The sequence below is a fragment of the Brachypodium distachyon genome, chromosome 1 (assembly GCF_000005505.3).
Source record: "Brachypodium distachyon strain Bd21 chromosome 1, Brachypodium_distachyon_v3.0, whole genome shotgun sequence".
NCBI classification, from domain to species: Eukaryota; Viridiplantae; Streptophyta; class Magnoliopsida; order Poales; family Poaceae; genus Brachypodium; species Brachypodium distachyon.
The window spans coordinates 50,121,212-50,191,842 of NC_016131.3; the positions used below are offsets into that span (position 1 = coordinate 50,121,212).

The 70,631-nt window shown below is 43.0% G+C and overlaps 6 protein-coding genes and 2 long non-coding RNA genes across 10 annotated transcripts in view; 7 read left to right on the forward strand and 1 right to left on the reverse strand.

The window, feature by feature from the left end:
• The window catches only part of LOC100834645 (enolase 1), a 4,990-nt gene extending 3,801 nt beyond the window's left edge, over positions 1 to 1,189 (forward strand). Inside the window, exons 12-17 of the mRNA XM_003557184.4 lie at positions 1 to 77; positions 164 to 214; positions 326 to 414; positions 511 to 562; positions 655 to 711; positions 898 to 1,189. The exon at positions 1 to 77 is cut by the window's left edge and continues 118 nt beyond it. Coding sequence (XP_003557232.1) covers positions 1 to 77; positions 164 to 214; positions 326 to 414; positions 511 to 562; positions 655 to 711; positions 898 to 978 — 407 coding nt within the window. The 3' untranslated portion in view covers positions 979 to 1,189. The remainder of the gene's footprint in view (positions 78 to 163; positions 215 to 325; positions 415 to 510; positions 563 to 654; positions 712 to 897) is intronic.
• A 77-nt stretch (positions 1,190 to 1,266) lies between these two features.
• On the reverse strand, positions 1,267 to 4,885 carry LOC100834949 (protein cornichon homolog 4). 2 transcript variants are annotated; one of them, XR_729718.3, is made up of 5 exons: positions 4,626 to 4,884; positions 3,241 to 3,422; positions 1,918 to 2,040; positions 1,737 to 1,827; positions 1,267 to 1,652 (listed from the first exon to the last, which is right to left on the reverse strand). XR_729718.3 is itself a non-coding variant. In XM_010229808.3 (4 exons), exons 1-4 carry the CDS (start codon positions 4,689 to 4,691, stop codon positions 1,791 to 1,793), a joined length of 408 nt encoding a protein of 135 aa, XP_010228110.1. In that variant the 5' UTR covers positions 4,692 to 4,885; the 3' UTR covers positions 1,342 to 1,790. The 2 variants fall into 2 exon arrangements, 1 of the variants encoding a protein (XP_010228110.1); XM_010229808.3 differs by having other exon boundaries at positions 1,342 to 1,827; positions 4,626 to 4,885.
• A 3,741-nt stretch (positions 4,886 to 8,626) lies between these two features.
• On the forward strand, positions 8,627 to 9,013 carry LOC104582263 (aspartate and glycine-rich protein-like). Its single transcript, XM_010231684.1, has one exon. The coding sequence runs from the start codon at positions 8,627 to 8,629 to the stop codon at positions 9,011 to 9,013; it is 387 nt and encodes a 128-aa protein (XP_010229986.1).
• A 7,767-nt stretch (positions 9,014 to 16,780) lies between these two features.
• On the forward strand, positions 16,781 to 21,045 carry LOC100835445 (BUD13 homolog). The gene is made up of 8 exons (XM_014897204.2): positions 16,781 to 17,119; positions 17,229 to 18,174; positions 18,257 to 18,321; positions 18,419 to 18,474; positions 19,279 to 19,382; positions 19,592 to 19,664; positions 19,759 to 19,939; positions 20,475 to 21,045. The coding sequence occupies exons 1-8, from the start codon at positions 16,888 to 16,890 to the stop codon at positions 20,558 to 20,560; spliced, it is 1,743 nt and encodes a 580-aa protein (XP_014752690.1). The 5' UTR covers positions 16,781 to 16,887; the 3' UTR covers positions 20,561 to 21,045.
• Positions 21,046 to 21,458: 413 nt separating this feature from the next.
• LOC100835755 (hypersensitive-induced response protein 4) lies at positions 21,459 to 24,467 on the forward strand. The gene is made up of 5 exons (XM_003557188.3): positions 21,459 to 21,844; positions 22,579 to 22,699; positions 22,776 to 22,867; positions 23,538 to 23,634; positions 23,891 to 24,467. The coding sequence occupies exons 1-5, from the start codon at positions 21,650 to 21,652 to the stop codon at positions 24,250 to 24,252; spliced, it is 867 nt and encodes a 288-aa protein (XP_003557236.1). The 5' UTR covers positions 21,459 to 21,649; the 3' UTR covers positions 24,253 to 24,467.
• A 637-nt stretch (positions 24,468 to 25,104) lies between these two features.
• On the forward strand, positions 25,105 to 32,372 carry LOC100836060 (probable protein transport Sec1b). The gene is made up of 21 exons (XM_003557189.4): positions 25,105 to 25,535; positions 25,651 to 25,709; positions 26,065 to 26,146; positions 26,234 to 26,312; positions 26,443 to 26,493; positions 26,593 to 26,689; positions 26,764 to 26,796; positions 27,126 to 27,251; positions 27,867 to 28,055; positions 28,159 to 28,242; positions 28,324 to 28,419; positions 28,495 to 28,565; positions 29,059 to 29,155; positions 29,468 to 29,593; positions 29,689 to 29,784; positions 30,559 to 30,675; positions 30,750 to 30,827; positions 31,294 to 31,493; positions 31,616 to 31,709; positions 31,801 to 31,890; positions 32,065 to 32,372. Exons 1-21 carry the CDS (start codon positions 25,463 to 25,465, stop codon positions 32,083 to 32,085), a joined length of 1,959 nt encoding a protein of 652 aa, XP_003557237.1. The 5' UTR covers positions 25,105 to 25,462; the 3' UTR covers positions 32,086 to 32,372.
• A 9,442-nt stretch (positions 32,373 to 41,814) lies between these two features.
• On the forward strand, positions 41,815 to 44,620 carry LOC104581662. Of its 2 annotated transcripts, none has more exons than XR_001407777.2 (6): positions 41,815 to 41,931; positions 42,252 to 42,337; positions 42,558 to 42,762; positions 42,971 to 43,064; positions 43,350 to 43,409; positions 44,363 to 44,620. It is a non-coding gene; the product is annotated as an uncharacterized LOC104581662 (long non-coding RNA). The 2 variants fall into 2 exon arrangements; XR_729719.3 differs by having other exon boundaries at positions 41,816 to 41,931; positions 44,348 to 44,620.
• Positions 44,621 to 51,257: 6,637 nt separating this feature from the next.
• LOC112270017 lies at positions 51,258 to 52,910 on the forward strand. Its single transcript, XR_002962294.1, has 3 exons — positions 51,258 to 51,679; positions 51,766 to 51,823; positions 52,712 to 52,910. It is a non-coding gene; the product is annotated as an uncharacterized LOC112270017 (long non-coding RNA).
• Positions 52,911 to 70,631: the final 17,721 nt, after the last annotated feature.

The window sequence follows — 70,631 nt, forward strand, 5'->3', positions numbered from 1 at the left end:
CCTACGCCAAAATGACCGCTGAGATCGGACAGCAAGTGCAGATTGTAGGCGATGACCTTCTTGTCACTAACCCCACGGTAAGCCGCTGCATATTTACTGAATAGAATGTGACAAAAAAAACCCAGAGAGAACTTGTTTACAGTTCCCTGTTTGGCTTGTGCAGAGGGTATCCAAGGCTATCAATGAGAAGACCTGCAATGCTCTTCTCTTGAAGGTATCATCATCATCATCACTGCCTAAATTTGTGAATTCTTTTTCTAGCAAACCATAATGCTATTGTGAATTACTATGGTGATTAATATATACCACTTGTTTATGGTGACAGGTGAATCAGATTGGCTCAGTGACAGAGAGCATTGAAGCTGTGAGCATGTCCAAGCGTGCAGGGTGGGGAGTGATGGCAAGCCACAGGAGGTAAGAATTGCAAATTTGCAAACTCTTGAATGATTTTAGCATTTGGCATTTGATCTGTTTGAGCTCAACTCTTCCTTCTGCACTCTCTGCATGCAGTGGTGAGACAGAGGACACCTTCATTGCTGACCTCTCCGTCGGTCTGGCCACGGTACCGCTTCCAGCTAAAATGGAACTTAAAATTCCATCAATTTGTACTACACGGCAGTATCATCAATTTGTTTCCCTATGTATTTGCTACAGGGTCAGATCAAGACAGGAGCTCCATGCCGGTCTGAGCGTCTGGCCAAGTACAACCAGGTGAGTTCAGGGAGATCCTGCCGGAGTAGACTGGACATGATTTCATCTTATTTTTCGCCATTTGATGATCCGTGTCTTCCTGCCAGAGTAGACTGGACATGACTTCATCTTATTTTTCGCCATTTGATGATCCGTGTCTTCTTGAAATGTGATGTGTGTTCTGAACCAATGCCATGGTTGCTGCAGCTGCTGAGGATCGAAGAAGAGCTCGGCGACGCGGCAGTCTACGCCGGAGCAAACTTCAGGGCGCCGGTGGAGCCATACTGAAAAACCCTACACCGTGTGGGATCTGGAGCAAGAGATGAACCGTGCGTGTGTCAGTTTGTTACCTCTTGATTTTGTTCAGAGCCTGCTCAATGCCAGGCCGAATAAGAGTAGTGTTAGCTGTGGTTACTCATACGGTTTTGACGCTAGCCATGGCTTGTGGTTTTGTCCTTCAGTGTGCACTCAAATAAAGCAGTTTCAGTTATCTTCTGAATTCCCTTTTTTTTTAAGTTGAGGAGCCTCTGCATTTTGAAATTACTAAGGTATAAAACAAAATGACGCCAAACATGATTACATGAGCAGTGAGCTCGACAACCTTGAGCTGCTACCATTGCACCCCAGGGGAGCCCTCAGCTGCACTCAGAATTAAAATGCCTACAGTTATCATACAAAGACAAAATTGATCCTGACAACATCAACACTTCATCGCTCATGTTCCACAAAGGCAACTCGTCATCCACAATTCAATCTTGGGAAGAAACAACTCATGTGTGATTCAGTGCAACAATTCTTCTGCCCCACATGAACAGATGCACAATCCAACGAATAGTGGGAGTAGAGCTCCTAAACTTGCATGTTACATGCGCTACAACAATAGGAGCTTCCATTAAACCGAAACAACAAACTGCTTCCATAGGCATCTTGGTCCATGCTTGCCTTTCATTTCTCCATATGACCTACGTTTATCCAAAAAGATTCTGATATCAACAATAATGATACCATGGTGTGTTCAGTATGCCATGAGGACCACGTGTTAATACCTAACTAATGGTCGCAAGACCAGAGCGAGCTACCAGTGTTTTTTTTTTCTCATTCTACTCATCCTCCTCCAGCAATACACTCCAAATCATCCTGAAGACAAAAACAGAAATACGAGGTAGTTATTTTTAGCTGGTTACAGTGAATAGCAAATACTGTAGGTGTGGATGTCTGTTATCTTACCAGAACAATGACAAGAATAGGAGGACAATGAGACCAACTATTTTAAAAAGACGGCGCTTCTTCTCCCGGCTAAGATGATTAAATATCTCCGTCACATCTACAAGATGCTGCCGTCGCTGGTACCTGCAAAGACCACAAATGTAGTACTTATTCAGAACATTTAAAACATAGTGAGCCTGGAAAGACTCATACACAACATGCAATAGCACCTCCAAACCAACTATAGCTAATTTTGACCACAGAATTGGACATGGTAGGTTTACGTGTGGCTCCATGTGCTGTGGGGAAAAGATTATTCAGGAGGTAAGTTTGCGAATAATCTGACAGCAAGTCAGTACCCTGAAGTCCGAAAGTCAATACAGGGTGATAGCTATCTGAAGTTTTGAATTGTGCTGGTTGTTAGAGAGATATTATCGTATTGTACTAGGACTACTTTGTATTTCCCTTTGTATTTAGGATTCCTAGTTTATCTCCTCCTACTTGAATATATTGCCTAGATCCCTGGCAATAGATCAAGTTGCATATTCCCTAACATGGTACCGGAAGGCCAATGCAGGAAGGACTACTTTGTATTTCCTTTTGTATTTAGGATTCCTAGTTTATCTCCTTGTATTTGTATACAATCGGCCTAGTTTATCTCCTTGTACTTGTATAGGTCAAGTTGAATATTCAGGGTTGCATATTTTGTAACACAGGCCGTGTGCCAGGTTCACCGCAGAACAGGTATTCCAAACCTCTGTAAGGTTTAATTTAAGTTCATATAGTCCTAAAAAATCATTATGGTTTTGCACATTCTTGCAATTCCTCCAGTTGACATTTACAGACCATTTAACTAAATCTACCTTTGAGACACTCAAATAAAAAATGCCATCCAATTACGCGACATCTGTGATAACTAAAATGCCAATATAGCATTTAGGTGCATCAAGATATTGCAAAATTTTGACATAGACCTTAGTGAAAACATCTTCAGAAAATTATGTGTAAAGTACAAGTTTAGAGTTAGAAGCAGGAGACCCAGGTCCTTATCATTCATAGTTTCAGTCCAAAAATTTGCGGAATAACAGTCTAACAGTGCATAAAAAGGTGTATCAGTCTTGAGCACCCATTTCCATTTTCTTTTGGTTCTCAATTCTCACGTACAATAAGACATGAAGCACGCCACTATTTCCAACTTTCAGTTAATCTGTTTACACTAGGCATGGTAGGCTATTTGACAGCTAATGTTTAATAAAAGGACACTGACCACGGATTTGTACAGTTTACAGGACCATGTCAGTTGTTTAATGTTTTCAAGGAAAACAGAAGACAAAAGGCACTTACAATGTATAATTATAGTACACCATTGGGGCAGAAAGCAAGAACATTGCCCAATGCCCAGATAAAAGGAATAATGCACTCAGAAGTGCTTGCAATACAAATTCTGGCATAACCACTTTATTTATCCGAGAAGATGAATCAAATGGGTTGATATAATCGAACTCCAGATCCGCCAAGCACATTAGCTGTAAAGAAAGAGTTAGGAATAAATCATGAGTAATAAGAGAACGAGTTCTGGTAAAGTTTGCTTATCGTTCAAAACTTGAGTACAAAATCATGCAAATTCCTTCTAGAGCTAAAAAATGAGCAGATATCGATGATCCAGTTCACGCAAAGTAACATCAGTCGGGTTCAACATTTCAGCAAGAACATTAAGAAATTTGAAATAACAAAAAAAAAATCAACGAGTAAATTAAGGCAAATGTATGAATATTTTTTATTTCGTCCTACTAGAATGTTAAACTAGTTTAATGAAAATATGTCACTGCCCATGAATTGCGGGTTTAAGCACTAACAATGTCAGAAAAGGTGAAAATTTGGAAAGCTGATATCTAAAAATAAAGGTCAGGAACCATTAACAAGATGCAAACAATAAGAATTAATGTCACACAAGCTGCAAAGAAATTCTAACCTTCCACTATTCTGCTCTATAATGGTAGCATTGCAGACTAACAAGCACGGGATAAAGTGAATCTTGTCTTAGCATTGCATCTTATGGCTCTACCAAGTTCCAAATTGGAACATGAGTTTGGTTGCATATACCATGAACAAATAACACTAAAACAAAGCATTCCATATGGCCTTTATAAAGGTTGAAGTTTTAACTGAACATACTCTGTCAGAAAAATAAAATAACAGAGCACCTTAGGCGTCTGTCAACAAAACAGTAGAAGAAGGATATGGACAACTAATAAGGAAGAGAGAAAAAGAAAAGATTGCAAAGCATATATGAACTGAAACAATTTTCCACAGCAACAAGGCTAGAAAATGTTGCCGGGCGTCAATTTGGAGTTAAATCACATCAAAGACCGTGATTTTGCAGCCTACCAACACGAACACATCAAGATCTCGACGCAGATACCGCACATGAATCCCCAGTACCAGCACTAGAACAGTAGAACACACAGCACCCGATCCCATGGAGGCTTGGCGCTTTTTCCGCTAACCAGCTGAAAGTTCCCAAATTAACGATTCGGAACCCCCCGAGCCGCTCTAAACCCCGCATCACTGAACAATTCGACTCAAACAAAAGATAAATCCGCAGCCCGCTCCTTCCAAGATCTCTCCAGGATTTCCATGGGGATAACACGAGATTGATTGAGATCGCGTTGACACACACGCGCGGGCGCAGAGCCGTCACGATTTTACGAGCGGGGATGCATGCGGACCTGGAAGATAACGAGCACGATGAGCGCGACGACGAGGAAGAAGGCGGTGAGCCACACGAACACCATCTCCCCGGTTCTGGCGGTCTCCGGCGGCCGGACGAGGGCGTCTCTGCCTACGGGTTCGGTGTGGGTCCCGGAACACTAGCCGGAGATCGTGGCGCCGCCGGCGAGGGAGATGGGGGGGAGTTGGAAGAGGGAAGAACGCGTGGCCTGGGAGAGAGGGAGCGGCAGCGAGCGGGTCAGTGGGCCAGGGTGTCAGTAAGATGCGCGGCTTGCGTAATCGAGCTGGAAAGTGCGTGAGCGTGACGCAGAAATTTATTTACCAAAAAGTTAGCCATTATTACAGTTGAGGAATCAACAGACACCAAACAAACAAAGCCCAAACAGCCGGCTCGGTCTTTTGGTGTCACGGGCCGAACTCGAGACTCAGCGATGTCTTTATCCCTTGGTATACTGGTATAATGGGCTGATGGGCTGCAAGATGAGTATGCTCAAGTTTGAGTTGGGTTGCATGGGAGCTTTGGGCTCGCCCGGGCCCAGCAGGTCGGGCCGAAAGAAGGCCGAACAGATGACCTGGCTAGGGCTCTTGACGAGTTTCAACTTTTGGGTTTGTATCCAGGTTCTATTCTTGCTCTTGCTCAAAACCAGAGGCATGCAGTGCAGCAGCTTAACCGCTTGATCGATACATAGGCAGCTGCTTTCCCTTGCTCTGTTCTAGCTTGATTATTCCATCCTATATAAAGTTCGTCTTTCGACATAAAGATTGTTACGAGTACATGTAATTCAGACACTTGAGGATTCGATAGGCCCACTCGTGTGGGGAGGAGGCAGGGGGACGGAGGGGGCAGGGGGGAGGAGTAGAGATCTGTACCGGTGGAGAGAGAGATTGGTGGCGGGAATTTCCTCGCCGTGAGGGGCAAGGGGATGAAAAACGAAGAGCGCCTGGGGTTCGGGGGAGACGTCATGCAGCGTGGGGGGAAAGAGAGAAGAAAAAAAACATTTCGATGATTTCTTAGCGTGAATCGGGGCCATCGGGCGGAGCCAGCGGATCAAAGGACGTACCGCGACGCCCGTACCATCACCACCAACTCCAATTTAATATATTGGTATAGATAAGCCTGTTGACCCAAATAATATACTATTTAAGACCCAGATGTCTGCGAAAATCAAACTTGTTTTTCTTTTCCAAGAAGAAATGTGACTATTTACAGGAAATAAGAGAAAATGAGCACTCTTGATACATACTTGATTTGGTGCATATATTAAAGAGTACTTGGCCAGGTTAGAATAGAATACAAGAAGTGCAAGTGTGCAGGTGACGCAAATTAGGGGAGTTGCAAAGCTAGCTAGCAAGATGTGCTAGCACGTCGTGTCCAAACTACAAACCCCACTATCTGAGTGGTGCATGGATATATCTCAGCACGCTCGTTTTTCTGCCGACGTGCATGCATTACTCAACTAATTGGCAGTTAAGGGATTCAAGCTAGCTAAGCTCGCCGGAAGCGTGGGATCATACACTAGTATTACTACTTGATTTGGCTATTGATATCATGATATGGCCAGCTAATTACTAATTGATTACTTGGTGATCCATTGGCTATAAAAGAGCATCAAGGACATCATCGATGCACACACAAAGCTGATCGATCACCTCATCTGCAGCTAAAAGAACATATAATAGTTGACTGATCTTGCATTTTGCCAACTTGCCGTACGCATCAACCATCAATGGCCACCTCGATGAAGCCGGCGACCATGGTGATCGCTTCCGTTCTCGTGGTGCTTCTGGTGGCGGCGTCCTGGTCGGCGGTCTCCGCCGATTATCAGGGGACTCCGTGCCAGCAGCAGACCAACGTGCTCAACGGCAACGGCAACAACAACGGCAACCTCAACGCGAACAACATCAACAGCGGCAACGGCAACGGCGCATTCAGCGGCAACAAGGTCGTCGAGGGCAGCGGGAACGGCAACAACGGCGGCAACGGCAACACGGAAAGTAAGAACAACTACAACGGCAACACATACGGCAGCAACAACAACAACGCCAACACACACGACAGCTACAAGAACAACGGCTACACGAGTGGCAGCAACAACAAGAACGGCAACAACAATGGCTACTAGTGCCGCCGTTATTTCTCAGCTTGCGAGAAGAATAAGCCACATGCCGTCTCAACCAATTGATCCATCCTCCTTCCTAGTTTTGCTTTACCTTCGTTTAATTTTTCAACATGTTTATTTCTCATTACTTTCGATCTACACTGTGAAAGTTGGCTGGTCACACTTGTATTTGTAGATCATCGTGAGTGTTGTCTTTGTTGTAACCCGAACCATTTATTTTGTAATGAATTTTTCCACTATTCATGTCTTCCTTTTACTTGACATAGTTTGGTTTTATTTCCTTCCTTGCACTTGACAGTGGCTTCTACCATTGTACCACCCAAACCACATATATGAAACTTATAGCTACGCAAAGTAACTTGAGAAAACAAATTAAGCTCACAAGCTAGCAAGCATTTATCTCCCTATTATGTTCGGACATCGATGGAGTTCCTTATATCTTTATCGACAAGTAAAACGAGAGAAAATTTTATTTAGGACTATGACAAGCGCGTATTTTCCCAAGGAAACCGCAATGTCGTAACTAGTAGGAATATATATATTTTCGTTTACTACACCACCATGATGACACTACTACAGAATGGTAGGCCGGCCACCACCCATCAGTGTTGGGTGGCTGAAGTCCGCTACTAATGAATCCTGATCATCAGTGGCGGGTGTCAGAAATCTGCCACTGATGACCCCATGCATGGCCTAGCAACATAATTATAACTTGCCTGAAGATGTCGCTATGACGGAATTGTGACGGTCCGTGGGATTCACTGGACCAGCGTGCTGGCAGCCACGTCAGCGGCGTTGACCTTTCGTAATAATGACACTAGATCTAGATTGTGACGGCATCTGCCCGTCAATAATTAGCATACACGACTGTTACGGAATTACGATATTTAGTGACGGAGGGGATGGAAACCGTCACCGGGAGTAATCTATGACTGTGCGGGTGACGGCACAGAACCGTCACTACGGGCTGAATAGTGAGGGAAATTGACGATAATGGACGATAGTATGTCACCAAAAATCTGATCTGTTGTAGTGTTAGTGGCGGCACATCTCCCGAACGTGTGGCCATATGGCTCGATCTAGATCCGATGCCTCTTATAACTCACACGTCAGCGGTCTCTCTCCAACGTCCTGTGCGTAACCGGTGACTGAGTCATCACTGACGCGTCTGCTCTAAGGTGCATCTGTTATGTAGCTATCACCGCAGACCGGACGTCCTGCTGTCGATGTGTCAGACATGTCTTAGTCTAAAGTTTGTCGTCCAAAGGTCACACAACTAGCTACCACACGGGCGTGTTACATGTGAGGAAGTATATTTATGTTTGCTGAAAGGAAAATAAAATGAGTACTCGTGATGATGCATTCTTGATTGTTGCATATATTAAATACTTTGTCCAGATCGATTAGAATAATAGAAGAGGTAGAAGCAGAGGTAATGCAAATTAGGGGAGTTGCAAAGCTAGCAGGATGTGCTAGCACGTCGTCATGTCCAAATTACAATCGATCCCCTGATCGAGTGGTGCATTGGGTATCTCAGCGCTCTCGTTTTGCTTCCGACGTGCATGCAATACTGCTTGTGACGTGCTGCTACTGGTTGGCAGTTGCGATTTGGGATCCAGCCAGCCAATTCGTGGGAAGCGTGGGATCCTACATCAGTACTACTACTCGATTCCTGTATTGATATGGCCAGCTAATTAGTAATTAATTATCCGGTGATCCATGGCCTATAAAAGGGCATCAAGTTAATCAGCGATCCAGACACTAACTGATAGATCACCTCATCTACAGCTACAAATATATATACCTGAGTGTCCTGCGTTTTCCATCGAGCCATCAACTAGCCGTAGCTACTCGTACGTACCGATCAATTAATTCTAGCAATGGCCACCTCGATGAAGCCGGCGACCATGGCGGTCGCTTCCGTGCTCGTGGTGCTTCTGGTGGCGGCGTCCTGGTCGGCGGTCTCCGCTGCAGATAATTATCAGGCGACTCCGTGCCAGCAGCAGACCAACGTGCTCAACGGCAACGGCAACAACAACGGCAACGTCGACGCGAACAACATCAACAGCGGCAACGGCAACGGCGCAGTCAGCGGCAACAAGGTGGTCGATGGCAGCGGGAACGGCAACAACAACGGCAACGGCAATACCCAAAAAACCAACAGCTACAACGGCAATACATACGGCAGCAACAACAACAACGCCAACACACACGACAGCTACAAGAACAACGGCTACACCAGTGGCAGCAACAACAATGGATACTAGTGCCGCAGTTATTTCTCCGCTTGCGAGAAGAATAAGCCACATGCCGCCTCAACCAATCTATCCATCCTCCTTCCCAGTTGCTTTACCTTCTTTGAATTTTTTCAGCATGATTATTTCTCATTACTTTCGATCTACACTGTGAAAGCTGTCTAGTCTACAACCGCTGCTTTGCGCTAGCTACACTTGTATTTGTATGTCATCGTGAGTGTTCTCGTTGTTGCATCCAGAACCATTTATTTTCTAATGAAATTTTCCACTACTCAGCTTCTCCTTTAATTAGTTGCCCCATATATACCTAGTTGTTTCACTTAAATTACCTGAGACACCAATTCTTCTTACGGGGTAATATCTGAGAATCGCATGTGAACTAATAATAATATTTTGAGGAAATTGCGTTAGAGGAGATGGCCTGATCAGATCACTCAACCAAAATGTACGGGCCGGGTGGCACGGGGTTTAAGGACCTGGAGCTTTTTAATCTCGCTAACGGAAAATTAGAAGTTTGTCGTCTGGCAGCCGCTTTGCCGCATGTCTTTGCCCTATGAAAGGCACATGGCAAAGACACGCTTCGCCAAGAGCTAGGTGAAAACTCACACGTCAAGTTGTCGGCCCACAACAAAGAAACTGCCAGGACAAACTGGGCCTAAGGTTCGCCGCAAAGATAACTCCCGACAAATATAGGAAAAAGGCCCACGACAAAATGCTGCGCTCGACAAACCTATTGTAAATGCACATGGCCCCTTCTGCCACGGCTGATGGCGAGGAAATGACGCAAAACAATGAGTAATTTGTTAAATGTTCTTCATTTCCCTTTTTGTTGAAATTATAATGTAGACCACACTGTTTCGAGTCGAAAGTTTTACTAGGGTTTCATTCATTATTAATTAGTGACGGGTAATGTGAATTAAAATCCCAATATTAATAGAGGAGCCCCTGCAAATATTTAGAAATCTGGGAGCTAATTCGAATGCTCAAACCTTTATCTTCCAATTCAACCTATGTCTGAACTACAACTTTTGGAAAACTTTCGAAACTTGAGATTTTAAAGTGTCACAAATTAGCAACACTCAAATATAGAATTTGGGGAAATTTTACTCAAGCCTTTCGAACCTAGCTCTTTTCAAGCTCAATTTGAATTCAGACCCTTTTGAATTAAAATATTCTCTTTATAACAGTTCAAAGTTACTCCAAATTAGCAGAACATTTTACTGTAGTTAAAGGAATAGATGTCAAACCTACCCTCAAAATTACATAATTTTGGAGTAGCTTAAGTCCTTCAAATGAGCGATTTTCATTGAGGAGATACATAATGTTCCCCACAGATTCCCCCATTGGAAGTCTGGAAGAAGGCCGTGAAGAAACACATGCACCCGTGTCCCTCGGCTTGAAGTAGTCTGAACCATAGTTGCCGTGTTTCCGGGTCGAACAGGTCAAGGGACGGGAACGAGGGACGAGATTCGCTGGTGGCCAAAGCCAGGGATCGAACGGGGTATACATCTCTGAAACGATCGTTCGCCAGGGGGGGACGCGATTCATACGATTTCGGGACAGTGAATCGGGAACAAGACGATCGGTAAAGGAACGCGACCCTGGCATGTGTTTCCCCCTGTGGAAGTCTGGAAGAAGGCCATGAAGAAACACATGCACACAAGACTCTGAACTCTGAAGCGGCGGTGCTGCTTCAGATAATGATGAAAACCAAGGGGGCAACCTAGCAGATAACCATACATGCGACCTACGGATCAGCACCAATCGCCTATGATGCCGCCCCATGCCAACAGCCCGCGTGGCCCAGCGGCCAGCGAGTCTAAAATGGCACAATCAACATATGATCATTCCAATGGAATAGCAGACCATAAGGCATCTATCAATTGCATCAAGTAGCCAAGATATTTAAGATCACAAAATCAACGGCTCACTATCATGGTGTCCTGAGAGAGCTCCTATGAATATAGCCCGTTTTTAATATTCTAAATAAAATAAACGAGTCCTCTATTCAGTGCTCGGGTAGGCTTATTTCTTTGCATCGATCCGACACCTCGCGGCATCTACCTTCTCAAATCTCGCAAGATATGATCTACCAACAGCTACAACGGCAATAAATATGGCAGCAACAACAACAACGGCAACACAGTCGATAGCAAGAAGAACAAGGCCTACACCAGTGACAGCAAGAACAATGGATACTAGTGCCGCAGTTATTTCTCCGCATGCGAGAAGAATAAGCCACATGCCGTCTCAACCAATCGATCCATCCTCCTTCCCAGTTGCTTTACCTTCTTTGAATTTTTTTCAGCATGATTATTTCTCATTACTTTCGATCTACACGGTGAAAGTTGTCTAGTCTACAACCGTTGCTTTGCGCTAGCTACACTTGTATTTGTATGTCATCGTGAGTGTTCTCGTTGTTGCATCGAGAAACATTTATTTTCTAATGAAATTTTCCACTACTCAGCTTCTCCTTTAATTAGTTGCCCCATATATACCTAGTTGTTTCACTTAAATTACCTGAGACACCGATTCTTCTTACCGGGTAATATCTGAGTATGGCATGTGAACTAATAATAATATTTTGAGGAAATTGCGTTAGAGGAGATGGCCCGAGATCACTCAACCAAAATGTACGGGTGGCATGGGGTTTAAGGACCTGGAGCTTTTTAATCTCGCTAACGGAAAAATAGAAGTTTGTCGTCTGGCAGCCGCTTTGCCGTGTGTCTGTACCATATGAAAGGCACACGGCAAAGACACGCTTTGCCAAGAGCTAGGTGAAAACTCACACGTCAAGTAGTCGGCCCACAACAAAGAAACGGCCAGGACAAACTGGGCCCAAGGTTCACCGCAAAGATAACTCCCGAAAAATATAGGAAAAAGGCCCACGACAAAATGCTCCGCTCGACAAACCTATTGTACATGCACATGGCCCCTTCAGCCACGACTGATGGAGAGGAAACGACGCAAAACGATGAGTAATTTGTTAAATGTTCTTCATTTCCCTTTTGATTGAAATTATAATGTAGACCACAATGTTTTGAGTTGAAATTTTTACTAGGGTTTCATTCATCATTAGTGATGGGTAATGTGAATTAAAATCCCAATATTAATAGAGGAGCCCCTGCAAATATTTAGAAATCTCGGAGCTAATTTGAATGCTCAAACCATTATCTTCCAATTCAACCTATATCTGAACTACAACTTTTGGAAAACTTCCGAAACTTGAGATTTGAAAGTGCCACAAATTAGCAACACTCAAATATAGAATTTTGGGAATTTTTCAGAATTTTACTCAAGCCTTTCAAACCTCTTTTCAAGCTCAATTTTAATTCAGACCCTTTTGAATTAAAACATTCTCTTTATAACAGTTCAAAGTTACTCCAAATTAGCAGAACATTTTATTGTAGTTAAAGGAATAGATGTCAAACCTACCCTCAAAATTACATGATTTTTGGACTAGCTTAAGTCCTTCACATGAGCGATTTTCATTGAGGAGATACATAATGTTCCCCGCAGATTCCCCTGGGGAAGTCTGGAAGAAGGCCATGAAGAAACACATGCACCCGTGTCCCTCTGCTTGAAGTAGTCGATCTGAAGTGGCGGTGCTGCTCGTATGCCTGATGCCACGGGGCAGGAGTAGCACCCGGCCATCGCAATGATGAAAACCAAGGGGCAACCTAGCAGATAACCATACATGCGACCTACGGATCAGCACCAATCGCCTATGATGCCGCCCGATGCCAACAGCCCGCGTGGCCCAGCGGCCAGCGAGTCTAAAATGCAATAAACATATGATCATTCCAAGCAGACCATAAGGCATCGCTATCAATTGCATCAAGTAGCCAAGATATTTAGAGTAAATTTCACAGAACCACACATATTGACGCAGTCTTCTCACGCAGGCATCACTTTTGCTAATTTGTCCGAAAAACCACACATCTTCAGTTACGATGTACCAACAAGCCCGTAATGACGCGATTAAACGAGTTGACAGTTTTCCTTACAGGTCGGACCCACATGTCAGATGAACTATCAAAACCGTTAGCCCGTTATGTCCATCCATCTTCTTCTTGCTCTTCGGCGAAGCTCCCTGTGCTTCTTATTCCTCGTGCCCGTGGTCTTCGGCCGGATGCAGCTCGGCCACCGTGGCTTGTCCGCGAGGCCGCCACCGCACGAGCCCGCGGCTGCTGTTCCGCACGTCCACGCGTGCCGTAACTACGCTGTCTGCCCGCGCGCGTTCCCGCGTGCCGCCGTCCCTACCTGCCCGCGCCCGCCTCGGCTTGCCCGCGACCGACCGCCGCCCGTCCGCGCCCCCGCCTGCCCGCGTGCACCGCCTGCCCGAGCGTCCTGTCGCCCGCCCGCCTTCCCGAGCACGCCCCGGCCGGCCCGCGACCGCCCGCCGCCTGCCCGCGCGCCCCTTCCTGCCTGCGCGTGCTCGCCGCCAGTCCGCGCCCCCGCCCGCCCGAGCGCCCAAGCCTGCCCGCGTGTGGCCGCCTCCGCTTGCCCAAGTTGGAGCTCGAAATGCTCCCCTGCTCCCACGACCATTGATGGAGACATCATGTTCATAGTCTGTGCTTACCGAGCTAATGGGTCGGGTCATGTTCGGTCGACGTGTCACCTGACAGGTGGGCCCGACCTGTAAGGAATACTGTCAAATGCGCTAAACACATCATTGCAACGTCAATCATGGCGTGCAATTGCCGGGCTTCCCGCAACGTGCATCACGCACTCGCTGCGTCTGGAAATAAAAGTTCTCACATCCAAGTTTGGTATCGACCCTTCTGTGCCCGGGGGCTGGGAGGCAGGAGAGCTATCCATACTACTTGGTGTTTTTCGTGAATTTCGAAAAAAAATTGCAGCATCTCGGGCTTGGTAAGAATCTAATGTGCAGGGTAAATGTGGAATCTTGCGCACTGTAATGCCCGTGGAACGCCCACAGGTCGCGGCGTGTAGCAGCGCCTTGTGGTGCGGAGCGGCCTCACCACGAGGGACTCGCCGCACTTCGAGGCCCCTGATTCAGGAGGAAGCCACCACGTGTGCCACAACAACTTGGCATGCGAAGTGGCGGAGGCCGTACCGCACTCCAAGGGGCGGGGCACCAAGCATGCTGCGTTGACCCGACGCGTGTGGCGGCAAGCCCCCCCCCCTCCCCCGCGCGCCTATAAAAGGAGCGACCTAGCCATGGAACAGCTCAGAGCACAGCCAAGAGGTTGCGAGGCGGACGGTGCCGCAGAGGCGCGATGGTGGTGCATGCCATCAGCGCCCAGCGCTGACGGGTGCACTACCGTCGCGCCCTTGCCGCATCCCTCCACCGAGCCCACTCCAAGGGGTGCCGCAGAGACACGGTGATGGTGCATCCCACCAGCGCTCGGCGCGGCCGGGTGCACTGCCGTCGTGTCCTTGCCACACCCGCTGTAGCGAGCGGCTCCGGGGCGAGGGTTGACGCGGAGACACTGTGGTGGTGCATTCCATCAGCGCACGGTGCGAACGGGTGCACTACTGCAGTGCCCCTGCCGCATCCCGTGGGCGGCGGCTTCCTCGTCCCCAAGAGGCGGCGGCCTCCTCGCCTCCCGGCGGTGGCGGGGACCGGCTGCACTCCACGGCGGCACGCCATCTGCAGAAATTAAGAGAAAGAACTCAGTGGGAGAGAAATCAGAGAGAGAGATCAGAGAGAGGGAGAAAGAGAGAGATGGAGATACTCAAGATCCTCGGGCTCCATGGCCGCTGCTTCTCCTTGCGCCGTGCGAGATGGAGGAATGGAGAGGGGCGGGCGCTGCTGTGGAGGAAGCGAGAGGGGCGGGGGTGGGGATAGATCGAGGAGGAGGGAGGAGATCAGGGAGGAGGGAGCCAGATCAGGGAGGAGGGAGGGAGATCGGGGTGGAGGAAGGAGAGAATCGGGGGGGGGGGGGGGGGCGGTGTCGCCGTGAGGAGATGTGCGGCGGGGGGAGGAGGGGAGTTAGGGTTTTTATAGGGCGCCCTCCAAACCCTACGATTGGGGACGGACTGGGCCTAAATTGGTGTTTCGGCCCAGCATTAGTGGCGGGCTCTAGCCTAAGGCCTGTCACTGATAAGTGTCATATTATTCTTTTTAATTTGTTATATAATATGCAGGTATTATATATAACTAATTTGGTCTATAAGTTTAAAATTACGGTCTACTTTGTGTGAAAATTGACATAGGTCATTTTGAACCATATAAATTGTACTTCCTTCACAAAACACGCACAAATCACCTCATGTCTTGCACCATTTATCAATCTTTTATATAACAATTTGGTCATTTGGTTTGAAACACATAAAAGTATCTAGAAAGCTAGAAAATTCAAAATATTTGGACATTAACATTGAAACAAGTCCTACTTTGTTTGAAAATTGGATAAGTGCCATTTGGAACAATATTAAGAGCAATTGCTTCACAAAATACCTCATTTTTTGTATTTGGAAAATAGAAAATCATTTTTTTGACCAAAAATTTGTAAACCCCTTTGGAAATATTGTTTTTCATGACTATATGCACTGTTGTACAAAAAATGGATATATTATCATGAAATGTGGCATAGGAATAGACAAAATTTTGGTCATTTGGCCTAAAAATAAACTTCAACTATGGGAAATAACAAGTTTGTACTACATAGGTCATTTTTGAAATGTTAACATCTGATATTATTGTTCCACTATGTTAAGAACAAAAAGATAAGACTTTAGCAAAAAGAATCACATTTTTCTGATTTTTTATGAATTAGTTATAATTTTTTCAATCTTCAAAGCTCTCCAGGGGTCATCAGTGACGGGCCTAAATGTAAAACCCGCCACTGATGTGTGATTTTGTTATTTTTCGCATTGAACCATTAGTGACGGGCCTCCCGGACCCGTTACTGATGATTGGTCATCAGTGACGGGCGTGGACGCGACCGTCGCTGATGTCTGTCATTTCTGGGCAGCAACAACAAAGGCTACTAGTGCCGCAGTTATTGCTGGGCTTGCGAGAAGAATAAGCCACATTCCACCTCAACCAATGGATCCATCCTCCTTCCAGTTGCTTTACCTTATTTCAATTTTTCCAGCATGATTATTTTTCATTATTTTCGATCTACACGGTGAAAGTTGGCTAGTCACACTTCTATTTGTAGGTCATCGTGAGTGCCCTCCTTATTGTATCCTGAACCATTTATTTCTAATGAAAATTTTTACTTCTCATGTTTTCCTTTTACTTGACTATATACATAATTCAGTTTTTGTTTCGTTGCACTTTACAATGGCTTCTATCATTGTACCATCCAAACCACATATGCAACCTATACCTTTCTATATATAGTCAAGTAAAGTAATGTAACTTGAGAAAGAAAATTAAGGTCCCAAGCTAGCAAGCATATTTATATCCCTCCGATGTTTGGACATCCATGGAGTTCATTATATCTTTATCTACAAATAAAACGAGAGAAAAAATTATTTAGGTCTATGACAACTATGCCAAGCGCATATTTTCCCAGGAAAATCGCAATTTGATAACGGGTAGGAAAATTTATAATTTAGTTTACTCAAAAACCTACCGTTGAATAAACTAGAGGCGACCTCTCAACAGTAATGGGAAGACAACCCATGTGAAAATTTGAAAAATTAGTAAAGTATCCATGACCCCAACCCAATTAATATCAAAGATGAATCAAAGGAAAGATGAAACGTAGATGTTCCACCTTTTTGTCTGATCCATTTTAGGACCCAATGGTCAGGATTTAAAGTTTTTAATTTTCACTAAACAGACCTCCGACCCCACGGTCAGAAAGACATCGCAGCCCGTCCCGTTCCAGCCGTCGGCGCAGCCCAGGCTCCAGCCGCGCCCTAGACCGCCGAGCCGTCCCGGTCGGCCGACGCCGCCGCCACCCATGGCGACGAAGCAGACGCCGCCGTCCGCTTCGACATCCGGTGCCGGGGTGTCCATGAAGGACTACCTCAAGCGCTACCAGTCCGGCCCCGCCGCCGCCGACCCGAAGAAGGCCAAGAAGAAGAAGCCCAAGCCCACCGCCGCGGCGGGGGGAGGAGGGGTGCTCATCGTCGACGAGGACCCCGTGTGGCAGAAGCCTGTCCAGATCGAGGAGGACGATCCCGCGTCGTCAGGTAATGTTCCCCCCTGAATCCCCCCCAAACCCTAGCCATAGCTGATGGGCGAAGTTTCTATCAGATTTGCTATGGTTCTCATTCGAATTGGGCGCGTGTGTGTGTGCAGGGGACGAGAGGCCTTTGGTGGACGAAGACATCGAGGTCAAGCGGATGCGCCGCATGGAGGCCGTACGCGCGGCGCGGCCTTACAACTCCATCGCTGACGACGGCAGCGGGTGGGTCACGCTGCCCGTCCCAGAGCCTCTGAACGGTGACTCACACCGCCGCCGCCGGAACGACACCCCGTCACCGGAGAGGGGAGGCGCTGGAAGGAAGGAGGACCTTTCTCCCCCGCGGCGAAGGCAGCGACGTGATACACCCTCGCCTAAGCATGGAGGTGTTGCAGGGGAGGACCTTTCACCCCCGAGGCAGTGGCAAAGGCGTCGTGACACACCATCGCCGTGGGCCAAAGATACAGCAGATCGAGACGATTTGTCACCGCCAAGGAAGTCTAGGCGGCAACAAGATCCCTCTCCTCCAAGGAGGCGTGCTCGCCGTGATTCCGAGGAACCACAGGACCTCTCACCACCACGGAGGCGCACGAGAGATGACTCAGAGGAGCCTCGGGACCTTTCTCCGTGCCGAAGAGCGCGACATGATTCAGAGGACCTCAAAGACCTCTCTCCCCCTCGACGACTAACACGGCATGACTCACGGGACCCCAAAGACCTCTCTCCCCCTCGGCGACGGGCTCGGCATGATACAAAGGAGCCCGAGGACATCTCTCCACCACGGAGAAGGAAGCACCAGGACTCGACACAGCTGGAAGATCTGTCACCCCCAAGAAGGCAAAATTTGGGACAGAGCCTGGGCGATGGGGATATTTCACCTCCAAGGAAGGGTCGGAAGTTTGCATCAGATGATTTGTCTCCACCTCGTAAGGAGAGGGATCTTTCTCCTCCAAGGAAGGGTAGAAAGGAAGGAGCTCCCAAAGAGGTGAGAAAAGCTGGGTTGATGTCAGCGGAAGAAGTTAAAGAGGACATCAGAAAGCTTAAGGAGGACGAGAAGCATAAGTGAGTGTTACCTCACGTATTGGAATATGCTTACTCCTTGTGTTAAGAGCTGTGATAATTTGACTTTTTGTTTGGTTTTTAGGTTCCTAGCTCAGGATCCCTCATTCACTGGTAAAGGTGCAAAGACAGTATTTCGAGACAAGGAAGGTATGCAATATGCACAGCATGTTTTGGTCACTTTGGTGGTTGTTACCTATATAGATATTCTAGTTTCTTGTGGTAACATTACTTTTTTGATGTCCAGGAAAACGGATAAATCAAGAAGACATACAGAAGGCAAAGGGAGACGAGAAGCCAAAGGTGGATATAATATGTGCTCATCTTCTTTATTTATTTTTGCGCATCTTTTTGTTCTGTCAAGTTAATTATACTTTTGGTACATTAAAATTAAAATGTCTTTTTAGCAATCAGAATATAGATTCAGGACTTGTTTTGTGCTACTTATCCTATCATGACATTTAGGGAGATCCTTGTTGCAAAACTGTAGTAAATGCATTGTGCTAGGAACACTTGTTGCCTAATTCCCTTAACATTTGGATGTTCGGTTTTTTTTTCTGAACACCAAAAATTGTTAATATAATAGGACATAGCCTAGTCAGCAAATAGAAAAGCTGTGAAATGTTAACAGCTCACACCCAGTTACTAAGAACTATTACATTAAAATGAACAAAGCATGTCAATGTTAATTTTATTTCTTACTAGCTGTCACTGCTGCATAATCAAAAGTTGGTTTCTTTTTAAACCAAGTTTGGTCTGTATAGCATCTCGAGAGAAGGATTGAATCGTAACATAAGAAATTGGAAAGATTTCACGATAAATGTTAAATTAAGTAATTTAGTTGATAAATACTAAATTAGTAATTTACTTACTCCATGGGCTGTTGATACAAATAGGCATCTGCTGTGGATGAGAAATCAGATTATTTTAATTGAAACCCAGTCACTTATTAATGAGCACAAACAGTCAGTATCAAATCATGGAATAATTGCTCACCATACCTTTTTCTTCCTCACTTTCCTGTACTCTGTTTCAAGATTGGACCCCTGTCCTTGCTTCTCACTTCTTATACTAACAAGTAATTACCGATGTTCTTCCAATTGTTAGGAAAAGCATATAGAATGGGGTAAAGGCTTGGTACAGAAGAGAGCTGCAGAGGCTAGAGTGCAGGACCTTGAAGCTGAGAAGAGCAAGCCATTTGCACGAACCAGGTACCTCTTAAAGAAAAGTGCACAAGTTAGTACTATTTGATCCATGTTGACTTGATTTTAGGATGTCTGTAATATATAATATGGTGCTTGCCTTGAACAGCACACTCTCTTTTTGGTGTCTGTTTTATCTGATTTTTTTTGTCCAATTGAACGTCAAGCATTGTAACTTCCCTTGTAAGTGTTTACAATTGAGTTTGTTTTGCATGTAGGGATGATCCTGAGCTTGACAGCATGCTGAAAAACAGGCTCCGGTGGGGTGATCCTATGGCTCATCTAGTCAAGGTAACTGCAGCTTTTTATTTGGAGTTGTCTAGTTGGACCCAGGGAAGCTATTTCTTCTGGCTAATGGGTGATACCTGTGCTTAATGCATTGCAGCGCAAAGATACTGACTTACTTCTCGATGACTTGGGAGATGATGAGAAGATGAAAGAATCTGGCTTTATAGTTCCCCAAAATGTACCCAGTCACAGCTGGCTGAAACGTGGGGTGGATCCTCCTCCAAACCGTTATGGCATAAAACCTGGTCGTCATTGGGATGGAGTTGATCGCAGCAATGGTATGTGTGCCTTTTAAATTCATTCGATTTTCTTTTCTTTCTGTTGTTACTCAACATCATGCCTCTTGGATGTGGCAAAAGACTAGCTTGGCTTGAATTTTCAGTATGACTATTGAACACTGTCCCGTGTAGTGTCTAGTGTGCGTGGAGGCTTGTACCTCTAAATGAACCACAATTTTTGTTTGGGCCTGACTTCGCACCTTCTTGTTTTCAAGTTCCATGTTTCTCTTAAGAGCAGTGCCATCTTGTTGCATTGGTAGATGTGAAGGAAGATTTGCGTCAGTTTAACCTGTTCACCAACTGTTTGTCACGCTGTCATCTTTCTGTTACATTTTTGCAGTTTGTTTATTCATTTGTTTGCATATCGTGTTTTTCATAGCCATGCACTTGATTTTAGTGAGGTCTGTACTTTATTTTGTTCACCAAGTAGAACCCGTTGGCTGTCATTAATTAGCCACAGAAGATAAACTGTTAACAGAAAACCTTTAATCCTTATTGGGCAGCCGTCACTAATTCATTCCCATTATGTTTCCAGGATACGAGAAGGGTATGTATATGCTAAAGAACGAGAAGCAAGCAATGGAGCAAGAGGCCTATCTTTGGTCTGTCGCAGATATGTGAGCGTCGCTGCTGTTCCAAGATCATGCATGCCTGATGCTTTGGTTACACGCCGATCAAATGTTGAAGTACTGCATTGTGCCTGAAAGGAAATGAAGCCTCTTGGATGTTTCTTTCTGCAAAAGATCATACCTGGAAACGATGTGCTGGATTATCTCCACAGCTTTGCTTGAAAGCTCAATGGAGTACGTAGCAATTTTGTTGTTTGTTTGTTGAGTTGTACTACAGATGCCCATTGACAACCTTCATATTGTCGCAACATGTAAGCAAAAAAAACATAGGACGCATAAGCAGGCTTTGGACCGAGAATTTGGCTAGAGCATGAGCAAGTATGAAAAGGAAAAGAAGAATAGAAAAATGAAATTGATGGTCCACTGTCCTTGAGTAAGAAATGAATGTAAACGCCATGTTTCTGTTTTAGCAAGCGTGCTGAGTTCGACAGTCCCTGTTTGTTTGATGTATGAGTATGATGCAATGTTGTTCCTGTCGATCTTTGAACTTGTATCTATAATTCAAAGTGTTAGAATATGACAGTCGTGGATATATGTGCTAAAATTCTCTGTTAACTTGAACCAAATTGATACGATTTAAAAAAAATGTGTTGTAAATAAACTGACTCTAATACTCGTAATTTCAAAATATTTGTTGTAAATAAACCGATTCTAATACACTCGCCATGAGTAGTATGCAACGTTAGTCATTTGGTTCAGCAACAGCTCCGTGCCTCCGTCTCATCCTCTCGTTTGGACCCTCTTCGATGGCTGCCACGTAGACGTTTCCGTCGTGTCAATACGGGACGGATTTTTTTTCTTTTTTGACAGCAATTTCTTTTCTTTTTTCTCAAAAAAAATTCTTTTCTTTTGTTGCTGCAACTTGTATGTTGTATCCAACACACGAGAAGGAAGGGGTTAGTTAGAAGGCAAAGAAGAAAAGGTAAACGGCAGACCCAGCCTGCCAGCCAGCCAGCCAGAACGCGCCCGCGGAACAAGAACAAAAATCCCCCACGCCGCGCAGCCGAATTCGCCGTCGGAATCGAATCCGTCGATCAAGGTAGCCGCGGGCGGAAGGAAGGAAGGAAGGGGATCGGTCGAGATGGTGAGCGCCTTCTTCGTCTTCTGCGGGTGCGTGGAGCAGGCGAACGTAGCGGTGGTGGAGAAGTGGGGCCGCTTCCTGCGCCTCGCCGAGCCCGGGCTCCACTTCTTCAACCCATTCGCCGGCGAGTTCGTCGCCGGGACGCTCTCCACCCGCGTCCAGTCCCTCGACGTCCGCGTCGAGACCAAGACCAAGGTTTTTATTTCGCCTCCCCCCCGATTGATCCTCTGTGTCGGTGCTAGATTCGTAATTTGATCGCCGGGAACCGATTGGTTGTGGCAACCTAAATCTCTGCCGCGCGGATTAGTTGATCGTGTCGACTAGTTTGTTGCAGGCAGGGGCAGGAGTTTCCTTGCATGGCCTACTAACCATGTCATGTTACTAGTTTCTATTTTAGTCACCTGTTTAGTGTTTGTGGGGTTTGAATGATCCACCACTACTGCTCAATCCTTTCTGGATCGCAGAGAACTTCGCAATTCCGATCTAAGCTAGAGGAGGAATTCAGTTCACTATCTCCAACCAGGCAACCAGTTCAGAACTTCAGATCCTGGCCTATACTTATATATGGGTATTATTGCAGCAAAGGAAAGTGTTTCTTTACATGGTCTCTGGAGTGGTGTTAGGCTGTGCGACAGTGGAAGAACATTTTTTTTCCCCTAGTAACATTGGGTTTTCTGTACTCAAGTTGGAGCAGATCTTCCTTTTTATTTATTTTTTGCTTTTAAAGGGACATGCTTAACCCAATCATTCACACATTCTGAGCTAGTGACCATGTGATGGAGCAGCTATCTATAGATAGTACTTACAAAATCAAGTGAAATGTCTATCAGTTGATGAAGTAAAATATTTGCGAGTTAAGGATCATTTTTCCTTGCTGTGACTGTTTGCTACTTGTTCAAACAATTGATGATCTCTTCTTTCCCCTACAGGATAATGTATTTGTCCAGCTGATCTGTACAATTCAGTACAGAGTTGTTAAGGAAAATGCTGATGATGCATTCTACGAGTTGCAGAATCCCCAACAGCAAATTCAATCCTATGTCTTTGACGGTAAACTCTTGTCTAGCTGTGTTTGTTTATACTGTTTATCTAAAGCCTAAGCTGGTGTTCTTTCTCTCAACAATAGTGGTTCGAGCCATTGTTCCAAGAATGGAGCTCGACAGTCTTTTTGAGCAGAAGAATGAGGTAGCCAAATCTGTACTTGAGGAGCTTGGAAAGGTAACTCCATTAACCTGCTACATGTATCACTTACTGCCATGGTGCACCTTTACATTTATTTAATTCATTCTTGCTGTAGTAATCGTTAATTTGATTTGTGACTGCTGCAGCATACTTTTTTCTTTGCCCCATTGTGTACACGTCCATTGGATTTTACTCCAGTTCACCTTAAGCATGCTATTATTTCGTCCACATATGTTACTACATTTAAAAAACATTGGATCTGTAGTTCTATACCACTAAAAGTGACCATTTCAGAAAAGTAGCATTAGAATTTCACTTCAGTTTAATGCCACTGGACATCTTTCAGTTCACCTTATACCACTGCTCAGAGAAGTACATGCTTATAAAATTGTAAACACCATGTTTGTTTCCTCCACAGATGATTGATTGTTGTTTCTGACAAGACCAAAATCTTATCTGATTTATATAGTGCTATCAGAAATGTTGCTCACCCTAAGTTTGGTTGGTGATCAGTAGCGTTTGTTTTTTCTCTCAAAATACTTTTTCCTCTGCATTTGAAGCACTACTGTGTAGTTTCTTATTATACTATCCCTTGAAAGTGATCCTATGTCATGTACATCAACATCTTTTATGTGGATGTTCTGCTGCATACTGCTATTTTCTGTCTTGTCTGGAAACTTGATGAATTATAGCTCTGTTTCTCCAGGTAATGTCAGATTATGGTTACAGCATTGAGCACATTCTGATGGTTGACATCATCCCTGATGCTGCTGTGCGCAGAGCAATGAACGACATAAATGCAGGTATAATGCCATTTTGAATAGTATTGTATTTGGAGTACTGCTTTCAGGTTGCACAGCCAGGAAGATGTTTATTACATTCTGGATTGTTTTCTTGAAGTTCAAACTCGTCTCGGTTTTTACTAAGCTCTTAAACTGCTGTGATACATTTGTGCTATGTTTTCTAAGCATGCTTCATTGTTTGTAATGCTGAGGCACAAAGTAACCAGTTTTGTAATTTGCATTTGTGCTCACTTTAACTTGTCAACTCCTGTCATAGCCCAAAGGCTTCAGCTTGCAAGCGTCTACAAGGGAGAAGCAGAGAAGATTCTTATGGTGAAGAAAGCAGAAGGGGAAGCAGATGCGAAATACCTCTCGGGTGTCGGCATCGCCAAACAGCGGCAGGCGATCACTGATGGCCTCAGAGAGAACATCCTCAACTTCTCGCACACGGTGTCGGGCACCAGCGCGAAGGAGGTCATGGACCTGATCATGGTCACGCAGTACTTTGACACAATCAAGGAACTCGGGGACAACTCGAAGAACACGACGGTGTTCTTGCCTCACGGCCCGGGCCACGTCAGGGACATCAGCGACCAGATCCGGAACGGCGTGATGGAGGCGTCGAGCAGCAATGTTTGAGAAACTGGCTGTTTGCCGTGTGTGTGGGGTTTATTTCGTTCTCTGCTGTGAGATGGGGAGAGGCTGCTTATGTTAGACTAGTAGACTTATTATCATTAGTTCATAATAAATTAATAACGGGTGCTAGGACTTGGAGTTGTACACGTTCATGGAAGATTGTTGAGTTTTGATATATATAATCATACGGGTAAAGCATTTTTGTGTTAAAATTTGCAGCGGATTTACTTGGTTTATATATGATATGCTATGGAAGCACATATATATATATTCTGAGGTACAGATTACAGCTAAACTCTGATGCTAGAATTCATTCAGGTGTTGAGGATTTCTGGTCCTGTTTATCTGTACAGATTACAGAAAAACGTGATAGCAGAGGACTTTCAGGACCTGTTTGTCTGTACAGATTACATGGCACTTTAAAACTTTTAGAACAAAAATCAGGGGACCCGTCTCCAATCACTGTTCTATATATCTCTGTGTCTTGATTTTTTACAGATTAAAAGCATGTCGCACGGCTAGTTCCATTTTCTTTACACTTATAAAGAGATCAGAGTCGGTAGTCGTGAGTTCACTCCAACAATACTACCTCTTAATGGCTACGAAGTCATCTAATTGCCACTCATTTTATACGTATCATGATCTTTTAACTATTCTTGATTCGTTTTGATGACTTTCAAGATTAAAAAAATCAAATATATCCGAAATTTTAAAAAATATGAGTCACAGCCACAGATTTTTAATCTCGTAACAAAGCACGGACATTTAGCTAGTTTATTTTTATTTTCTGAGTTTGCAGGCTAATACTTGAAAGCCATAACCATAACTTTTTTTTGCCAGAAGTTTCCTGTTCTTCTTTAACCGAAATTTGAACAAGTGTTTGCTGAAAAGCCGAAGCGAGGCGGCGGCGGCGGCGGCGGCGAGACGAGAGGGCGAGGCGCGCGCATGCTCTTCACTCCTATCCCACTCCCGGCGACCATGGCTTCTCCCTCCTCCCCGCGGGAATCGCGGCCCCGGTTCCTCCCCGCGCCCCATCGACATTCCCCACCAGCTAAATCAGGATATAGGCTGTGTCTCAAGGAGAGAGAAGAGCTAAATCAGGATATAGGCTCTGTGTCTCAAGGAGAGAGAAGGGAGACGTGCGGGTGAAGGAGCGAGGGAGAGAGGCGGAGATCGCTGGTGGGTTCGAGTTGGCTGCGGCGGCGGCGGCGAGATGTCGATGTCGGGGTCGGACTTCGGCACCGTGAACGAGGACCCTAGGATCTTCCGCAACATCTGCCGAGACCGTACGTGACGCTTCTACCTGCGCTCTCCTCTTCCATTCCACCGATGATGCCTGGCTGCCTCTCTGAATTGCGTCTCCCTATGCTTTTCTTCTTCTTCTTTTTCTTCTCTCCGCAGGGATACTCAAGGATTTGCTCAAGCCGGACAAGGACAAGGAGACCAAGAGCTCATGGAAGGTATTTATTTACATCCTGCTGTTACGTGCATATAAAACCAGACATATACAGGTTGTATTGTCTGCAATCCGCACTTGATCAACTCAAACTCACACGCCGTTCATTCATTTAGCAGAATGAATTTAGCATAACAGATTTAGCAGAATATTCGTTAGTACCACTGATAATTTATTCATTCTTCAACAAGATATGTGCTTCTTCGCAGAGATGTGTGATGAAGAATTTGACACTTTTATGGGGATTTGATGGCCTTCTGTCACTTTAAGATCCTCCTAATTAATTTATATGATAGTTACGACTTATCAGGACCTCGATGAAGAAAACGGTAACAGTTTTTAGCTCGCCATATGTTCAGGTTCTTATCATGGATAAATTTACCGTGAGGATCATGGGCTATGCTTGCAAGATGGCAGAAATTACTGATGCAGGGATTTCGTGTGAGTTGCCCGAATCATTTACGGAGTAGCAGAAATTACTCGCCTGTTGAAGATAGTTAAATAACCTTACTGTCTTACCCCCTACAGTGGTAGAAGATCTTTTCAAACGAAGGGAACCAATGCCTTCAATGGATGCAATCTACTTTCTACAGCCACTGAAAGAAAAGTAATCATCAACCATGTTTGAACTTTCTGTCTTTCTCTTTCCTTCGTCACTACATATACTTGGAGTCTAGGTGTCTTGTTTGATATGTAAGCCTGAATAATCTCTGATATGTGTGCTTGGCTATCTGCAGTGTCATAATGCTTCTATCCGACATGTCTGGGAGATGTCCGCTGTATAGGAAGTATGTTAAACTAAGATTGCAATTCACAGCTGGAATATCAGAGCATCATATGTAACAAATTTTGACATGCATGTTAAAGGTTTCACTTCCAACTTTCAGGGCATACATCTTCTTTAGTTCACCAATTCCTAAGGATCTGGTAACTTACATAAAAAATGACAGCAGTGTGATACCACGCATCGGTGCACTAAGAGAGGTTAATTTTGTATTCCTTTTATTGTTATGTCTTCAGTGGTAGGTTTTCTAACGCTGTAATTCTGTTGGTTGCAGATGAATTTGGAGTTCTTCACTATTGACATGCAGGTATTCATACCTTCGTTCTATATGATCTCATTGCTCCCATCTTCAGGAGTTATGCTTCCTTTTGCTGATTGCTGCCTAAGACATCATTATGTTTTTTTTTCTTTTGTTCTGTCAAAGCGTAAAAGTTTGACTTAGGATTTTAATATAGTCCCATGGCCATATTAAGCAGCACCTGTAGGCTAACATAAATTTGCAAAATGGTTGGACATTATAGAACTGCTTTTGCACCACGAAGGAAAATTAACTGGTGTTGAATCAATATTAGGGTGTGGTTCTTTAATTGGATGTTAAAAGCCTTAGTTTTCATGATGATTGGTGGCAATCTGCAGGGCTTTGTAACTGACCATGATACGGCACTGATTGATTTATATGCAAGTGAGCACAGCTCAAAAAAGTTTAACGACACGATAACCACTATGGCTACTCGCATTGCTACCACATTCGCTTCGTTGAAGGTAACTTCATTTGCTATGTTAGTATAATATTTTATATATTCTTATGCTATGTTCTTAAGTTCCTGCGTGATATTTCACAAAAAGTATGGTCCAAAATCAGAGAATTACTAGATTTCAGCATATCCTCAACAGCTTCCGTACTTATCTTTTGAATCCATCACCTTTAGTGAATATTGCTGATGTTATGGGCATGATAATACCAACCCTGAACCTCCCTCCGCTTGAACCCACCCAAAAGGAATAAGAAGGTACTGGAGTCCTGCAAAATGCAAGGAATAGGACATGGTTGTACTTATACACTTCACAACACTTGTAAAAACCTGGTGTAGTTGATTTCAAAAAAATGTCTGAAGTGGAATACATTGTCTTGACTTTTGGAAGTTTCTTAAAGCCTCTTCATGTGGCAGGCTATACATTCACCTTGTGGATATTTCACATCTGACCATTTTAATATATACAGCACAACACTATTCGGTGGTGACCAACTGTTTCAAACATCTTCTATTCTTAATCTACGTGTGGAGTCTTCTAGACCTTTATCCTTGTTTCCTCTTGTGCGGTCAATGATTTATAACATTATTATTCTAAAGACAGAGCTAATATTAGTGTTTACAGGAATATCCTACTGTGCGGTATCGTGCCCCCAAAAGTGCAGACCCTTCAGCAACAACAAAATTTGACATGGTTCCAAAATGGCTAGCTACTGCTGTTTGGGAAATTGTGTCGAAATATAAGTCAACAATTCCTGAATTTCCCCAGAAGGAGACATGTGAACTGCTCGTTGTGGACAGGCCTATAGATCAGGTGCTTGCATGTTCAATTAGAAGTGTTGAATAATTTGTTCATTTTATAAGTCCAGCAAAGAACTGTTTCACTTAACTTATAACAATTTCGTGTGACTGCAAAGATAGCACCTGTTATTCATGAATGGACCTATGATGCGATGTGCCATGATCTACTTGAAATGGATGGCAGCAAATATATATATGAGGTAAATGTGATATACCATTATTAACAAGCCACGTGTTATCTTTGCTTGCCTTATCCTTATATATACGTTTCTGTTGGAAAGGTGTCAAAAGCGGGAGAAGATCCTGAAAAGAAGGAGGCTGTATTGGAGGATCATGATCCTCTCTGGATAGAGCTTCGCCATATTCACATAGCTGATGTGTGTTCATGTTGGTATTTAAGATTGTGCAACTATATTTTGTTCTATGTTTGATAACACTAATTTAAATGCCAGGCTAGTGAGAGGTTGTATGAGAAGATGAATAACTTTGTTACAAAGAATAAAGCAGCGCAACTTCAATCAAGGTGCATGCTATTCTGGTTCTGAAAAAATGTCTTAATTTTTTAACACAGAGTAGAGTGCAGTATTGGCATTATAGCAGTAATAGATGTTGTGTGTTGGTGTATTACCGTTCTCGTTGCCTTTTTAGCGAAAACTACCTTTTGCTGATGCAGTCGTATCATAACTTACCTACTGTGTATCCATTGTGCTGAGTATTTATCTGCAACATAATCAGGTGTAGTTCTGACATATTCTGGTATATATTGCACTGTAGACTAGTACCGAAATCTTTTTAAATGGAACTGTGCAACATATAGTTTGTATTCTGATGTAGAGGTATATCAAATGCTGATTTTTTGACTGAAAACTGTAGGAGAGGCTCCGAAAGCATAGTATATTAATATATCAAATGCTGATTAATAGGTCATTTTCTGTTGAAAGTATCGCCGCATAAATGCATTAATGTCTTAAAGTTTAGGCATAATACATGCTTATGATATTTCCATTCTCAATTAGAGATGGTGGTGAAATCTCAACGACGGACCTGCAAAAGATTGTTCAAGCTTTGCCACAATACAGTGAACAAGTTGAGAAATTGACTCTCCATATAGAGGTAAATGATTTTCTTCATGGTGTTTTCCCTATGCCCAGTGCATAAACTAACACTGTAGTCTCTGTGAGTACCTACATGTAATATATATGAATTAGAAGTGTAAAAAGTTAATCATTATTCATTGCACATTTTTCAAAGCTTACTGAACTAAACTTAGCATCTAGTTCGAAGCAAGCTTGCTGTGGTTTAAAGGCAACTGTTGTCACCTTTATATATATTCACATATTCGTTCTTTACAGCATATGCCTTAGTGGCTCACATCGTAAACATCTTCTGATAAAACTTTTTTTGGACCCTTCTGCTCTTGCTCAGATTGCTGGAAAAATTAACAGGTTCATCAGGGAGTATGCACTCCGTGACCTTGGGCAGGTGGAGCAGGATCTGGTTTTTGGAGATGCAGGAGCAAAGGAGGTGATCAGTCTGCTCAGGTCGAAGCAGGTTTGTATAGTAAGAGGGCCAAGTGTAAAACATGCTCACTGCAAGTCTATCAGTTTAGTTTTATTCTTGGCTTGAAACTTTGTTCTATTGCGCAGAATATGAGTCCAGAAAACAAATTGAGATTGCTGATTATATATGCAATTGTATATCCTGAGAAGTTTGAAGGTGACAAAGGGGACAAGTTGATGCAGGTACTTCAAATCAAGTTTTGCATTACTTTTAAGTTATGATTGGCATAATGATTGCAGCAATTATGCAAAAATACGCGATTACATAGGAACTAAACATCTTCTTTCGGTAGTTAGAAGTGTGGAAGCATGGAGTACTATGGGGACTACGTGATTAGCAGGTGCTTCATATGTTCCTGGTGGATCATATGAGACCCCATCTGCCTCTTCAGAATTTATTCTTCTAAGTCTCGTAAAGCAGTTGTTGCTTGTGCTTATGCGAAGTAATTAAACTGTGGGCCCATCCTTTCTTTATTTTATAAGTAGGAGTAAATGGATACAAAGGTTTAGCATGATCACCATGGTGAAGTGATTATGCTTTATCTTCCCTATTTTAGGGGCATATATATATGTATATGGCTATATGCCTATGGGTCTATTCGGACCCCTCTGATTGATGAGGTTTGTAAGATTGAGCTTCGAGCAAACAGCCAGCTCATTGATAGGCTTATATTGAAGCTCAATCTACCTCCAAAGGAAGCTAAAGCTAGTGAGAAGTGACTTATAAGCTAACTTGAACACCTTTCTCGTGTTCGTGTTATAGATCATCTTATTTTGCTACCTATGGAAAAAGAATAAGCCAGCCTTGCATAAGCCTATCATGTGCCCAATGGTGCTGGTAGTACAGAAAATTTCATCTAAGCATATATCAAGAGTACATCGCAAAAATAGGACTGGCAATTTGGATTTAAAAATATTCATGTCTATATTGCGAGCTAATTTTTTTTTCCTTTGCAGCTAGCGAAACTGCCATCGGATGACATGAAGGTAATAAACAGCTTAAGATACTTGGTTGGTTCAGATGCAAAAAAGGCACGAGCTGGTGGTTTTTCTCTGAAATTTGATGCCCAAAAGGTGAAGTCGTGATTTGAGCTAAAATTCTTCTACTGTCATCCCTTGAACTAACATGTTTGTAATTCTCACTCCAGAAGAAAAATGCTGCCAGAACAGAACGGCAGGATGGTGAGGAAACATGGGCATTGTCACGTTTTTTCCCACTTATAGAGGCACGTGATAGTAATATTACTATATAAGTTCCCTTTTCTTCATTAAATATCTTCATAGCTGTTTTACTCGTTGTCCTTCACTCGGCAATAAATTATCTCATGCAATTCTTTGAATAACTATTGCTGGAACTAAAATATACAAATTCCATGGAATTCAAGAATGTGACTTTCATTCTCTTGATCAAGCCTACTTGGTGGTTTGCTGTTTCTAGATAGTTTGCTTGGTGGTTCTTGTACAGTTCTGTTTTGCTTCATTTTTCTTTGCTTAGTCACTTGTTTTGGCCCTTGGCTGGTTTTAATTCTTGTGCCTTCATGTCGTTTCAAGAAGAAGAAGAAAATCTCTTGATCAAATATGTTGCAGAACAAACTGCATTACACAAATATTGTAACCATATAGAGCAACCATTATATATTAATAATTAGTAACCATATCTAAAAGTAATGGTTAAGAGTTCTTTTTTAACAGGAGCTGATTGAGAAACTGAGCAAAGGTGAATTACCTCTAAACGAATATCCGTCTTTAAGTGGAGCAAGCACTACTGCTCAAGGGACCACAGAAAGTGCATCGGCACCAAAACCAGCACAAAATCCACAGCCAATGTCTAGGAGATCACGGCGCACACCACAATGGGCCAAGTCTAAAAACTCAGATGATAGTCAATCAAGGTACTCATCCATGATAATTACTCGATCTGAATGGCAGCCACATGAACTTTTCAAATGCAGCTGCTCTGATCAGCTCCATACCCTTTTTAGCTGCTCTTTTATCATCATAAATTTGATTGCAGCGATTCTTCAGCATTAAGACACGCATCAGGTGACTTCAAAAGGCTAGGCAACAGAATTTTTGTTTTCATGGTTGGTGGAGCAACTAGATCTGAAGTATGTTACTTACACTGTGGAGCTATTTGTTAACTTCCATTTGCATTATGTAACTGTTATGTGCTTATTGATTTTATACTTGATGGATTAGCTACGGACAGCGCACAAGCTGACGATGAAGCTGAGGAGAGAAATCGTCCTCGGGTCTTCTAGCATTGACGATCCTCCAGAGTTTATTTCGGTACATCTATATTTTGTCGAGCTTTATAACGCCTTAAAAGTTCTTGGACCTTTTCATCAAATATCTAGTGCTGAGTACAAGAGAGCTACATGATCATGTCTTGAGAATGCTAACCCATAATTTCCGAAAATTTAAATAACATGTTGTACTCATTTGCTGAATCCACAAATGCAGAAGCTGAAGTCGCTAACCTAGGGACGATGTTGTCGGTTCACGCGGGCAGGCAGGCAGGCTGATTGTGGGGTACTTGTAATAGCTCATACACTTTTGTTTTCTTTTTCACTCCATCAAGAATGTGACCCATACCGTACATTGTAAAATGAGAGACATGTATATTCCACTAGTAGTAGTGAAATCAATCCACTACTATTAATCTCACTAGGGTTCACCAGAAATATGTGACAACTTATCTGGAACAAGTATGTCTTTTGTATGCTAGTGGAACAAGATTTCACGTCAGAGAAAAAGAAAATTGTGTCATACTAGCTGCACTACAGTAAATGAGAAACATTAGATACATGAGAAGATATATATAGATTCATTCATTTGGTTGACGCATGAGGCGGAATCAGCCAGCACGGCGGCGCGGCGCCGCAACACCCTTGCAAGGCTCCAGCACTTGCTCCTCCGTGTTAGCCCCAACATCATAGACATACAACCGATTGTCATAAGGGTGCACCCAGTACAAGCTGTTGGGCAGCAACCCATGCTCAGTGGCCGGGCTCCACCCGGCGAAGGCGCCGCCGGCCAGTATAGCACGGTCGCCGATGCCGTCCACCCTGACAGACCTCTGTCGTCCCGCAGCGAAATCCAACCGGTAGACGGCAACGTCGAGGACGGCCTCAGCGTCCACGCCGTCGACAGAGACCCACACCGTATGCGGGTCTCCGGCGATGTCGAGGGCGTACACGTGCTCCAGGGAGTAGCTCTGCCCGGGCACCGGGACAGCGATCGCAGCAGCCGGCCTCGGCTTCAGCGTCTTGTAGGTGACGGACGGCGACGGCGAGAAGTCGAGCACGGCGTACTTGGCCGGCGAGAGCGGGCAGTAGAACTTGTTGCCGTTGTTGCTTGGGACGAGGTGCGGCGGCATGGAGCGCTTGTACCAGACCTTGTGGCCCGTCGGGTCCGGCCCAGGCACCCAGCTGCCGCCCAGGTCGTACTCGTGCCTGGCCCACTCTGATGATGGGCTGGCGCCGGCGCCGGAGCAGTGGCAGTACCAGAAGGCCGTGTCCTGGGACGGCTCGAGGACGACCACCGTGAAGCCGCCGGGCGCCGTGGGCGCGCCGGACAGCGCGCAGGCGGCGGACGCGACAGCGGCGGCAGCGAGATGTTGTTGTTGTTTTGGGGGTTCCAGAGGAAGGTGGCGAGCGTGGTGGAGTCCCAGACGAGCACCCAGCCTTGTGAAGTTACCCAGCTCCTCTTCTGCTTGCCGCCGTCTCCTAGTCCAAGGTTGTCCGACATGATCTTCTCGCAGGGACGGCGCGTGCCGTCGGAGACGTTGTAGACGATCGTCGCGGCTTGACGTCCTTCACCGGAGGCGATGACGAGGCACGGCGGCAGCATGGCCGACAAGGACGCCGTCGTCGTCGCCACCGCCGCCATCTAGATCTTCCCCCGGGTTGCTAGTCGTACGTGCGAGCTTGTTTAGTTGAGATCGATGCGGGCGAATCAATCTAGCTTGGTCTGGGGGTGTTCCGTGGTGCGTCCCAGCCTCCAATATATAGGCTAGCCTACTATTCGATCGATTGATGCCGAGTCTGTCTCCTACATGCCGTCGATGCCGAGTTCGTCTCGGCTTCGGCTGTGGTGAGAGCTAATCCCGTGGAAACTCGGATTCAGACTGATCTTGTCGAGATCACAGGAGAGCGATTTTTCCTTTTTAATTCAGCATCACTGGCGCCGCTATCCTAGCCGTTCACTAGGTAGAATCTTCGACACGTTTGCACTCGACTTCAACATTGATCGCTAGCTATGGTTAAGCTTAACGATGAGTATGAAAATCTGAAGCCAAACCGGTGGGTTAGACACTAGCCACAAAACCCATTTAGACCTTGTTCGGTTGCGTGCAAATTCCCATGGATCGAGGGGGATTAGAAGGGAAAATGAACTCAAATCTCCCTCAATCCTTGCCATTCCCCCGGATTGAAGGGGTTGGGGCATAAACCAACTGGCCCTTAGGATACCACCTCTGCCCTTAAATCGTTAGGGCATCTCCAAGGGTGAGCCTCCATTTGTCTTTTCATTGGACAAATCAGGATGTGGAAAATATGTTATTGTCAATGGTAACCCTCATTTATCTCTTCATGAGTCTTTGACATGTGGTCCAAGAAGACAAATGGACAAGGTTTGAAAAAGTTTTGCACAAATAGGGACTTCCTATACTCCCCAAATTTGGGGAAGAAATTGAGGATATGAGACACTTTTGGACAAATGTGGGTTTTTATTGGATTACATAATTTGATCATGGACCCTCACATGGACAAAAGTGGACAAATGCGGAGGATTTGGAGGCTTCCCTTGAAGATGCCCTTAGCCTTCTCCTTGCAGGTGGGGGAGTTTAAGAAGACCATGACCTATTGATGTGAGTTGTAGTTTTCCCTAGCTAGAGTTTCACTACATCTTTGTTAGGCGAGATGATGGCGGCGTTGTCGGCATGAAATAAGATCTCCCGTGTTCGTTCTCGTTTCGATGGTGCTTTCTACTGTCAAGAGATGTGTGAAAGATGATATAGTCCTCATGGAGGCGGCGCTTCGTCGCCGAGATAATCTTCTGAGCTTCGATACCCCTCGAGTTCGTCCGTCCGGACAGATTCAATAGAGCGCCAACATAGATTCATGTCTCCCCTTGAGGTGGCAAGATTAGTGGTTCTCGTCATGTATGTGCGTCAATGAGCCCGGTTCAAGGGTTCATCAATGACGACTCCATGTGTTTCTAAGACGCTGGTCCATAAGGGCACGTGCACAAGGATCTTTCGATTGTCATTGACCAGGCCGGTCAGGTCGGCTCCGATAGGGTACCAGCGAGTCATCGGCTCGTTATGGGCGGTAGTGTTCGCTCGATGGCCTAGGGACCTGAATGTGATTTTTATTATGCTTGAGGTGCTTTGTACTTCTTGTTAACCTTTAGAAAATATTATGAAGATACTAGGTTAGGATTCGGGGTGTCCGGTGGGCATCAAGAGCACCCAATTGCCGGTCTGTCGAGCCATTGGATATTACGATATATACTTAAAAATACCAATCTCGGCATCGCATTGTTGCAATATCAAACTCGAACGTGCACATTTTTAATGTTTACAAACACCCAAAATCTCGCAACATTTTAATTGGGGCCATGTATGAAAAAAAAGATCGACTTAGAAGAGTACATCAGGTATCTTAAATTGGGGCCACGTATAAAAAAAAGATCGACTTAGAAGAGTACATCAGGTATCTTGGTAGATTTAGTGACGAACTGCAAATGACAAGAATTTAAGGTGGATCCACCGGCGAATCCGACTGATTGCCCTCTCCTCCGCAGTGCTCGCGGATTGGCTTGGCTTCCAGGTTGCAGCTGCTGCACGCCGCGCTCCGCTCTCAGCCCTCGCACCACGCAGCACCGCTGAGCACCCAGCTCGCCCCTGCAGCCTGCAGTCGCGTTCGCGGCCGGCCCTCGCATCCTTGCCAGAGCCACCACCTGTTGCTGCCGCCCTCGCCTGCCGCGGTCTCTGCAACCACCATTGTTGCTGCAATTCGGGCGCCGCCGCATGCCTTGCCGTCGAGCGCCTTGCAGCGGCCGCTGCAACCACCATCGGTCACAAGCTGGCAACTTCCATCGGGACCCGGTCTCTTCCTCCGCTCTGCTACGACCGTCGTCCACCCCCGACACCGTTCTCCTGCCTGTCACTGTCGCCCAGGAACCGCCAGTGCCAACAAGACGTAGTCAATTTTTCTTTTTCAATGTTGCGAATGGTGTTTGTATATGCTACAAACATGCACATTAGGTTTATGTTGCAAAGATTCTAGACATGTTGCAAGGATAGATTTTTTTTTATGTTGCGAGGGACCAACATTACGACAAAATGTTGCATATCAGATTTTTTTTTTCATGTTGCAAGGGACCAACATTATTTTATTTATTTTTTACGAAAGAGGAAATGTTACAATGCACATTAGGTTTATGTTGTGAGGGACCAAGGTTGCAATGAAATGCTGCATGCGAGATTTTTGACGTTGCAAGGGACCAACATTGTGACGAAATGCTGCATGCGAGATTTTTTCACGTTGTGAGGGAATTTTTTTTTATGTTGCGAGGAACCAACATTATTTCATTTTCATTTCTACGTGGGAGGAAACGTTAAAAGACAACAACATTTATATGCAAGTAAAGGTTTGGACGCAGGGACAGCAGAACTTGATCCAACGTCATCCAGCGGCACGATCGGATGGCTGCCTGTATGTTTGCCATGGCCAGACAGCCATGGCTGCCAGACTCGTCGCGGGGTTTAAATATCAAGGCCTCGTCTTGATCGTCCTTGTTCCTCCCTCGTGTGCTCGCCCTCCTCAGCCCGCACTCCCGATCCTCGCCCTCCTCGGCCCGTGCGCACGGTCTCTCGTCGGCCCAACAACCAGGTTAGATTCCCGCAAGGCTCTCGAGTCTCGATTAGTGCGCCACTCGTCTTCTTCCTCGGGCTTCGCTTTAGCGCGCGCGATCCGACATTGTTTCATGCTGGGGTTTTGCCCTTTCTCTCTCCCTGCCTTCTTAATCCTTGTCCCCCGATTTGTGCGCGTGTGCGCGATCCGATATGGTGGAATTGGTTCATTTGTGATGTGGCCGCGCTAGGGTTACTGTGGAATTGGTTTGATTTGGAATGGCTGCGCTAGGGTTACTGTGGAATTGGTTTGATTTGGAATGGCTGCGCTAGGGTTACTGTGGAATTGGTTTGATTTGGGATGGCCGCGCTAGGGTTGGGTTCCATACTTTAATTTCAGATCAGATTTGCTCGCGCGAACCAATTACTGTGTAACGGATTAATTTGGAACGACCGCCCTAGGGTTGGGATTAATTTGGGTTCAGATCGGAATTTGGTTTGGACAAGCAATGTTTTAATTTGGGAACCTGCCGATGTGGCAGGTCATGGCGGATGGATTCTAGGTTTGCACGCATAACAATGATTTGAATCTGACCAAACGCATTCTATTTCTAGGGTTTGCACAACGTTTTGAATCTGACACAACGTAACATTCTGCAGGCATGGATCGGGGCTACATCCTCTGCGCGGAGTGCCGGATGGACAACTACTACGACATCCGTGTCGTCAACAACCATGACGCGACCCACGGGCGCCTCCAGTCAGCCAGAGATGAGGTGGACCGTCTGCGGCACCTGGAGAGCCTACGCAAGATGGCTGCAAAAGACAGGAAGGCTGCTCAGAAGGCCAAGCGTCAGGCAAGCTCCTCCAACAAGTCCAACAAGGAGAATAAAGGGGCCAAGAAGGGATCCAAGGGGAAGGGGGACAAGAAGGGATCCAAGGGGAAAAACTGAAACGGCGCAAGAAATGATTGGTAATATTTTATGACTTGCACATGTTACTCCCAACTAGTAGATTGACTGTAATATACTAACACATGGGTACAAAAAATGCAGGAGGAGGACTACGATGTAAAGACAAGGGCATCACAACACCTTCACTACTCAGTTTTTAGTTCTTTTGTTCTGCAACTACCTTTTATGTACAAGCAAAGAACTGTTTGGTGCACTTCGTTGTAGGGCTGTGTCCTCCGTTCTACAAAATAGATGGATAAACAATTGTTAGAAAAACTTTGAAGTTTGTGAATTCTGGAGGCTGCTGCGCCTGACAAATTTGTCCAGAATACCAAATATAAGCAATGAACAACTGATTAGGACATATTATATTGGAAGTTATTCAATTGTTCCATATCTTTTCAGTTTCGCTTTCTTGCTTATAATATATTACTTTTACTGCTGGACTACTGGGTCACCTGCTTATGAGTTCGTACCAGTTACCAGAAATGGCCTCTATTCCTACCAGAAAAAGGACAGGCCCTGACGACTATTTAGTGAACTTCAGGATCAGATTTGGAACTCTAAACAGCACGTCCTGTTTCATGGGCTTGAACTTCAAATAGTACCAATGATATCATGACAAGCCTAGATATTAGTTTTCTGTGCCTATCATAGCGGACCAGTACTGTTGTTTAGCTACGTTACGGTTATTGAATATAAGTCTGCAAATTAGCTTAAGGAAATCTATGTAACTGAATTAGCTTTCGTAGCTTGTAAGAAGTTAAATTGTCTGCAATTTCAAGTTATTGAGAAGCATCCAGGCACCACATCACATCACGAGTCCTGGCCCATACCAATATGTTAGCTTAGTATGAGATCTTGAAACAAACCTTTGTATGACAGTAGCATGTTGAACTGTTGCACTCGTGAAAGTGATTGAATCCTTCGGAATGGAAGTAACCTGCATCAGAGTGAATGCTCCTCAGAGATTTGAGTCCACATCCATCATTTGTCCAGTAGGTTTAATGCATACCTGTGATTTCTTCAAGCACTTTAAGTACTATTCAACATTGTCATCTCCACTTCTAATAATCTAATAACAGCATAAGGTAGCTTAAGTTTGGTGCATGTTAACATACATTAGGTATGCAAAATAGATACCGATATGTAACAATTATAGGGCTTGAATGACTCATGGATTTCTGCGGACATTTATTGACATATTTTATATTTGATTTAGTTTAGTTCACCCTACATTAGCATTCTCATGTATGCCTTTATACTCCGTATGTGATTGTATTTCAGTAAACCCATTTCTGTGCATTAGTTTGTTTGCAAATACCGGTGGCGTGTGATAACAAAAGGCAGGCAGTATCAAGGTCGACGGTCCATCGTGAAACACCATACTTACATACTAATCTTCATCTCACTTTTCCTCTTCACTCGTCATCGTTATTTGTTGTCTTCCTACAGTTATGTTCTATAACTAAAATCATCTCATCATTTTGATCATTTTTCCATCAATAATAAATCTAGGCATTGTTGGCTCAATGGCCTGCATGTACATTTCTATGATACAACTAGCTCAGCGTCATCTCTATTACATTTACTTTTCTAATTAGTGTAAAATATCATGTCTCCAGTGTGTAAGGTGATGGAGTTATCAGTTTATGCAATGGAAGACGCTGAAATATTCTGTTTGTCTCACTCTCTTCCTAACTTGTTTCACACTTCAGTTATGTATCGTTTGTTTTGCATTGACTATTTATTTAACTGGATGTAAACTAAATTGCTTATTTTATTTTCTACTATTATGTTATCTTTCACTGGCCTTTGGTCCTAAATTTATTTTTTGTTCCACATTCCAATTTTACGTTGAATTTCCTGCACAATTGTAATTATTATTTTTTATACTCCCTCCATTTTTCTTTATAAGGCGTATAAATTCTAGCGCTAATATTAACGCAAGCTACCGGACGTACCGAACTGATCGATGGAAGGCATGGCGCACGTCTGGCTCCAGCACGGCAACTGGCCCATGTTGACTCCCGCATGGCAACTGCCTGATTTTTTTTTTTAAAGAGGCAACTGCCTGATGTGCATACATGCATGCAACCACAGGCTGCCTCCTTTTCTCCACGGGAGCAACCGCGCGTGCGTTTTTTGAGTTAGCAGCCAAACCGCTCCAGCGCGTGAGACGGGCAAAGAATTCGGCAAATCAAGCCAGCGCATGGATGGGGCAGTTGCGCGCATTATATTCAGGAAAACGGATGAAAATTTTATACATCCTATATTAAAAAACAGAGGGAGTACAGTTTATATTAAGTAATTTATAGACTTCATATGGATCATCCAACTGGTACAGGTGAATCATACTACCAAATGCTTAGGCTTACGTTTAAGAAACAATGTGCTACTGTAGCAAGGTCAATCCAACCATGAATCATACTCTACCTCCAAAGAAGGCATTAAAACCCAGAAATGCAAAGATGAAGTGAATTCAGATAAGTTGTAAACTTGTAACAAAAGTCTGGCGGATCTGACTACCTAGCATGAATAAACCATAACTTAGAACTTGCACACCTTTGTGTTATACTGTGAAGGACTAATCGACTAGATACCTCAAATATGCATCAATTAAAACTCAAGACTAACTCCACAAAGTACAGTAATAAAATGTACCAACTATGCTTTAAAAATTAATCAAGGGGTTTTCCAACTGCTGCATGTTGTCAGTGCAGACAGCTTGCATCCACCACTATTTTAACGCCATCTAGTGATAAACCGTTGGTCACGTGACATAACAAGACTGGTACTGTTTTACTGGCATACCAAAAGGTTTGTCAATGCTAGTTAATTTCGGTAATGATTAAGGATGTAAAGGAGCAAACGGGTGATGTTCATAGCTTCAAAAAAAGATATTTTAGAAAATAATTCATATATAGTTTGAAAAGATGTGAATATCCAGTCATATGATTGCGCCAGAATTTAGTGTCAGGTTGTAATGAAAAGATGTTATAAGTACACTGACAGAACTGAAATATTTTGTAACTCTCACGGTCACAGGACCACAGTTGAAGCAAGGCAGCCACATGTCCTATCAAAGCGCCACCCTCACAACTAGCCCAACTAATCAGAGATTAGGTACCAGGTGGCCCCACATGTCTGCCCCCAAACCCCACACCCATGCCTACATAGCACATGTGAAATATTTATAAAATGCTAACTGTCTAAAAAGTTTATATAAGAACAGACATGAGAATTTACAAGTTCATATAAGAACAGACATGAAAAGGCTTACATATAAGAAGATATATCAGTGTATGAGAAAATGTTGGCTACTTGCCCTCTGGTATCCTTTCTATGCAAGGAAATGTGTAAAATGAATATAAATTCATCCATTCAAAGCACCAGTAACAGTAAATTCCTACACAAACATTTGAAAAATCGAACCCAGAATGCTGGTGACCAAACACTTGTTTAGGAAAATACAAACATTCTTGTTGGGTATTTGATAGACATAAAGTTGCAAATTATTGCTCAACTTAACAACACATTCCATGTTAACATTCAGGTAACATGTATAACATTGATACGAATGCAGACTCTATCTATAAGCATAGGGTCCAGAAGTTAACTAGGTGACAATCGCTGCCATGTAAAGCATAGGGGCTTAATAATGTCAATTCAGCTATAGTTTTCAATAGAAGACAGATGTTAAAAAATTATGCCCACACAAGCACACATAAGAATCAACTTACTCACAGGAGTTCCAGCAACTTTATATGAATAACAGACTTCACCACATTAAGAATCTGGGCTCAAATTAGGTCCTGATGAAAAGAGAAGCTTAGTCCCAAACACAGGCTAAAATTTCGACAACTTGCTGGGCCAGCAATCCCCAAGAAACTATACCTTAAATTGCCTTCCTTGCATGGCAGAGTTCTGCAATCCAGGCATAAATTGATACAATCCTGCAAACAAAGACTTAGAAAATGAATGATAATCCAGGAAAAAAAATGGAAACATGATTCAAGGGGTGGATGATGGGAGAAAAACAGTTGGGGCTAAAGCAGTTGACAGAACAGCAAGGCATAATTTCTTTTCTATGATTTTGGCACCCTAATTCACAGGGTGTGATTGCCTGCCGGAAGGACGGCCTAGGGCTTGAACGGGACTCGTCATGAGCGCTGGAAGGCCGGTGTGCCCCAGCCCCGAACTTATGGTGTTGATCACATCACATGATTGACACCAACAAGAAAGTTCTCCGAGACTTGTACTGCATATCAATTACCCAAAAAAAATGCTCTGAGATTGTGTTGTCGATCACATCACATGCTCGGAGCGGCCGGCGAGACTCCCATGGCGCCGGCGGCGGGAGAGCTGGCGATGCTCGACGTGGAAACGCTGGCGGGCGGGCGGACCCGAGGCGACGCAGGTGTTCGTGTGCGGCAAGTTGGAGACGTTCAAGGAGATCGTGCGGCCGCTGAAGCAGACAGACACCGCACAGCGAGCCGCGCTCCTCGCCGAACGAAGGTAATCTCATAGCTAATCTCCTCCGCTTCACCAATCTCAACCGCGCCCTCAAGGCGCACGCAGACACCGCCCAGATTAATCCATGATTATGTAGCATAATGAGTTATAAATTGAAACTGGAAAGCTTACTTGTTTCCCGAATAATTGCTACCACCATATTACCAAGATAACTGAACTGAGATTGTGTTGTCTTGATTAGCATGGTAGGTGCTGCAACAAAAGAAAAATGGGAAAAATAGTGCACGAATTTGGGAATTCAAAAATCTGATTCAGTATTTGCTATAAGCTTCAGATGTTCTAATGGAAATTCCCACATGCAGGTGGCTGAAATAGATGTTGGTTGAGGAAGGGTCAGCGAGTGATAATATGGCATCTAGGGGAACACATCGAAGTAACCTGGACTGAGGTAACCTGGACCGCTGGCTATAGATCATTTCACCGAATTAAAAGAAATATGGATGTATTTAGTTGTAGGTTCTGTAGAGTAAACTAATGATCATGGTACCCAAGGGATCTAATAATATTGCATGAACACACTAGCTTGCAAGTTGCCAGAGATGTTTGTTGTTTCATAAATATTGCATTTTCATAAGAAGTCCATATTTTTGTATCACTTTGGTTTTTAGGCACCATACACTGAAGAACTGTTTGGTATCTGGACTCTGGCCAAATGAGTGAACAAATCATTATGATGGATAAGAGGTCAACTTCTGTTTTTAGGCACCATACACCGTAGTCTGGAAAATTTCAGAGATCAATCCTCAGGGTGGAGCTTGATTAAAGTTTCTTCTCTGAAAGAAAATTCAGACATTGATGATTGGTATTGATCAGGTTAGGATGTTGCTTTCTCCCTTTGAATGATCTTGTTCGATTGCGAGTCTGGATTTTGCGAAAAGTTTACTTGCTCTGTATGCTCACTTGTTAAAGATTTTTGCTTGCAGCTGTGTTTATATTCGCTGAACCTATTAGAGCTTACATCTCTACTACTCATAAAAGAGCCAACTTTTCTTTTCTAATTCCCCTTGTCTTGTCGTTCTAGATTTTTACAGAAGTCAATCATGTCCTGTTTGCAAGCGCTTCTGTTGCACAAGTTCAGGCCACCACAACACATGATGGGGAAAGTTGCTGTTGAGGTTGTAATCTAACAAATGATGCAGTTTGTCTTGAGTTCACTTATGGTTTAGGTTGAATTCTCACATGAGATGCATTCCACAATATTTTTTGAGTTACCGCTGTTCTTCAGATACTGCGACACTGGGTGACATAATTATTTTATGTTCATGGCATAAGCTCTTTTTTTAATGTTGATGTCTGAACTTTGTATGAATAGACTTTAAATTAGTTGAAAAAAATACATTATTAGTGTTATATAACAGTTGCAGATTAAGCCTATAACAATTGCATGTTTAATCACACAGAGAACGAGAACTTGACAGGAGCAAAAAGATATGAGAGGGTAAACACTCATGTTGGAATTGGTAAGTTTACGCGAGTGTTGGCCATGTACAACTTTAGTCAGTAGCTGTACCTAGACCCAAGGCTTGTAGTGTTATTTCTTCCCTGTAAGTTTCCCGTACCTTTCCATGGATTTCTATGTTTAGATATTATGATTTGATTTTCTATTTCTTGATAGGAGAAAGCCAGACATCAGCATCTGAAGAAATTGTTTCGAGACCTCTTTATTTGAGAGGGTTGATTTACTCTTTTGGGCACAAAACCTGTAGCATTCTGAAGATACAATTTAGATGAATTTATGTTTATACATCTAGGTAATATCAAATGCTATCTGTTTGAAACTCTTGATACGTCAACGTTTCTCTACTTGAAGGTAGTTTGACTATGTTTTTTATTGGACGATTATTAAGTATCAACAGTCACAGAGAACCAATGTTCCACCATCACTGGACCATGCCACCTATTTAAATGGCTTAGCGAGGAAAACGGTAATAAAAAAATTCTTCAAGAGAAATGAGATTTGAAAGACACATTTAAATTTCAGGGGCGTGTGTGCACGTGCTCGCTCACTAATGATTAATGCAGTACATTTGCTCCTGTGAGATCCAGGATTCAGTTAGTTTTGTGCGTGTGACTTCTATGCAACACTAATGCTTCTTATTTTGGTCAGGCATACATTTCCTAACCCTAAGAGACATATATATTTGCTTTACATCTATGCTCTATAAGAGGACTATTTAATACATGAGCTGGATAATATATAAAAATGTTATTTGCAATATGTGAAACGTTTTTAGAGATAAACTTCGCTTATTTTAGTGGTCTGTACCTTTTGTTTTACTGCTGGAACAGAAAAACTAAGCTACCCAAGCAATTTGTTTAAATTAGATGAAGATATAAACTCTGTATTAATATTTTGAGCAAACAATTTTAATAATGTTATTTGTTTCGCGACTAACAGGACTACATTGAGTAGGGTAGCACGAGCCACATTAGAGGTTGACAGCTACAGAACGGGTCGACGAATAAGGAAAAGAGGAGGGTGGGAAGATTGGTTCTCACGAGACGAAGATGAAGAATATCTCTAACCGGGAGAAAGAGAACCAATGAAAACACGAGATAGATCAAAGAAGCGAGAGAATGCCGTCATGGTTCTTGCGTTATGTTTGATGTTCAACTCAACATAATATCATTAGCTACATTTACGAAATAAATATTCATGTGATTGTTTTGTACACACACGTTCCGTAGCAACGCACGGGTATAAACGATGATTGTCATTGACCATGTTTAGGATGGCTCCGATATGGTACCGGGCTACCGGCGAGTTATAGATTGTCCTGGACGGACGGTAGTGTTCGTTGGATGGTCCAGGGACCTCAATGTAATTTTATTATTCTTGAGGTGATTTACACTTCTGGTGAAGCTTTAAAATAGTTGTGTCCTTTTCACGTACTCTCTCCGTCCACAAATAAGTGTACTTTTAGATTTTGTTCTAAGTCAAAAAAAATTATATTTCACTTTTACAGATATTGTCTTAAAAAAATAGCGACACATGTGGCATCAAATCGGTATATTATTATCAAATAACTACATTTCAAAACAGGCCTGATGACACTAATTAGTGTCATACATGTTGCTACGCATGAGGCGGAATCAGCCAGCACGGCGGCGCGGCGCCGGCGACACCCTTGCAAGGCTCGATCACTTCCTCCTCCGTGTTAGCCCCAACATCGTAGACATACAACCGGTTGTCACAAGGGTTCACCCAGTACAAGCTATTGGGCAGCAGCCCATGCTCGCTGGCCGGGCACCACCCGGCGAAGGAGGAGTTGGCGCCGCCGGCCATATTAGCACGGTCGCCGATGCCGCCCACCCTGACGGACCTCTGCCGTCCCGCAGCAGATCAACTCTGTAGATGGCGACGTCGAGCACGGCCTCGGAGGCGTCGATGGAGACCCACACCGTGTGCAGCTCACCGGCGATGTCGAGGGAGTAGGCGCAGGCCTGCGAGTACGTCTCCCCGGGCGCCGGGACGGCGATCTCGTGCGGCCTCGGCTTCATCTTTTATTTGGCGACGGACGGCGGAGAAGAAGAGGAAAAGCCGAGCACGGCATATTTGGCCGGCGAGAGCGTGCAGTAGAACTTGGCCACCATGCCGCCGCGGCGTGGGGAGAGTGGGACGAGGCGCGTCATGGACCGCTTGTACCAGACCTTGTTGTTCTCGCCGGCGCACAGGTCGAAGCTCGGCACCCAGCTGCCGCCCAGGTCGTTCTCGTGCCTGGCCCACTCTGATGATCGGCCGGCGCCGCCGCCGGAGTAGTGGCAGTACCAGAGGGCCGTGTCCTTGGACGGCCCGAGGATGACGACGGTGAAGCCGTTGGGGTTCGTGGGGGCGCTGGACAGCGCGCAGCTGGTGCCTGCCGGTGGTGGGCGTGATAATGGCGGCAGCGTGATGTTCTTCTCATTGTCTTGCGGGTTCCAGAGGAAGGTGGCGAGCGTTGTGGAGTCCCAGACGAGCACCCAGCCGTGCGAAGTCACCCAGCTCCTCATCCGCTTGCCGCCGTCTCCTAGTCCAAGGTTGTCCGACATGATCTTCTCGCAGGGACAGTGCGTGCCGTCGGAGACGTTGTAGACGATCGTCGCGGCTTTACGGTCGTCGGAGGCGATGACGAGGCATGGTGGCAGTGAGGACGTCGTCGTCGCCATCTGGATCTTTCCCCAAAGTTGCGCGCTAGTCGTGTTCACTGCTTGGTTTAGATCGATGCACCGAATTAATCTGCAATGTGGTATGTCCCTCCCCGTTCTTGTTTAATAAGGCTAGCAAGCGTCCTCGATGCCGAGCCTGTCTCGGCCGGGGTATAATATCCGGATTCAGACCGAATCCAGCAGACATACACCGGCCAGTGCCAATGCGTGGCCACGTCGAATACGAAACGGACGAGCCAACGTGAACCCGACACCGACCCATCCTCCTCGTTCCTTCTCGCCTCTATATGTAGCACAACAAGACTATACACGCACACCAAAACGATCGAGCTAGCACCATGTTAGCAAAGCAATCTCGACCGACAGACCCGCCGCGCGCAGAGCTAGCACACATGGACATGGCGTCGACGTCGTCGTCCATGGCCCCGTCGCTACCACCGTGCCTCGTCTTCACCAACAACGGCGGCGACGAGCAAGCCACGACCACGCTCTATGCCGTCTCGGACGGCACGCATCGTCCGTGTGAGGAGACCATGGCGGAAAACCTCGGAGGCGGCAACAAGCGGCGTCGTTGCTGGGTCACCTCGCACGGCTGGGTGCTCGTCCGGGACACCACCACGCTCGCCACCTTCCTCTGGAACCCGCACGACGATGACAAGATCGTGCTGCCTTCGTTGGCACAGTGCCCTGCGCACGCCAAGTGCGTGCTGTCGGCCGAGCCCGCACAACCGGGCTCCGGTCGCACGACGACGATCCTTCTCACCGACGCCGTGGACCCCGTCCTATGGTACTGCCACGTCGGCGGACCGCACGCCTCCGAGTGGGTCAGGCACGAGTACGACATCGGAAGCCTTCGGCCTCTCGTTGGCTACACCGGCTCCTTGAAAAAGATAATGAATCGTCCCGCGTCGTGCGGCGGCAAGTTCTACTACCACCGGTCGGGGGACGAGATCGGCGTGCTCGAGTTCGCGCCGGGGCCGACCTTCCGCAACGTGAAGATGAAGGGGGTGCAACTTGTCCCGGTAGGGGATTTCATGGCCGCCGCTTCGCCTTACTTCGTTGACATCCAAGGGAAGCTCTACGTCGCGTACATATTCTTCCACAACACCGACTACCACACCGTTGACGATGTGGGTGTTTTCCGTGTCGATTTCAAGAAGAAGAAAACCATCAGGGTGGACGGCATCGGCGACCGGGCAATCATCGTAGGTTCAAACCGATCCTTTGGAGGTTGGTGTCCAGCCACCACGTTTGGGTTGCTGCCTAATAGCGTATACTGGATGAGCCAATACGACAACTGTCTACACGTGTGTGATCTTGAACAGAAGACAGAGGAAGTGCGTGCACCGTGCAGCGGCGCCGCGGCGTCACCTCGGCAACCATTCTGGTTGATTCCCACTCATCCATGATGAATAGTCGAATAGTCACTATGTTTTCCCCTGAGAAAAAGAAGAATGTGACACTACTAGAGTTGTTCACCATTTTATTTTTCAAATTACTATATGTCGTCATCTCCAAAGTCACAAAATATAAGATGTAATTTTAGTGACCGCTACATTAATTAGTTCCCTTGTTTCTAAAAAAGACAAAAAGGTAACATGTGATGGATTATTTGATGAACTAGATGTCTTTATTTGAGTCAGTTGATGTCTAACAATAATAATTTCTACTATTCTTTAATTTCCAGTTACGTATGTTCGTCCGTCGTCTCACCCCGCCCGCGCCCGCGAAAACAACAACCGCGCGCTCTCCCCACACGTGATCACTGCCGCGATTAACTCCATCTCTCCCGATGATTTTCAATCCCGCAATTATCTCCAGCAACCAAAATTACAACAATACCACCGCGCACAAGCACGATCGCGCGGCAAATTTGCAATTTTCGTGCGCCACCGTCGTTCTCCCTTCACCGCACCCAAATCCTCCCTAGCGGCCTAGAGGCGAACGAAGATGACGGCTGCTGCCTGTCGGCCACAGCCGAGGCCGCGTTCGGCAGGGGCGGGACCGGCCCACTGGTCATCGGCGGCGTCCCTCGCGCAGAAGCCTTCGGCCGCTCCTCCTCTCACACAAAGCAACGGCGGACAACGACGACAATGGCCGCCGCCGCCACCTGTTGGCCAACGTCGAGGACGCGCTCGGCGGGGAACAGCATCGGGCTTCGGTCCGTCATCGGCTTCCCTCGCGCGGCCTTCATCAGCGTATGGTGATGCACCTCCTTCCTCGTATCGGCATGGCCAACATGGACGCCGTCCTCCGCTCCCTCTCCGTCCCTGCCTCCCGTTTTCCCGATCTGCGTGGGCGTGGAGCGCTTCCTCCTCTGCGGATCACACCACCAGCCGCCGCCGGCCGCCATCCTGGAAGATCTACTGCTGCCAAATTTGTTGATGCAAATCGGTTTCTAGGTCCTTCAGAAGATATGTATCAGGAGAAGAAGGCATTATACAAGCTAATTTCAGGATTGCACTCCTCAATTTCTGTACACATTGCTTATTACGGTTATATTCTAGACGAATCTGCTAACTTGCTGTCTACCCACTACCGTACAACGTCCTGTTCATAGTGCAATTATGGACTGTAGATTTTGTTTTCTGTTGATGGAGAGAACAATTTGAATCAACAGGTATGGTGTTCTTATCTCTTTGGGCTACTGCCAGTTTGCAACACAAAGTAAGATAGGGTAGATGCCGTGCGTTTGGTTGGTCCATGTTCCAGCTTGAGAGCATTCCCCAACATTTTGCCTTTATATGACCCAAGTTACCTGCACATGATGCTTTGCCATATTGGTTACCTACGATTTGCTGTGGAATAACATCTTTCTTAGAAAAGAACTCTGGCTCCTATGTGAATATTGAATAAATCAAATTATGGAAGTTAGCTCACGTGAGAGAAAAAAACACTTACGTCTCTTTGAGTGTTTGTTTCTCTGAAACTATCTGAATCTACCTTTTGAATTCATTTAAGATGTTCACAGTGCTGATTTGTCTTACAATTTTTCTTCTTGGTTATTATTCAGTTCCGTCTGCAGCTAAACGAGGTCATTGCACTGGTAAATCTTCTGAACGGGCTGTTAGAATCTGTCAAATTTGTATACATGAAAAATGACAATCCACCGACGAAGGAATTAACCTGAATCTCAACCGTAAGTGTTACCTCTTGCTCATCAGTGGTATTGAACTATTGATTTGTGTTGACCACTTGATGTCTGCTCGTATCCTTGCATTCTTTCGTCTATTTGAATGAGCATTCTTTCTTATCAAACTGTGTGAGCTAAGGTTTTTCACATTGTATGATGCATACATTCCTTGTAAAGTTTTTCGGATTCCGTACATATGAGAAATGAGAAATTATGTTTTCTCTCAAGATATATATGAGAAATAAAAGGTATAGATAATATTGGGATACCCTGCTATGATGGGCGTTGTCTTTTTGTTGTGAGTAGTTCCATATGAGCTATTTGTTTTTTTTTCCTTTCCGTGGTTTGTTCCTATACTATTCCTTATGCATATGGTATTGAAGGTAACCATGTTTTTTATGAAATGCACGTCATGGTAGTCTGTTCTCTTCCCCCGTTTGATCTACATGCCTTGTGGTGAACTGAGCTTATTTTGTCTTACACACATTCATGAATTGTTTTTGCAATTATCAAACTGCCTCACCATTTTTGGCCCTGAGTCAGTGTTCCTACTGCTGCTCCTGAATCTGGGATCAGGTGGATGGACCTGTTTCCAAATATTCACCTGGTGATCGAATAGATAAATTTAAGGAGCCTGATTTTGTGTACAATGAAAAGATCCCACCGTGGAAATCATTGCAAAGGAAATACATATACATCGCTGACTCGGTCATGTTAGCTTTGCAGATTAGGCCTTCGATTAAGGTAAATATGGTAATGAAGGTAACCATGTCATCATTCTTCTTTTTTGTACTTCTGCAGTCTGTTGCTGATTTGTTAGGTTGTGAAGAAAAATATGGTATTGAAGGTAACCATGTTTTTTCTGTTAGCTATATCAAAACCATATAGGTTTTGGCATTAAGTAGTTATGATCAGTTATTTGAATGAGCATGGATTAATGTATTTCTATTTGCTTTGCCAAGGCTGTCAAGGTTTGTTATAATTGTCAAAACAATGGTGGTCAAGTCGGCAATGAACCGGTTGTGACGGCCAAAACCTCCGCCCAACGTGCCCCATACTTCTGCTTGAAGGCCGCCACAAGCACTCTGCCCTTAGATAGGAGGTTCGATTCTTAAGTTTGGTGAATCACTAGATCCTGAGAGCGGGAAATATATTTCAATTTGGTATTTTGGTATGTATCATCAAGGTCCTTATTTTCTACTTTTCTGAATTTTCACGCATAAAAATGGGTGCAGTAATGCTTTCCCTGGTTATTCATGGAGAGTCAATTTAGGTTCAAATGAGTTGCATATACGACATCAACGGTGTCCTTGTAGGAATTGTTCTTATAGAAAAGACGGTGAACAACAAAATTTGTTGAAGTATAATACTTTCTTCCTTGTTTTTTCTACTCACATATTGTTTTTCAGTAGCAACGCACGAGCACCTAACTAGTAATAATAATAATAATAATAGAGCATGACAAATAATGCATGAGATGTGAACTAACAACCCGTTTGGCATACCAAATGAAACCAAATGAAATGAACTCAAATATTTTGATAGGATTTTTGGTTGAATTTGAATTCCATGTTCAAAAATCATGTTTGTCTACCACATGGATTTGTAGAGTGAGAGACAATTCCAGATAAATGATGAATTTTAGAGAGGGATCGGGGTCAATTATAGTGCAATTTCATGAAATTTGAGATTTAATTCCTGTGGCTAATTCCGTGCCAACCAAACAAATTCATTCCTGTAATTCAAAATGAATTCCAGAATTTTAGCCCCAAACGATGGGTGCCAAAAACGAGATGTAAGCGTTTTGGAAGCACGTCTGTGCATTTCTTCGGCCTTTCTTGTAATTTCCTTTGGTCTTAGAATTCCATATAAAGTTGAAGTTACCCTTCCTGCTTTTCCACGTCCTTCCGCATCTCAGGGTGACGTAGGTCGCAAGCAACCAGCCCTGCACCAGCCAAAGGTCTTGGTACTCTCCCCATGATATACCCCCACCATGTTTACCGTCCGATCCGCCTGTTCTTTTGATCTGACGGTTCTGGAAATTCAGCCGGGATGACACTGTTCCCCCTTGATTTGACGCATTTCCTAGGCCTGTGCTGCCTCGTCCGGTCCTGTCTCGGGTCCCACTATCTTGTCCGGTCCTGTCTCAGGTCCCACTCTGCTGTCAGATACCGTCTTCATCTCCGGCTTCGTTTGCTTTCCTTCTCTCTGTCCGGCTTCATCCTGTTCTTCCTCTCTTCTTCCTCTTCCTCAGTTCTTCTTCAGTTCTTCAGTTCTCTTCTACTCTCTTGCCGACTCTGCTCTCCATCGTTCTGTTCTGGTCGACATCTGTTATCTGCACCGCTTCATCTTTTCTTACGGAGCTTCTATTTCCGATCTGTTTCTGGTCAACTTCACAATGTACCGACCTCGGTTTCTGAACTCCTGATTTGTACCAACGTTGTTTTCCAGGTTTGTTATTTCCGTCCTATGTTTTGTTCTCTTGCTGTCTTTCACTTTGCTAATTTCGTTCCTTTTTTGTTGCGTCCGATTCGTAGGTCTCAACACTATCGCCTTCCTCCTAATAAATTTCTCCATTCCATGAGTCTCTCCAAGGTATTCTGTACCAACTTCTTTATCTCCTCTTATGTACTCCATTTTACATGATTCTGAAAATGCATGTACCTTCTCAACTGTACCTCTCATACATCTCGTACATGTAGTTACAATGCCATGAAGTACTTCATGTACGTTCTGAACTGTTATTCATGTGCTGTCTATATAACTATGAACTCGTCTACGAGATTGTCCCGTCCAATTTTCCATCCGCCTCTTGCTTACTAAGATTATGTACATGTCAAGCCATTTTGCTGTTGTACTACGAATTTGAAGTAAAACAGCGTCAACATTTTCATAACGGACAGAGTACGTTATGTACCTCTCACACATCTTCTACATTTCAAATAGTATACCCATGTTTCTTCTCAAACTACATGCAGTTTCAGAAATTACATCGTGCTGCCATACTACATGCTATTTTACATCTAACGTGTGGTTTACATACTACGTTCTCCTTTCAAAGTTCTTCATGTACTCTCGCAGCACTATGTACATATCAAATATGTCGATAATTTGAAATACTATACCGTTGTTTGTTCTCACAGTACATGCATTTCTGATAGTACGTACTGCTGCCAGAGTACATCGTATTTTCATATAACCTGCGGTTTCAATAATACTTGCTACTTTCAAAGTTCTTTATGTACTCTCATAGTAGTACATGCTTTTTTCGGAGTACATGCTCTTTTCACAAAGTAAAATCTGTTTTCATACTGCTTCCTGTGTTCACACTACTCACATAGTACCACGTATAGTTACAATGCCATGAAGTACTTCATGTAAATCGTTATGTACGTACCTACGACCAAGTTACACTACCATCATACTTCTTAACTGTTATGCGACATTCCCTGCCGTCTAACACTCTTTTGTTCATTTTCCCAGCTAAAAGGTCATGCTGCCACTTCTGATACTGCTGCTCCACTCAGTAGTGAAGACGTCACACATTACGACAGCAATGAAGAAAGTCAAACTTCTTCAAGTACCAAATCGGCAACATCGAGGACATCCGCAAAGACCCTTTACTGGATCATCAAGAAATTCAATCCTATAAAGAGACAGTTGGTCAACGAAATAGGTTTTGGAGGCTTACTTGAATTGCCTCTATGGAATGCAATTAATCGCATGTTCAGTACTTGGCTTCTCGCTAAAGTGGATTGCATAGACTTCGCAATTGCACTAGATGAAGCTCGTAGGCTCCAGTTCACACCACAGGATGTCAACAAAGCATTTGGTATCCCTTGCGGACATCGTGATGTACTAGGCCCAGAAACAAAAATATCCGATGCTGCAATGGCGTACCTCCATGAACAAGCTGGGATATCTATGAGCAAGATCAGCCTGAAAGATGCTGAGAAGATTGTCCTTATGGAATTGTCAGAAAGCAACACCAGATTACAGAAGGATTCATTCAAGATGGCATTTGTTATCATTGTCATGGGTCATCTGCTGTCACCATCAATAAAGTACAATCACGTTAACATTGATTTCCTTGGAGCTTTGCGTTGTACGGAAGAAATAAGTCAGTACAATTGGTGTGCATATGTTATCAAAGGTATCATTGAAGCCGCTCAGAAAGTACAAGCCGACTTATCCATGAACAAAGTTGTTTCCAACATATCTGCTTGCCATCTATTTCTGCAGGTACATAAACGAACTTCTATGACCCCTTCATGAATTCTTCATTATCTTATGCATTAATCCTCTATCGTTCCATTCTCAGATACATTATTTAGATAATCTTTTACTTGGACCATTGCAACCTCGGAAGAACATGTACCCTCGTATGGTGGCTTTTCCAACAGAAGTACTTAACAAACTTATATCAGCTGACACTAGGCCAGGAGGTGGTTACGGAGCCAACCAGATAACAGTTGTTATTTTCATTCTGCCATGCAAGTACCCACACAATTACTTCCATTAAAGCATCTTCTTACAAACTCAGTTACTCGTTCTCCCATGCAGTTCAACACAAGGGGTACTGTTCGAGTTCCCACCATCTCACCAACTATGGTACAACCAGTTGCTCTGCCCACCGGATCGGGACCAACTCCTGCCCTGCTGCATTCCGTACCAACGAACTCCGGTACAACAAATCAAATTAGCGCTGCAACATTGCCCCAGTTCCTCTGAGAAAAGTATCCTAATCTGGTAACAAACTATACATTCCAAAACTTGGTCCCACATCAATGTACTTACTTCAATGACTAATGTGTTCACATGAAAATTATGTTCACTAGTGCAATACCAGACTTGGCAATGATTTGAAACAGTACAATGCAAACATGGCAAGAGGAATGAACGAAAGGCACACAGCTGAGAAGAATTTTGTACTACACCAAAATTTATGGCTTGCAGACAAGATATGCAATCACATCTCCTTCAGCCCTTTGCCACCGCAACATTCAGGTTCAACAGCAAAAACACAAGGTACATATACCATTATGACTTCTTCAACGCCGTAACAAAATTTACAATTATGACTTCTTCTCCTGCCTTAACATGTTATTCTACGTTAGCTTCCGGGAGCAGCTCCGTAAGAAGAGGACACAGCAAAGATGAAATTGACTCTCAGTACGAAGGTAAACTGAAAATAGTACACAAACACAATTCTTCGATTGTACAAACGTCTTAACGCTGCACTCACGAATGTAGCTGACAGCAAGGAATGTACCTCACCCATTCGTCCAATGAAATCCCTTCCAGACACACCAAAGAGGTCAACATCAGAAATTCAGGATGCCAGCAAAAAGAAAACGAAGACTGATGGCTCAGGTACCTCAACCTAATGACTGTCACAGTTACTATTCGTGCGAACAGTACTTATCTTTATTCCTTTTGTACATAGATGGAGTTCATACCAGCACATCTATGTTCAAGAACATGGACTTCGAACCACCAACTTTTGATCTTGGCATCAACTCTGTACCAATCATCACTAAACAACATGTACCAACATTCACAGCTTTGGGCGATGACGGCAAGAAAATTCCAGAAGCAGACCCATTGGCACCATGTTCACCGGCTGCTACAAAATTATACATGGAACATGCTGTCGTAGATTTGATGATGAGGTCCGAAGACGTTGAATGCCCTGCGAGTAAGATATTGTTTGGTGCAACCTCTTCTTCACCACCTTGCAAATGTCGAACAAAGGTTGGTACATTTGCACCCTCACCTTGGTCTGAAGGATACATTCATCCTAAACCAGATGGTGACCTCATGGTTTCTCTTATGGAATGGTGTGCTGACACCCCTCCACACTATCTGAAAATGTAAGCAAACATAGTCTTATCATTTAAAAAGTTCAATTCATTTTACATGACATTTAATGACATTCTATCTACCAGGCCATGGGTTACCACTAAATTTCCTCGGTACATCTCCATGCATGGATTTGCAGTACGTGACCAACTTATTGGTGCCGATGTTCTTGATTTCGAAATGTGTGACCTCCTTGTGAGACGGTTAACACAATTAGACACAAGGATGGAACCAACCAGTTGCAGGATGCGTTGGCGTCATCTCCTAGAGAGTGATTTCTCTGTATGTTCTAACCTCTTTACAATAAATTCTGCATTTCCTCCAAATAACTCATCTTAGTTGTCCGCCTACATGTTTCCATTGTACAAAAACAGGTATGCGCGATTGCCGAGAATGACTTGACATCTTTCTTATCAATCCAGCAACAATTTATTGGAGATAATATTACGTACAACATGTCGTGCACCAGAATGGTACGAACTCCATCGAAATTATCTATGTTCTCATACACTCAATATGTAATTACTCATACTAACCTACATTTCCAATAATAACTGTAGTTTGCCGTACCTTCATTTATTGAGGAATCCTGGTCTGCCTACATGTTTGACATGAAGGAGGAGGTTATTCACATACTTGATCCATTGGGGCTGGTTCTGGAATCGGAAACACTTAAAGAATTGCACGCTAATTCTGCTAATATCATTCAAGATAAGCTTTTTGATTGCTTCAACAAATACTATGAAAATTGGAATCCGCAGAAGAAACAGTGGCCTCACGTATATCCAGTGCTCACAGACGACAAATTCAACAAGTAAGCAAAATCATTGCACAATTTTTCTGCACTGCGTCATGATTATGTACATTATTACACTTCCAATCATACCCATGACCGGAAGTTTCGTTTTCCCGACAAAACACATCATGTACCTAACATGTATAACATACTTGCCTGTTCTTTATTTCCTACCTTATGTACCTCCTATTTTTCCTACCTTATGTACATCCTACCTCCTGTGTCAGGAAACAAAGCAGATTATGCGTGTTACATTGTATCCGCAATTACAATGGGGATGAATTGGAGCACCCACTCACACTGGTAGCTTCTGCATGTTACAATAATTATCACGTTCTCCTTTACTACAAATTTCTAAATGTTCATTCTCTCCTGTCCTCACAGAAAGGTTATTCATGGCTGCAACATACCTTCGTTCATGAGCTCCTCACCATGGAGAATAACAAAGCCAGGCTACCGTTACCCATACTGAAGATCCTTGATCCACCAAATTGGAGACAAGTGTAACCACTGATGTTCTCTTCCAGTATTGCATGAACAACTCGTACCATACAAATATTGGTTCTGATTATGGTCCGGAACTTCTGTAATACCGTGCCTAGTTCACTACAACTGCGTACCTTGAAGTACTTATATGCTGCAATGTATGCGAGCTTAATTGCTATCCTGATGCGTATCTTCAACTGCTTTTGTTCTAAACATTAGTACATGCGCCACAATTATATGTTCCGTGCGAATAGCAAACATCAATATAACTGTCAAGAACAACGGTGTTCCTTACAAGGACAAACCAGTAGTTGAAACATAATGTTAGCTGCCTTATGGGAAAAAAGTACATACAATGCACGTACAGCATCAAATTAAGTTGTATCCACATATATATAAGTACTGAAATTCGTTCCAAACTTATTTCACGAATTTATAATAGGTACCTACTTTAACTACTTACAAGTACTTTCAATTATTTTAGAACAGTGCACTTTACATTGTCCTAAAGGTTACTGCATTGTTAATACGATTGTTCTCAACTTCGAACGTTAACTTAAGTGCTAATGTTACCATGTACACATTCATAGGACTCTACAACTGCTGGTTATTTCGTCATGTACTTATGATTTCATGTTGCGCTGTGTACTCACTCATGAAATTTCGATTTCACGTACTTACGGATGTGTTCTCTAATGTAACATGAGATTGTTATGTCTGTGCCATTTTAATTCTTGTTTTGTTACACTTCGTATGGCATTTCTGGTACTTAACATAAGCAACCGCACGAGTAACCCCATGTGTGATTGTCTACACCGTGTGAACCAGGGAAAGGTACTTAACATAAGCAACCGCATGAGTAATAGAAATAAACCGTCACGTCTCAAACACATCTTAACCTTGTCCCCTACAGGTACCACGAACCACACGTACAAACGAGGTCATCATAACTTAGTTTCTTGCAGTTACCACATAGAATATAAAGAACCATAAGATAGTACGATTTCAGTTCTACAAATTCTTCGAAGTCCACTAGAAAGTACTAGCGCCTTCAGTGACACCTGTTGCGCTTTCCTCCTCGCCATCAATCCTATTAAGCAACGTGATGTACTTCTTTGGTACATAACGCCTCTCGTACACCTTCAGAGGTCCAATTTTAAGAGAACAATCTGCACTCATAACGATGTACATCTCAAGCCAAATATAAACACAGTACTACACAAAAAATTCATTCAATCTATATACTATGTTCGAACCTGATGGATCATTCCGTGCCATTAACTAATCAGGTACGGCCTCCAAATTCTGGCCCTCGACCGGACTGTCCACAAAACAATTTGCATCCTTGCGTTTGCCTGCATATTCGACATCCTAAAAATTTACAAAGTTCACAGCTTCAACAAAAATGGAAAACAGTACGAGAACATACATTGTGGTGTCTGATCAAAGATAGGACCTTCCGGACCTGGAACGGCATCAAATGCACCTGCAGTACGAAATACACAGCTTCTTCTTCTTAACACCCTAATTGATATAAATAAAGTACCATTCATCAGAACACAAATTAATATTACCTTCCAACATTTCATTTGCAGGCGGGCTCATGAATAAACTGGTTACTAAATCATTTACGTTGCCCGAATTACTACTTTCAGATCCACCTGTACGAGTGGGGGCAACATCAAATTTCTTTGCAGGACCATCTCCTGTTACAACAGATAAAAATCAAGAATTATTCATCTACTCATTTTTGCACAATGACATAATATGCTAATGATTCTCCACACGTAAGTACCCTCAACAAATGTTTCTTTCGGATCTACAACCGGTGATTCCACATGGACAGCTTCTATGGTTTTAGGGTTTACATCCTTCACCAAATGATGTCCTTTGCGCTCGTCATTTCCACCAGTATGAATATATGTAATGCAGTTCTGACCTATAATTGGATGGTACAGTCCAAATTTAATATTATGTGCCACTCAGTACAATTTCATGGTACTGTTCCGCTAAACTATTAAACAACAAAACTTACCTTCCTGACGGCGTTATCTAAACAAAGTACTGACCATATATTACACAATGACTTACTTGATTCCAAAGGTACTTGACTACTTGAAGCTGATGGAGCAACAACATTCTCAACCATTTGTTCTTTCTCTGTTTCTTCAGTCAACCGTTCTGGACACGGCCCCCTGCATCAAATTTATTTTGACTTAACTACATCAACTACTTATAGAAAAATCACACGTTAGTACAATTTACCTCCTGGCAATTTGTTTCTTCAATTGCCTGCCCGCAGGAACAACTGGACTTGCTAGATGTCTACCACATGGGTCTTTCAGCAGCATAAGTGTTTTAGCAACCATTACCTTTATAGAATTATGTACATCTAAATGGTTAACTACATCACCAACTGTACCTGCGTCAGAAATATTCGTTTCACATTCATATAATTAATATATACTGAAATAAAACAATTTTTAAGATGCAACTTCAAAAAAGATGGAACTACTTACTGCTTGTTGCAATATTTCTGATGTCTTCTGTTTGAACATCTGATATTGGATCATGCAGTTGTGGTACTAAAATTTTGGCTAACAAAGTGTTAATGTAATGTACCATCGGGTACATCAAAGTACAAAGGGGAACTAACCATCAGATTTGCTGTTGTTAACATTTGTCGATGCATCTACCTCTTGCCCTGTACTCCTGCATCTGCATAAAAAGGAAATTTCTCCTGTCATCTCACATCTCACAGTATGTGCCCATTCAATATGGTATTGATTTCCTTTTGTTAACACAACGTAAACTTCGTATGTACCGGACCTTTTTGATGACTCGCTTCCTGAGTTCCTTGGTACTAACATGGAAGTAGAAATCATTTTAGTACCCTTGCCACAAAAATTTGTAACATACCACATCAATTACCAATTACCTTCTGCACCCCTCTTTTGACCCACTTGACTCGTATTGCTGTCCTCTCGAACGTTATCATCATTAACGCATGCTCGTACTGTCAAATAATATACGTGAGTACATTACCATCAGTTCAGTGCATTCCGACCTGAAAACAAAAAATATGGACAGATATGTACTCTCCTTACCTTCTGAACGCTCCTTGCTAACATGTTTCGGCCTTTGCCACACACCAGGAGTTCGCGGTAACCGACTAGGATTTCTGAATGCAGGGTTACCTACACGACAAAAAATATTACCAAAATGAACCACTTAAGAGACTGAATGAAAAGTGTGTTTCTGGCAGCCATAACCTGATGTTGCATCATCAGGGACCGAATGTTGCATCATCAGGGACCGAATGTTGTTCTCCGCCATGACCTGAAAGCACATTGTATACCTTACTTATTTTAACAAATATCATGCCATATGTTCACAATCAGAAATAATAGCTAGACGTGCCTTCTATCCCATGTAGTTCAGATGTCGTATCTTCATCGGATTCATCAGAAGAACTCTCATTCTCCATGTGCTGTGCTATACGCTGTAGAAGTAAGTTCTTCCTTTCCTGCAGTTGTTTTCTCAGGTCTTCGAGAACATATCCATCTGCAGCATGGTGATCTTCAACAACCTTCATCAAAGCAGTGAAACGCTTCTGTTTCCTACTTTGCCTATCACTCATGTACTTCTTCTTCTTAGGCCTGCTTGATCCTCTTGCTATGCCTTTCCCTCTGTCTTGAACCTTCAGCTGATCTTTCGTCTATAAAAAATAATTCACATATCAGAAAATTCATCTATCACACTAAACTAATAACAGATTACACATGTCACGACATTTACGTTGCAGTAACCGTACCACTGGCTCAGATTCGCATTATAAGTATTCTTGTCCATACTTATAAGCAAATCTAATTTCTCCTTATCATATGCCTTGATTCTGGGGGAAACATCTGACCGTGCTTTCCTAACGCCAAAATCAAGGGAATCTAAATAGAATATCTGCGGAACAGAATGTGACACTAAATTCATATGACCTCACCAGTACAATGTCGAACAGAATGTAATAGAAATTTCATATAATGTCAAATTCAATCAAACCTGAGAGACAATTGAGCAACCACCTACTGTGCATGTTGAATACCCACTTCTCTTCTTTTCCTGAACCGTTCGAGCAGCAATACCAATAATGTCAAGTACACACCTTCCATAGTTCACCTGCTTAAGCTTCTCAACAGAAGTAAGGTAAGGAAGTAAATATCTTGGCAGCTTAGGTTCACGGTCTCTACAGTCCAGGATAAATGCAAATGCCAAAATGACAACTCCTATTTGGAAGGCTTCTTGCTCCTGTTTGGTGCTCTGCTCATTAATGTCCCTTTCAACCACATTCCAAACAACAGATAGTGTTAACTCCTGCACTCCTACAGCCCTGCAAAATTCTGCCACCGTCTTTTCAGGAACATTATCATCAACAACAGAAACACGTGTACCCTCAGATTTGATGCCTATGATGTCCTCTACGTGTGATGGGTACATCGGTGCTCTGGTGCCATCAGGGTACTCAAACTCTATAGGATCCGCATCAGCATCTGTCTGAAATAGGCAGAAAAATGAGAACTGTCGATTCCATTGCTGCTTCGGCATTTCTGCCAACCCATGAAAAGAAATATCTTTCATCAATGGTAGTTTGAAAGGATCAAATTTTGAGAATATTTCATGCAGAATGTGTGGCTTTTGAGAGTCAAACAATTTGGGATTCCAAATTTCTTGAGGAGGTAAAGGAATGCTCTGTCCTCTGCTTCCACGCCCTCGGCTAGGAGTACCAGCAGTTCTTCCTCTTCTTAGTAATGCACTGGATTCCATTTCTAGTAAAATATGTTAACTTCGGTCAGTACCATTTTGAGAAATAGATAATGTAAAGCTAAATTAGTACAAGTTTAGTACTGAAACAAACATAATGTACTGTACTCAAACAGCATGAACAAAACAAAAATATGTACACATAAGTTATTTCCATTTGAACAAACTGCATAAACAAACAGCATGTCACACCTACCTGCATGCGCACTTCTAAAACCTGATGGTCTGCCTCTCGGACGTGCTCTCGACGGTGATATAACCATATCTTAACAAAGTAAGATACAAGTCGTATCAGTGCAAATAATAGGTACCCAAATTAACAGAATCTCGATTTCATAAAAATGATGGCACATGGAAAGTGATTTATTTGAAGGAATGAAGCTTAATTTGCAATGTAACAGGTACCCAAATTGATTCTCGTTAAGAAATCACAAATTCTGGTACATCACTGTACAGTACCGGAGAAAGTACCTCATGGAGCTAAATCTTTACATGTACCCTAAGTACTTCCAAATGCATCTTTCTAATATGTAAAAGTACAATCGTACATCAAATCCACCCAAAAAGATTTTGCACAACTACAAGGAAATCACCTGCAATCTTTTGCACAACTATAAGGAAATCTACCACCACATATTCAACCTCGATTGGGTAACGATGAATGATCAGATCTATGGTAAACCTACTAACGGAAGACAACTGCTGCAAATGCGAATCTAGCGGGTTCGTCCATGAGAACAAAATAACAAATCTAAGAAGAACAGCATCAAAATGGTTGTACTGTACCTGCTTCCCTTCTGCTTCCGGCCTGAGGAGATGTTCTTGACTCAGCACCAGGAGCAACTCACGCGAGGAAAACTGATTGTCCACCAACTGATCGGCCGCCGATTTAGGTGGTTTCGCCCTCCGCCAGTCTTCCGCTAGTCCAGGGAGTGCAAATACCTAAGGCCGTGTCATAGATTTAACACGACGTGGCCCCCACAGCTTTGTACACTACTTTCTTAGGGACAGCAATAAAAGTTAAAATCTTTAACTATAACTATCCAAATTATTTCATCAAACGCATAACTGTTCATATGAATTATAAATCCCAAAACTACAAATATCTGAGAAATATTCATGTAATATAGTAATATAGTACATCTTCAATACCACTGTCAGTAATATAGTACATCCAGGTACATGAGGGTACAAAACTGAAAAATATCACATATGTTCAATGTCCGTTCATACATTAAGCTTCCTGGCGGTACCTTCAGGAAATAACAGGTACATCAAGGTACCTACTCTCACTCCAGCTGATTATAATTTTTGGATGAGTTGCCACAACTATTCTTCCAACTCAAACGCTGCTTCCACGTTCAATACTTGGACCATTCATTCAACTCATTCACATCCTACTCTTCAGTCATAACAACGACATCGTAACACAGCGTACAGTACATTTCAAAACCATGAAAAGATCACTTTTGGCAAATATGCAGTTCCGTCATACATCCATTTTGAGTACATACAAAATATCACATCATCAGACAAGATTTCTTCGTTTAGGCAGTACCAACTAAGTACTATGCTGCCATAGAGTACCATCATGTCAACAAAACAACATTGCCAACAAAGATCGACAATTAAACAATCTTAACACATTCTTACATACATTATTTATGGACAAATCTCATTTCAGCCTTTCTAAACAGAACTTGCACCTTCATTTCTCAGGGCAGCACTAGCACTGCCTTTGACTCCGTCCTTGTTCTTCGTAACAGCTCTGCTGTATACTTGTTTGCCGAAATCACGTCTGTCATATACCTTCGTACCAAACGTCTGGACTGAATGATAGACATTTCAATAGTTAAATTAAACTATCATGGTACAGAAGACCTAAATTGCACAATATTTAACCAAAAACTCCTCACCTGATGAATCTTTCTCGTCTATGCGTACGTCAGGTTCCTCCAACGTGATGTTTTCATCCAACTTATTTCAATCTTTGAGAAGACCTGGATAGTTCAAAATACGAAATAAGTACATCAAAACTACCAAAAAAACTTAAAATCTATAGTACATTCAATCACGACAGTTACAAACATTCACGTGTTGTATCAAAGATAGGATCCTCAAGTTGATTCAGAGTATCCAGATTGCGCAACTCATCTGCACATGAAACATTCGTTCTCAGTACGAACTCATGTGTTCATGGTTTAGGTACAAAAAAAATACCTGGCACTGTCGTTAGGAATAAAGTGTTCAAGAAGTCATGCACATTTTCTGAATTTGTGTTTCCTGAAGGTACAGCGAAACCATCTGGTACTTCTCAGCCATTACGAAACATGGACACCAATTAATTTAAATCCCATACACCCAGTTCAGTAGTATATAAATAGTATAAGTACCTATAATTGTTGAATCTTCTCCATCAGTAACTGGCACTTTAACATGTCTTCCTCGTACACGTACCTCGTCATATTGTTCTGCTCAAAAGCATATTATCAATTTGAATAAATAATCAGTAATTACTAGTCCAGGAATGAAGGTTTGCACACCTTCATGCTTAGTATATTCGTTGGTTCCAATGTCTTTTCGTACATTCTCAATAATGACTTCTTCGTTCCCCATACCTACTGTATCTGTAGGACAAATAAAATATTAGTACTACAAAATCATATATGACATATGTACATCCAAAATTTGTTCTCAGTCATGACATATATTTCTCATCATGTCTGTACAACAAAATACCTCCCATTGTCTGCTCCACAGGTGTCGTCACGAAGAAACTATTTACGAGATCATTGACATTCCCTGAATTTGTACTGTTTGAACCTCCATCCAAACCCTAGGGTACACCTGATTTCTCCGCGCTAATATCCCAGTTGGGAACTAGCCAATACGAAACATCAAAGGTAAGTAAATTCATGTCGCTTACATCCACTTCTATAATATATATAGATATTATAAGTACCTGTAAGAGTGGATTGTTTTCCATCTGGAACTACCACGTTAACATGTCTTTCTTCTTCTACAGGTAGGTCTTCACCTTGTTCTGCTGAAATAAATATTCTTAATTACAATCATCCTTGCTTACATGTTTTCATCGAGTTTTACAATTTACCTTCTCATCGCAATGACGTACCTATAGGAATGGACTCTTTTCTCTCGTCAACATGTATTTCTTCTTGTACCCCTACCTCCTCATATTGTTCTGGTAAAAAAAATTATTAATTCAAAACATTCTTGCTTATACGTTTTGTTACTAAAACTGGTTTGCACACCTTCATGCCTACTAGATTGCTTGGTCTTAATATCTCTCAGCACATCGTGAATAATAGCATCTTCATTGAACATACGAACCATATCTTATTAGACATATAGTATTACTGCTATAAATTCTTTTCAATAAAGGGTATAGAACAGAAGTAACATGAAGTGCCTGGGGTTACTTCTTTCTCCATGCTACAACCTTTGTTACGTACTAATGACAACATACATTAACAAACATGCAAAACAAACGGATATAAATGATAATGCTCAGGCAATTACTAACTTGATGAAACTGGAACATCATTTATCGAAGCTGATCCAACTATATTCGGTTCTTCATTATTATCTTCTTCTTCGTTCTCTTTCTCTGCACCAACCTCTTCAGTAGAGGGACCCCTGGAAGAGAATATAGTTCCTGTTAATGCCACATGTACTGATAATCATAACTCTGAAACTACATATATTAAACTTGCCTCCTTTTGACTGTTTTCTTAACTCGCCGCAATCCTTTGACCGGTTTGCTTGCTCAAGGTATGGCGCATGTCTGCTTCATAAGCCTAGTTGTTTTGCAAATAAATTTTTTATTGAATTATGTGCATCCAATGATGTATCTTTCCGAGGTACTTTCTCTGGCACTGTGAAATAAAACAAATAGCAGTGAAAGATTATGTACGCAAGTAAGAAATTATTTTCCGAGGTACCTTTGGGATGTACTTTCTCTAACTGCACTATGACAAGTACTTGAAAGTAAGGAAAAGGTACCTTCTGATTCATTAATGTGACAGTTTTCTTCTTCAACCTCCGGAACAGGGCACGGTCCTTCAGGAAGTTCAAATATGTTGCACAACCCAATTAGTACTCTGTACCAATACGTACATGTAGTAATCAACACCTAAAAATACATGTAGTGTGACTGTGCGAAACATTTCCTGCTATTTGACCATCATTGCCAGAAAATTTGCACCTGAATATGAAATTAAGGTTTTGTACATCCGTTGCGGTACTCAAAAACAATGGACCAAACTAGATGTATGAAATGTACCTTTTAGAAGACTGGCTGCCTGAGTTCCTTCCACCTGGAAACACATTTGTCATGTCAACACAATATGAGTAAGTTGTTCCATACAATATAATCTGCAGCAGTACTCACATTCTGCTCCTCGTTTATCTCCGACTTGACTCATGTTGCTCCCCTGAGCAACGTTTTCCTCATTTTCGTGCACTGGAACAGTTCAAACATAAATAACAAACAAAAACTATTGTACATTTCAATTTATAATGGAAAATTGATATCCCAATTTAATTTGTTCATTCCAAACCTTTCTTTACAACTTCTTTTTCCCTTATCCAGACACCTGCATTTCGGGGGAGACGACTTGGTCGCGGAAAACATGTATTACCTGAACAAGTGTGTTAATCAATTATTACTTGACTTAAAACAGTTCATTCACCCCAACCACTCACTACAAACAACAAATTACCTGTCCCTGCGTCGTCATCAACCGACTCATCTTCACCATGCAGAGCTATGAAAAATATATTACATGCATCGTTACCTCATGAAGTACACATATCAAGTACTCACAACTTTTGCATACATGTTTTCCACATACCTTCCATCCCATGTTCATCACTTGTTGTATATTCCTCTGATTCATCACATGAACTAGAGCTCTCATTCTCCATATGATCTGCTATCAGATGGAGAAGAAGATTCTTGCGCTTATGAATATGTCGTTTCAAGTCTTCCACAATGTATCCATCTCCCGTATGATGATCTTCAACAACCTTCACCAACGCATTGTAACGTCGGAGCTTCCTAGATTGCCTGTCACTTTTATACTTCTTCTTCTTTTTTCCTGAGCCTGATGCTTCACCTGCCGTTCTGTGCTCAGACTTAACCTGATTATTCCTCTGCAAACAATATTTCACATATAAGAACAATACATTGTTGCGAAAAATGGAATTTTTACTTCTGTACCAACAATAATTACCTTGTAATACCATACCAGTGGCTTAGATTAACACTATGACAATTCTTGTCCAAATTTATAAGTATGTCCAGTTTCGCCTTCCCATAGCATATGATTTGTGGAAATACATCGGCAGGTGCTTTGTGAACTCCAAAATTGACTGAATCCAAATAAAATATCTGTCCATAGGAATAAATTATTTCGTATATTATGAATTGAACTATTCTAGTTTTCTGCAACAAACTAGTATTGAACAGTACCTGTGGTACAAGGCAACATCCGCCGACTGTGCAAGTTGAATAACCATTTCTCTTCACATCTTCAACCTTTCTAGCAGCAATACCAATACAATCAAGCACACATTGTGCTAAGTTAACTTTTTTTAACTTTTCAATACTAGTTAGATGAGGCGGCAAAAATCTTGGCATTCTCGGATCTCGTTCTCTGCAGTCCAGCATAAGTGAGAATGACAAAATAACCGCTCCAATTTGGAAAGCTTCCTGCTCTTCCTTTGTACTATGTTCATCGATGGACCTTTCAACAACTTCCATGGCACTGGTGATTGTAAATTCCTGAACCCCCAATACCATTTGTACTGCATCCTCTATCTCTGTTGGTACATCGTCATTCAATACAGAAATGTGTGTACCCTCGGCTCGCAGACCTAAAATCTGATGTACATGTGATGGATAAATTGGTGCTCTCAGACCATCCGGGTACTCAAATTCCATGGGCTCGCCATCTGCTTTCGTTTGGTTCAATATCCAAAGAGAGAATTGCCGATTCCATGATTGTTTAGGAATATGAAGCATCCCATGCAAAGTGATATCTTGCAACAAACTTATCTTGAATGGACTGCATTTTTGAAATACCTCATGCAAGATGTTTGGTTTATGAGAACCAAAGAGCTTTGGGCTCCAAACTGTATCAGCAGGTGGAGGAATGCTGCGGGAGCTACGGCCTCTCCCTCTGCCTCTTCGAACTGTTGGAAATGCGTCCATATCTGACACAAAATTTCATGGAGTATTTTCAGTAATTTAAAAATTAACATGGAATTGGTACACAAGTACATATGGTACCAGTTATTACTAACAGAACTTGTATGATGATTTAAGTTCTTATTGTTTTTTATATTCCGTAAGGAAATTGGTACACAAGTACATATGGTACCATACTACTCCATGTGTACCTGCATTTTGCTGTTCTACTGGCAGAACCTCGAGTACGTCCCCTCGACGGTATACTGAACATATCTGTAAATCAAGTTTAACAATGTGTGAGTACGAATCATTACATAATTTTATTGCAATGGCCAAGGTAAATAATTTGTGCAGGTATTTCCTACATAGAAGCTGGTACATCGCGATACATCAACAACATGAATACAGAAGAATAATAGCATATACTAATAAAACTCAATAACCATCTGAATGTGTTCGTTCTCAACAGATTTCCATCAATTGCCATGACCGAATTGGTACAACAAACAAACCTCCTAAGGAATTGAACATGTGTCCTAAATAGAAAAACTAGTACAAGGTAACAAAACTTTGTAGAATTGGTACTTCGAATAACAGATCTATATCTGATGGAAGTAATCGAGCATGCAGAGAAGACAAATCTGATAAACACAAGTAATAATCGACGAATCTGACCGAGTACAAAGTGATGTACAAGAAGGGATGTAAGGTACAAAAAATGGCGGCTCGAATCTAATCTAACTAAGAACAAATCAGATGGAGATGAGAGAGCAAAGTACGAACCGAATGATAAACAGTACCTTACAAATGCTTACTTATCTTCGCAGCTTTGGTTAGTAACAGAAAGATATCCGGCGGAGATTTTTGCGAAGCTTCCCACGCCGCTAGTCCAGCACAGGACAGACTCGAGAACCCTTATGTGATGCGGATCTAATGTGTTGTTTTGACGAAGGAAGTGGAATGTGCTCTTGTGATGAAGGAAGTGGAGGGGATAGGTATATCAAGGAGTTACCATACCGTGGGACCCATGGCATGAGTAAAAAATTAATTCCAAACCTCCCAGTTGACGGAGTAAACTGAAGCTAACGTTCAAACAGGGTTCAGAAATTCTCGCCTAATTATGTATCATTCAAAAAAATTAATTCGGTACAAATAAATTAATCTACATGCACCTCTGCTGCTACGTTCACACAGGGTTCAGAAATTATAAAATATGAAAGGAAAACGCTCATACAAAATTACGGAATCACGTTTCATCCAAAATTATAAAGTACTGCTGCTTCGTACATATAGATCATCGAGTACAACGATCAGTTCTTCACATCCAAAATATGTTATCACTTCTAGGTACTTGATAGTTATAACCTTACTTTAGTGGTACAAGTTAAGAACAGAACAAAATGCAGGATCCATGTAAACTACTCCAACTTCCTCCGCTTCTTCTCCACTCCATCTTGAACCAGAGCATCATCTTTCTATTCATGCTGGGTGATGGCCGGATGTTCCGAGCTAGAACCTTCATCTGACATGGGGTACATATGGTTCTCTTCATCCACCTGATCGCAGAGATCTACATTGGCTGCATATGCGAAGTTATCTCCTACGACATCTTCTTCTTCCTGCACAATCATGGGAAGAACAGGATTTCTCTCCAACTCCTTCTCCTGTGACCATAATTGAATTATAACAACGAATAGAGAGGTACAAAGAAGTACAACTATTTATGAACATTCTTACAGGATATGATTCCTCCTCCAGTCCAGATCCAAATCCTGTATCCTCTTCCAGTGATTCATGGAACTCTTCAAAATCAGCAGCATAGCCGTCCTCATCTTCGGAATCGAAATCCCCAGAAATAACCTTCAAAGGAATTTTGCAACGAGGCAAGTTAAAAGTGAAGACAATAACAAAAAAATGGGGTACAACTTCTGAGAGACAAAGAACAATATTTACCTGAGAATTATGTGGAGATCGTCCATTCATTGAAGACGAAGATGCAGCACTAACAACGAAGGATTCGCCTGAGGAAATTACTGCTGCCATGGGAGCCAGCTTCTTCTTTCTTTCTGATATGAGTGGGAAGAAAGAAACAGATAGCAACGAAGGGGAGCCTTGATTTATAGAGGACTGATTTTCCCTCCCATGGATTCAAAATTGTATATCCGGGAAGGCATGACTCAGACTCACATATTTCAAGTTCCCACCGAAAGAACCCATTTCAAAATTGTAGGACCCACCAGTAGCAACCTTCCTTTTCACTGATGGCAAGTATAACGACAGTACTTAGTCAATACCAGGATAATGAAAGTCAATAATTACTAGACAATTGTAACGTCAGTACATTTTCTGGAATTCTATGAAATATAATTTGTACCCTCATAGTACATCCTGTCTGCGGAGTACATTCTGTTTTCATAGTACATACTATTCCCAGAGTACCTTTTATCCTCATGTTACCATCATGTTAATCCAGTGGTTTACTGATGTCTGCTACCTTAATGTTACAATACGTACTCTTTTCTTATGATGTTAAGAAATAATTTGTGATATTACACGGTTCATGTACCGTTCGTACATAATATAATTGGTACTACTCTTACTATATAGTCTTGTACCCTTTCTTAAAAATTCTTCTTTTACTGTTATGTACTTAGTACTAATTCAGCATGACTCGAACTTTCATTATTCCGATTCCAAATTCTTTTCCATATGGTACAGAACATAATGGATATTATGCTTCTTTAACCTTTATTATCTACGCATGTTCATAATCATCTCAATCCATCTTACTACCTACAGGTACTTACTGGTACATAGTCACAGAATTCCATTTTTTCCGTACCTTCAATACATGTTAGTACTAAAGAATTGATCGGTCATATCAAATATCTCAATAATTTCAAATACAAAACCGATGTTTCTTCTCACAGTACATGCAGTTGTGATAGTACATACTGCTGCCAGAGTACATACTATTTTCATATAACGTGCCTTTCCGATACTACATGCTGGTTTCGAAGTGCTTTATGTACTCGCGTACTAGTACATGCTGTTTTCAGACTACATGCTGTTTTCAGAAAGTAGTAGCTGTTTTCATAGTACTTCCTGTTTTGAGAGTACCTACTGTTTTCAGAGTACTCGAATAGTACCATCTTTCGAAGTACCTACCGTTAGATCGAATCATATATGAGCAAACAATCAGGTAAATCTTATATGCATATGTACTATTT

Excerpts from the sequence above, each read along its gene's own strand:
- LOC100834949 (XM_010229808.3), bottom strand. The coding sequence starts at position 4,691 with ATGGTGTTCGTGTGGCTCACCGCCTTCTTCCTCGTCGTCGCGCTCATC. Across the intron at positions 3,423-4,625 it reads TCGTGCTCGTTATCTTCCAG|CTAATGTGCTTGGCGGATCT; the intron begins GTCCGCATGCAT and ends CTTTCTTTACAG. Across the intron at positions 2,041-3,240 it reads GTGTACTATAATTATACATT|GTACCAGCGACGGCAGCATC; the intron begins GTAAGTGCCTTT and ends TGGTCTTTGCAG.
- LOC104582263 (XM_010231684.1), top strand. The coding sequence starts at position 8,627 with ATGGCCACCTCGATGAAGCCGGCGACCATGGCGGTCGCTTCCGTGCTC.
- LOC100835445 (XM_014897204.2), top strand. The coding sequence starts at position 16,888 with ATGGCGACGAAGCAGACGCCGCCGTCCGCTTCGACATCCGGTGCCGGG. Across the intron at positions 18,175-18,256 it reads AAGGAGGACGAGAAGCATAA|GTTCCTAGCTCAGGATCCCT; the intron begins GTGAGTGTTACC and ends TTTGGTTTTTAG. Across the intron at positions 18,322-18,418 it reads AGTATTTCGAGACAAGGAAG|GAAAACGGATAAATCAAGAA; the intron begins GTATGCAATATG and ends TTTGATGTCCAG.
- LOC100835755 (XM_003557188.3), top strand. The coding sequence starts at position 21,650 with ATGGTGAGCGCCTTCTTCGTCTTCTGCGGGTGCGTGGAGCAGGCGAAC. Across the intron at positions 22,868-23,537 it reads TACTTGAGGAGCTTGGAAAG|GTAATGTCAGATTATGGTTA; the intron begins GTAACTCCATTA and ends CTGTTTCTCCAG. Across the intron at positions 23,635-23,890 it reads AATGAACGACATAAATGCAG|CCCAAAGGCTTCAGCTTGCA; the intron begins GTATAATGCCAT and ends CTCCTGTCATAG.
- LOC100836060 (XM_003557189.4), top strand. The coding sequence starts at position 25,463 with ATGTCGATGTCGGGGTCGGACTTCGGCACCGTGAACGAGGACCCTAGG. Across the intron at positions 26,147-26,233 it reads TACTGATGCAGGGATTTCGT|TGGTAGAAGATCTTTTCAAA; the intron begins GTGAGTTGCCCG and ends TACCCCCTACAG. Across the intron at positions 29,156-29,467 it reads AATTGACTCTCCATATAGAG|ATTGCTGGAAAAATTAACAG; the intron begins GTAAATGATTTT and ends GCTCTTGCTCAG.